The 70,947-nt window shown below is 56.2% G+C and overlaps 2 gene segments (V, D, J or C); both read left to right on the top strand.

Annotated features, from left to right (window-relative positions):
• Positions 1 to 41,958: 41,958 nt before the first annotated feature.
• LOC118889956 lies at positions 41,959 to 59,102 on the top strand. The segment is given in 11 exon segments: positions 41,959 to 42,065; positions 45,134 to 45,201; positions 47,560 to 47,637; positions 48,921 to 49,220; positions 49,347 to 49,670; positions 49,760 to 50,083; positions 50,156 to 50,488; positions 52,767 to 52,900; positions 52,995 to 53,270; positions 57,465 to 57,721; positions 58,925 to 59,102. Coding segments are annotated over 11 exon segments (2,379 nt in total).
• Positions 59,103 to 61,815: 2,713 nt separating this feature from the next.
• Positions 61,816 to 63,767, top strand: LOC118890717. The segment is given in 4 exon segments: positions 61,816 to 62,150; positions 62,314 to 62,612; positions 62,807 to 63,149; positions 63,317 to 63,767. Coding segments are annotated over 4 exon segments (1,209 nt in total).
• Positions 63,768 to 70,947: the final 7,180 nt, after the last annotated feature.

Raw genomic sequence — 70,947 nt, 5'->3', positions numbered from 1 at the left:
TGCAGAATGAGGCTGCAGAGCAGGCCTTCTGGGGAGGGGCCAGGGCAGTTTTCAGGGCTGCGGGCAGGGCCCTAGGCTGCGAGGCAGGGTCCCACAGCAAAAGGCGCTTCCCAAGGGGTCCGCAGTGTGGCCAAATCAGCCCTGCAGCACCCACCCCCGTCCCCCATGCCCTCGTCCCGACGTAGGAGATAGATGGGCTCCAGGCTGAGCAGCTGCAATCACTCTCCTGCTGACACTTCAAGATGATTGGCCAGAGACCACCTGGAAAACCGTCCCCATGTAAGCAACCTAAGCCACCCCTACGGCACATGACTTGCTCCAAGTTTCCCATGTGCTCTTCCACTCTTACCTTCCTTCTAGTAAACACTGTCTCTATTTCACAATCTTGGTCTCTTTCCTAAATTCTTTCTTCAAAGAAACAAGACAGAATCCATCTTCCAGCTGACCCACTGCCAGAATCAGGTCGACCTCTCTCTCTTTACTTTTCTTTTCCTTGTAAGTTCCTTTAAGTAAAGAACCCCATGCCACCTGAGCGTACCTTGGGGGAGGTGCCTGTGGTCCCTTGGGAGCAGGAGGTGCGCCCCCCCCCGAAGACGTGGACAAGGGGCCAGAGGGAAGGGGGCAGAGGGCAGCTCTGGGCCCCGAAGACCCAAGTGTCCAGCCAGGCTCCACCTCAAGAGTCCTTCAATACCCACAGAGACCCCGGTTCAGGCTCCACCACGCCTGCGCCACTGGCCTCCAGCCCAGACTCACCGCCCCTCCCCCCCACAAAGGTAAAAGCAACAATCCCCATCCCTGTGGGCAAACCCTGAGGGGCTCATTCAGTGGTCAGTGCAGGAGGCCGCAGGAACACAGCTGCACAAGCACCAGGATGGAGGCCGGCATCAGCCTCCTGGGGCCCCAGTCACCACCCAGCCGTCCACCCACTGAGCTCACGCAGACAGGCCAGTCCTCAGGCCCCATCCCGCCAGCCAGCCCGGACGTCCCGATGAACAAGCGAGAGCTGTCTGGGGCTGGCCGCCACCGTCCTCGAGAAGAAAGCTGGGAGCCGCGAAGGCAGGAGCCACAGGCACCAGGGAGAGGGCCAGCTGGCCAAGCACAGTGGTGGGCCCGGGCTGAGCCTCCTCCTGAGGGTAAAGAGCTGGAGAAGCCCCACCCACAAGGAGCTCTGAAGTCCCATGGAAACGGGGCAGAGCGCATGAGCACACGTGACACAGGGCAGGACTCCTTCATATACAAAGAGCACTCAGCAACCAATGAAAAGAAAGAAATGTGAGCAGTGGGTCCTGCACCATAAGGAAAAACCAGGTGGCTTATTGGGTGGCCAATAACAGGAAGAAAATGTTTCAATAATTGGAAAAGGTACAATAGGAGGAAACTAGGGGCGGTGAGTGACCTTCTTGGCCTCTTTGAGGACCTGTGAGCAGCTAAGACCATTCTTCAGGGCCCGGTGGCCTCCTTCCCAGCATACGAGTGCCCAGACTGTGTTGACAGGAGAGTCCACTTGTGGCGAAGGCCCTTCTGAGAGCCGCCATCTGCGCTGGGAGACCAGGCATCCCACAGACTCCGACACCGACCGTGCAGCCTGCTGGGGTCGGGCACAGAAAACCCAGCACTGGGCAACTCTGAGGCATGTCCAGAGAGCCCGAGTGTTTGGTTCAAATAGAACATGAGAAGGGCAGTAGAGCACTTCACACAAGGTCAAGGGCGCAGCCCTGCTCTGCTCTGCCCCCTCACACCGACACTCCCTGGGGATCTGTGCTGGGAGGGTGGGGAGATGCATTGTGATGTAAGCTGGATGCGGAGAGGTGCACTGGGGACCTGTGCTGGGGCGGGGGAGGGGAGATGCACGGGATAAATCCCAAGGGGGCCTCATGAACATTCTCATTCACAAGACACTAGGCCAGGGCTGTGGTGGGATACTCAGTTTACACCTGTACCTGGCCAACCGTATATAAAGATGGAACTCTGACCCAAGAATGCAGCCAACAGCCCAGGACACCCAGGCACCATCACAGGATCCAGCCCAGGAAGCAGCCTTCTCCCTCCATGCTAACCTAAACCTAACCCTCTGTGCTAGACCTGCAGGAAGTCAGACCTGTATCTCGAGTGACAGCCCAGGAAGCCCTACCACTGCCCTGTGACATCCTTCCCACGGGCGGGGCTTGATCAATAACCCACGGCTTCCATGGTCTCTGTCCTCGCTTCCGACTGAGGACCAGTCGGAGGAAACCGGGTGTGCCCCAGCCGTCACAGGGGCGCCTGCGTCTTGTCGGCCGTCCAGCTTCCCCAGCCCCGCAGCCCCCAGCAGGACGCCGGAGGCACTCTTTTTCCTATAAAGAAGCTTTCTATACACAGAAAATATTTCAACATGCTAACACACACATGATATAATAAGTATGTTATAGGCCCTTACATGGGCATAGTGTTATATGTATACAGTAACAATTAAGCCACATACGCATAATAAAGCCTCAAAGCCACCCACTCTCCTGCTGCCCGAGTCCCTGCCCAGCCAGCTGGGCACGGCTCCCTGGCTGCAGCAGCTCAGAATAAACAGCCTCTGCTTTTCCCGTTAAAACATTTCCAGTGTTTTAGGAGACATAAGGCCTCGTGACAATAACTCAGGGTCACAGTGACAAACAGCCCCAAATGCATCCCAAGACCTGGACACAACAGGGACAAAGGTGAAGCTGGCATTCGGGTCTGGGCAGGGAGGTGATCGCCCATGGAAATGAGCAGAGAAGGGGTTGGCAGGACGGCCACGGGGCCAGAGCAGCACCATGGCAGGGAGCGCCGTGCTTGACCGCCGTGCTAGACCACAGTGCTCTACCGCGCAGAGACGGATGCTGACAGAGGGCCCCGCCCTCCTCTTCCTCACAGGACTGGTCACACAGCCGGGCCTGCAGGCACCCTGAAGGGCACCCAAGCCACACCACGAGGAGTGTTGGGGCATTTCTTTTTTTTTTTTATTGAAATATAGTTGATTTACAATGCTGTGTTAGTTTCAGTTGTACAGCAAAGTGATTCCGTTATACATATACATGTATCTATTCCAGATTCTTTTCCCTTATAGGTTATTATCTATTCTATATAGAGTAGTGTATATGTTAATCCCAAACTCCTAATTTATCCCTCCCCTCCCCTCTCCCCTTTGGTATCCATAAGTTTGTTTTCTATGTCTGTGAAGTCTATTACTGTTTTGTATGTAAGTTCATTTGTCTCATTTTTTTTAGATTCTGCATATGAGTGATATCATATGGTATTTGTCTTTCTCTGTCTGACTAACTTCACTTAGTAATGTAATCTGTAGGTCCATCCACGCTGCTGCAAATGGCATTCTTTCATTCCTTATAATGGCTGAGTAATATTCCATTGTATATACGTACCACATCTTCTTTATCCATTCGTCTGTCGATGGGCATTTAGGTTGCTTCCATGTCCTGGCTATTGTAAACAGTGTTGCAATGAACACTGCGGTGCATGCATCTTTTGTGAATTATGGTTTTCCTGGATATATCTCCAGGAGTGGGATTGCTGGATCATATGGTAGCTCTAGTTTAGGTTTTTGAGGACCTCCATACTGTTTTCCATAGTGGCTGTATCAATTTTCATTCCCACCAACAGTGTAGGAGGGTTCCCTTTTCTCCACACCGCCCTCTTTTCCAGCATTATTGCTTGTATAGTTTTGATGACGTCTGTTTCTAACCAGTGAGAGGTGGTACTTCATTGTGCTTTGATTTGTATTTTTCTAATATTAGGCAATGTTGAACATCTCTTCATGTGCCTTTTGGCATCTGTATGTCTTCTTTGGAGAAATGTCTACTTAGATACTCTGCCCATTTTCTATTGGGTTGTTTGTTTGTTCTTTAGATTGAGCCATATGAGCTGTATATGCATTTTGGAGATTATTTCTTATTGGTTGCATGGTTTGCAAATATTTGCTCCCAATCTGTAGTTGTCTTTTTGTTTTGTGTATGGTTTTCCATTGCTGTGCAAAAGCTTTTCAGTTTAATTATGTCCCCATTTGTTTATTTTTGTTTTTATTTCCATTACTCTAGGAGTGGGTCAAAAAATCTTGCCGTGATTTATGTCAAAGAGTGTTCTGCCTATGTTGTCCCCTAGGAGTTTTCTAGTACCCCCCAGTTTCACATTTCGGTCTTTAATCCATTTGAGTTTATTTTTGTCCATGGTGTTAGAGAATTTTCTAATTCATTTTTTACATGTAGCTGTCCAGTTTTCCCAGCACCACTTATTGAAGAGACTGTCTTTTCTCCATTGTATATTCTTGCCTCCTTTGTCATAGATTAATTGACCATAGGTGTGTGGGTTTATTTCTGGGCTGTCTCTCCTGTTCCATTGACCTATATTTCTGGTTTTGTGCCACTACCACACTGTTTTGATGACTGTGGCTTTGTAGTATAGTCTGAAGTCAGGGACCCCAATTGCTCCAGCTCCATTTTTCTTTCTTAAGATTGCTTTGGGTATTCAGGGTCTTTTCTGTCTCCATACAGTTTTTAAATTTTTTGTTCTAGTTCTGTGAAAGATGCCTTTGGTAATTTGATAGGGTTTGCATTGAATCTGTAGGTTACCTTGGGTAGAACAGTCATTTTCACAATGTTGATTCTTCCAATCCAAGAACATGGTATATCTCTCCATCTGTTTGTGTCATCTTTGATTTCTTTCATCAGTGTCTTAGAGTTTTCTGAGTACAGGTCTTTTGTCTCCTTAGGTAGGTTTGTTCCTAGGTATTTTATTCTTTTTTGATGCGATAGTAAATGGGAGTGTTTCTTTAATTTCTCTTTCTGATCTTTCATTGTTAGTGTATAGAAATGCAACAGATTTCTGTGTATTAATTTTTTATCCATCAACATTACTGAATTCATTGATGAGCTCTAGTAGCTTTCTGGTACTGTCTTGAGGATTTTCTATGCATAGTATCATGTCATCTGCAAATAGTGACAGTTTTACTTCTTCTTTTCCAATTTGGATTCCTTTTATTTCTTCTTCTTCTCTGATTGCTGTGGCTGTGACTTCCAAAACTATGTTGAATAAAAGTGGTGAGAGTGGACTTCCATGTCTTCTTCCTGATCTTAGAGGAAATGCTTTCAGCTTTTCACCACTGAGAATGATGTTAGCTGTGGGTTTGTCATATGTGGCCTTTATCATGTTGAGGGGCATTTCTTTGAAACTCTGAGTGAGCGTTCCCGTCCCAGGTCTGAGCAACCTCTTGGGGCAGAAGATCATGAGCTTCCCTGGGCCCCCTGAGCCTCAGCGACCATCTCACCTGATAGCACTTCGCCTGCTCTTGTTACAATTTTATACACGTTTGGTTTCCTGGGTGACATCAATTCCCCCTTAAAGGCCTCCAGGGGCTTATGTTTTTCTGGATTCAACCTGGACTTGCAACAGCAATAAGCCAAAAACTCCTTCCAGAAAGCAGAGGAACTTCAACGGTGGTCGGGCACCGTGTCTCTGCCCTGCAAGCAGCAACCATCACGATCCCGGGACAGTGGGCATGAGACCCAGGCACATGGAGTTCACTACCAGCACCCAGGTGTCCTCCGCAACGACAGAAGGAAGTGCCAATAAAGAGGTGAGCAGGGGTGGACCCAGGAGACACAGTTGCAAACCGATCGGGTCAAGTCAGGATTCAGCCAGGTCATGGGCAGGTTTTTTTCCAGACTCTTCATTAAAGCTGAGTTAAGCAGAGCTTACATAGATCCATGTGCTTTGTGGGCAACACCAGGGAGTTGTGAGTGCAGCTTGCAGAGCCAGTGACTGACTGTCCAGATGGTGACACTGATCCTGTTCCACATCTAACGGCTTCTCCTACAACGTTCACTCCCTCTGGTGTTGTCAGACTTCCTGTTTTAGCCTTTGGGCTGAAATCCATCTTGGCAAAAAGGTGCACATGCTTATCGGAGAGGGTCCAAGGACTGGTCAGATGTGGGAAAATGAGATAATTGGCCAGAGGAGAACAAAGACCTGGAAGGACTGTCCTATATAAGTGATTTAAATCACTTTTTACAGCTCTCCTCCTCATTAAGGAAGACGCCCACACCCTTTCTCTCCAGGTGTGTATTTCTGCCTTGCTTCTGTCTTAAATAAATAAACTACTTCTCTATGAGCTCTCCCTCATGTTGTGTTGTGTCTCTGATAATAAACTTTGTACCTCTTTCATAGTTTTCCTCCTTGAAACACTCTTGCTTTCAGAGGGTGCAAGAACCAGGGCAACTTTGTTTCTAGCCTCTAGCCCTGGTGGTCTAGCAGCTAGGATTCCTGGTTTTCATCCAGGATACCCAGGTTCAATTCCTGGGCAGGGAACTAAGATCCTGCCTCAGGACTGCTCACTGCTGTCTCTCCGAGATCATTTGGTGCCGAAACCCGGAAGTTCAAGGTAAACTGCAGGTCTCGTCCAAACTGCTGGCTGGAGACTCCTGACTTCCACTGTCTCTCCCACGCTTCTCTGATTTTCTTTCCCACCTTACTTGCACAGCAAGGTTTCTTTTTTACCTAATACTTAACACCCTCTTCAGGAAGGACTAACTGCACCCTCGCCATAGGCAAGCTCACTGTTGTCAGTGTCAGATAAAATCCTCAAGTCCCGACCCCCGTGGCACTTTCCAGAGTGGCCAACTGCAGTTCCTCCAGGAGTTCCCCCTTCACTCCAGGCCTTGGAAGCCCATATATAGCGAAGCACAGCCTATTAGGCTGGCCACGTTCAAGCAGGCCGCAGCACTCAGTCTCAAGGATAGACAACAGATCCCCACCCACACCACCAGAAACATCACGGCAACCACTCTGCACTGGTCCAAATGTCCTCTCCAGGTAATAAAGGAGGACACCTTGTGAAAGGTACCAAGGATGACCAGAGACATCTTGTTAGAAATCAGTGGGGGGAGGGAGCGCAGTCAAGATGGCAGGGGGAAGACCGCAGCGTTAGCGTCTCCCCCACAACAAGGGCGCCTGCCGGCAGCTGTGGGGCACTCTGACCCCCAAGGATACGGGAGGAACCCCAGAGTGAACCTGTAGAACGTAGGGGGCCGAGGGGGGGGAGGAGAAGTGGAGTCCAGAACAGGATTGCACCCCTGAGGCGGGGGAGATCAGGAGAGGTAGGCGGGATGGGCTCTCCAGGAGGAGCAAAGAGAGGCGAGGAGGACGATCGCCTGGCCCACTCGGCTGGGGAGGCTGCTGAGCTCCCAAGCTGCTTCTCCCTCTCCAAAGCCCCATCCAGGCCGCCTGGGTCCTGGGGGCGTAGGAGGGAGGCCAGGGGATCAGGAGAGGCAGGCGGGAGGGGCCATCCAGGAGGAGCGGGAGAGGAGAGGAGGGTGATTGCCCTGCCCATTCGAGCCCAGGAAGCCTGTTGGGCTCCCAGGTGAAGTCCCTGCCCTCTGAGACCAGGAGTGGGGGGCACACCTGGGCCCCTTCTGTTCCTTAAGCCTAAGCCTCACCTCCCACAGCCCCCAGGGCCTTTCCCAACCCTGTGGGTCCTGAGCATTGGCCCCACCCACCGCCCAAACATCACCCTTGCCTTAGGCCCCGCCCTCCACAGCCAAGGTCTTCCCCCTGCCTCTTTTTTTCCCCTCTTCCTCTTTTTACTATTGTGGTACTGTTGTACCTTCAGTTGCTGATTCATCTATATTTTTACTTTTATATTTTTCCCAATATATCTGTTAGTTTCCTAGCCTAATTTTATTTTTTACTTTGTTATTGTTTTTTGTTGTTTTTGTTTTATTTTTGCTGCCCCCAGGTGGCTTGCAGGATCTTGGTACACAAGCCTGGGGTCAGACCAAAGCTCCTGCAGTGGGAGCCCCATGTCAGAACCACTGGACTAACAGAGAACCTCAAACCCCAGGAAATATTCATCGGAGTGAGGTCGCACAGAGTTCCTCATCTCAGCACCAAGACCCAGCTCTACCCAATAGCCTACAAACTCCAGGGGTTGGAAGCCTCAGGCAAAACACCAGTAAGAGAGGAACACAATTCCACTCATTAAAAAAAAAATAAGACGGCTAAAGGGTATGTCACAGGTGAAGGAGCAAGGTAAAAACCTACAAGACCAAAATAAATAAAGAGGAAATAGGCAATCTACCTAAAAGAATTCAGAGTAATGCTAGTAAAGATGATCCAGAATCTCACAAATAGAATTGAGGCACGGATTGAGAAAATACAAGAAATGTTTAAACAAAGATCCAGAGGAACTGAAGAACAACAAACAGATGTGAACAACACAATAACTGAAATGAAAAATATCTAGAAGAAATCAATAACAGAAATACTGAGGCAGAAGAACGAATAAGTGAACTGGAAGACAAATGGTGGAAATAACTGGTGAGGAGCAGAATAAAGAAAAAGAATGAAAGAATTGAGGACAGTCTCGGAGACCTCTGGGAACAACATTAACCATACCAACATTTGAATCATAGGGGTCCCAGAAGAAGAAGAGAAAAAGAAAGGGTCTGAGAAAATATTTGAAGAGATTATAGTTGAAAACTTCCCTAACTTGGGAAAGGAAATAGTCACCCAAGTCCAGGAAGCACAGAGAGTCCCATACAGGATAAACCCTAGGAAAAACACAACAAGACACATATTAAGCAAACTAACAAAAATTAAATTGAAGGAAAAAATATTAAAAGCAACAAAGGAAAAACAAAAAATAACATACAAAGGAATCCCCATAAGGTTATCAGCTGATTTTTTCAGTGGAAACTCTGCAGGCCAGAAAGGAGTAGCAGGATATACTTAAAGTGATGAAAGAGGAAAACCTACAACCAAGATTACTCTACCCAGCAAGGATCTCATTCAGATTCAATGCAGAAGTCAACAGCTTTTCAGACAAGCAAAAGCTAAGAGAATTCAGCACCACCAACCAGCTTTACAACAAATGCTAAAGAAACTTCTCTAAGCGGGAAACACAAGAGAAGAAAAAGACGCACCAAAAACAAACCCAAAACAATTAAGAAAATGGTAATAGGAACATACATATCGATAATAACCTTGAATGTAAATGGATTAAATGCCCCAACCAAAAGACACAGACTGGCTGAATGGATACAAAAACAAGACCCTCATATATGCTGTCTACAAGAGACCCACTTCAGACCTAGGGACACACACAGACTGAAAGTGAAGGGGTGGAAAAAAAGTCCATGCAAATGCAAATCAAAAGAAAGCTGGAGTAGCATACTCATATCAGATAAAATAGACTTTAAAATAAAGACTGTTACAAGAGATAAGGAGGGACACTACATAATGATCAAAGGATCAATCCAAGAGGAAGATATAACAATTATAAGTGTTTATGCACCCAACATAGGAGCACCTCAATACATAAAGCAAATACTAACAACCATGAAAGGAGAAATCGACAGTAACACAATAATAGTAGGGAACTTTAACACCTCACTTACACCAACGGACAGATTATCCAAACAGAAAATAAATAAGGAAACACAAGCTTCAACTGACACAACAGACCAAATCGATCTGATTCATATTTATAGAACATTCCACCAAAAGTGGCAGAATACACTTTCTTCTCAAGTGCACATGGAACATTCTCCAGGATAGATCACATCTTGGGTCACAAATCAAGACTCAGAAAATTTAAGAAAATTGAAATCGTATCAAGCATCTTTTCTGACCACAACACTATGAGATGGGAAATCAAGTACAGGAAAAAAAAACTGTAAAAAAAACACAAATACATGGAAGCTAAACAGTGCACTACTAAATAACCAAGAGATCGCTGAAGAAATCAAAGAAGAAATTTTTAAAATACATAGAAACAAATGACAATGAAAAGAAGACGACCCAAAACCCATGGGACGCAGCAAAAGCAGTTCTAAGAGGGAAGTTTATAGCAATACAATCTCACCTCAAGAAACAGAAAAATCTCAAACAATCTAACTTACACCTAAAACAACTAGAGAAAGAAGAACAAAGAAAACCCAAAGTCAGTAGAAGGAAAGAAACCATAAAGATCAGAGAAGAAATGAATGAAATAGAAATGAAGAAAACAATAGCAAAGATCATAAAACTAAAAGCTGGGTTCTTGAGAAGATAAACAAAATTGATAAACCCTTAGCCAGACTCATCAAGAAAAAAAGGGGGCTTCCCTGGTGGCGCAGTGGTTGAGAATCTGCCTGCCAATGCAGGGGACACGGGTTCGAGCCCTGGTCTGGGAAGATCCCACATGCCACGGAGCAACTGGGCCCGTGAGCCACAACGACTGAGCCTGCGCATCTGGAGCCTGTGCTCCGCAACGGGAGAGGCCGCGATGGTGAGAGGCCCGCGCACCGCGATGAAGAGTGGTCCCCACTTGCCACAATTAGAGAAAGCCCTCTCAGAGAAACGAAGACCCAACACAGTCATAAATCAATAAATAAATAAATAAAAGAACGTGAATTTCTTTAAAAAAAATATAATAATAATAAAAAAAAAAAAAAAAAAAAAAAAAGAAAAAAAGGGAGAGGACGCAAATCAATAAAATTAGAAATGAAAAAGGAGAAATCACAACTGACACTGCAGAAATACAAAGGATTATAAGAGACTACTACAAACAACTATATGCCAATAAAATGAACAACCTCGAAGAAATGGACAAATTCTTGGAAAGGTACAATTTTCCAAGACTGAACCAGGAAGAATTAGAAATATAAACAGACCTATCACAAGTAATGAAATTGAAACTGTAATTTAAAATCTTCCAACAAACAAAAGTCCAGGACCAGATGGCTTCACCGGCAAATTCTTTCAAACATTTAGAGAAGCGCTAACAGCCATCCTTCTCAAACTCTTCCAAAAAATTGGAGAGGGAGAAACACTCCCAAATTCATTCTACGAAGCCACCATCACCCTGATACTAAAACCAGAAAAAGATATCACAAAAAAATGAAAATTATAGACCAATATCACTGATGAACATAGATGCAAAAATCCTCAACAAATACTAGCAATCAGAATCCGATAGCACATTAAAAGGATCATACACCATGATCAAGTGGGATTTATCCCAGGGATGCAAGGATTCTTCAATATATGCAAATCAATCAATGTGATACACCATATTAAAAAATTAAGGAATAAAAACCATATGATCATCTCAATAGATGCAAAAAGAGCTTTTGACAAAATTCAACACCCACTTATGATAAAGACTCTCAAGAAAATGGGCATAGAGGGAACCTACCTCAACATAATAAAGGCCATATATGACAAACCCACAGCAAACATCAATCTCAATGGTGAAAAACTGAAAGCATTTCCTCTAAGATCAGGAACAAGACAAGGATGTCCACTCTCGCCACTCTTATCCAACATAGTTTTGGAAGTCCTAGACACAGCGATCAGAGAAGAAAAAGAAATAAAAGGAATACAAATTGGAAAAAAAGTATAAAACTGTCACTATTTGCAGATGACATGATACTATACATACAAAATCCTAAAGATGCCACCAGAAAACTACCAGAACTAATCAATGAATTTGGTAAGGTTGCAGGATACAAAATTAATGCACAGAAATCTCTGGCGTTCCTATACACCAACAATGAAAAGTCAAAAAGAGAAATTAAGGAAACACTCCTATTTACCATTGCAACAAAAAGAATAAAATACCTAGGAATTAGCCTGCCTAAGAAGGCGAAAGACTTGTACTTAGAAAACTATAAAACACTGATGAAAGAAATCAAAGATGACATAAACAGATGGAGAAATATACCACGTTCTTGGATTGGAACAATCAACATTGTGAAAATGACTCTACTACCCAAAGCAATCTACAGATCCAATGCAATCCCTATCAAACTACCAATGGCATTCTTCACAGAATTAGAACAAAAAATTTTACAGTTTGTATGGAGACACAAAAGACCCCGAATAGCCAAAGCAATCTTGAGAAGGAAAACTGGAGTTGGAGGAATCAGGCTCCCCGACTTCAAACTATACCACAAAGCTACAGTAATCAAGACAAGTATGGTACTGACACAAAAACAGAAAAATAGATCAATGGCACAGGACAGAATGCCCAGAGATAAACCCACACACATATGGGCACCTAATTTACGACAAAGGAGGCAAGAATATACAGTGGAGAAAAGACAACCTCTTCAATAAGTGGTGCTGGGAAAACTGGACAGTTACATGTAAAAAAAATGAAATTAGAACACTCCCTGGGCTTCCCTGGTGGTGCAGTGGTGAAGAATCCGCCTGCCAATGCAGGGGACACGGGTTCAAGCCCTGGTCCGGGAAGATCCCACATGCTGCAGAGCAACTAAGCTTGTGCACCACAACTACTGAGCCTGTGCTCTAGAGCCCGCGAGCCACAACTACTGAGCCTGCGTGCCACAACTACTGAAGCCCGCGCGCCTAGAGCCTGTGCTCCGCAACAAGAGAAGCCACCGCAATGAGAAGCCCGCGCACCACAATGAAGAGTAGCCCCCGCTTGCCGCAACTAGAGAAAGCCCATGCGCAGCAATGAAGACCCAACACAGCCAAAAATAAATAAATAAAAATAAATAAATCTATTTAAAAAAAAAAAAAAAGAACACTCCCTAACACCGTACACAAAAATAAACTCAAAATGGATTAAAGACCTAAATGTAAGACCGGACACTATAAAACTCTTAGAGGAAAACATAGGAAAAACACTCTGACATAAATCACAGCAAGATCTTTTTTGACCCACCTCCTAGAGTAATGGAAATAAAAACAAAAATAAACACATGGGACCTAATGAAGCTTAAAGCTTTTGCACAGTAAAGGAAACCATAAACAAAACAAAAAGACCAGCACTCAGAATGGGAAAAAATATTTGCAAATGAAACAACAAAAGGATTATCTCCAAAATATACAAACAGCTCATGGAGCTCAATATCAAAAAACAAACAATCCAGTTAAAAAATGGGGCAGAAGACCTAAATAGACATTTCACCAAGGAAGACATACAGATGGCCAAGAGGCACATGAAAAGATGCTCAACATCACTAATTATTCGAGAAATGCAAATCAAAAGTACAATGAGGTGTCACCTGATGCCGATCAGAATGGCCATTATCAAAAAAATCTAGAAACAATAAATGCTGGAAAGGGTGTGGTGAAAAGGGAACCCTCCTGCACTGTTGGTGGGAATGTAAATTGATACCACCACTATGGAAAACAGTATGGAGGTTCCTTAAAAAACTAAAAATAGAACTACCATATGACCCAGCAATCCCACTACTGGGCATATACCCTGAGAAAACCATAATTCAAAAAGAGTCATGCACCACAATGTTCATTGCAGCACTATTTACAATAGCCAGGACACAGAACCAACCTAAATGTCCATCGATAGCTGAATGGATAAAGAAGATGTGGCAGATATATACAATGGAATATTACTCAGCCATAAAAGGAAATGAAATTGAGTTATTTGTAGTGAGGTGGATGGACCTAGAGTCTGTCATACAGAGGGAAGTAAGTCAGAAAGAGAAAAGCAAATACCATATGCTAACACATATATAGAGAATCTTAAAAAAAAAATGGTACTGATGGACATAGTTTCAGGGCAGGAATAAAGAGGTAGACGTAGAGAATGGACTTGAAGACATGGGGTGGGAGGGGGAAGCTGGGGCGAAGTGAGAGTAGCATCGACATATATACACTACCGAATGTAAAATAGTTGGCTGGTGGGAAGCAGCAGTGTAGCACAGGGAGATCGGCTCGGTGCTTTGTGATGACCTAGAGGGGTGGGATAGGGAGGATGGGAGGGAGGCTCAAGAGGGAGGGGATATGGGGATATATGTATATGTATAGCTGATTCACTTTGTTGTGCAACAGAAACTAACACAGTATTGTGAAGTAATTATACTCCAGTAAAGATCTATTTAAAAAAAAGAAAAGAAAGAAAAGAAATCAGCGGGGGGAGTAGAGGACACTCCAAATCCCATTAGCACTGAGATCAAAGGAAATTCAGACACTCTGGGTCTCCTTCAGGTGCCTCCTACTAATGTTTCCCGGATGCTGGACTTCACTTCTAGGAGCAACTGTTCTCGGTTGCAGGTTTATCAACATGGGAGGATCCCCTTTCTAAGCCAGATGGGCCGAGAAAGGGGAAGCTTAGGCTTTGCTGTAACACTGCCTGGCCTTTATATAAGTTGGGGTTGGGAAAATGGCCTAAATGTGTCTCTTACAGTTGATCTTTTTGCCACAGGATGGCAAAATGTACTGAGGTCCCTGTGCTCCAGGCTTTTATGGGCCGTTTATCATAACCCTGCTCTATGTGGCTCCTATAATCAAAAGCGTGAGGAATCAAAAAAAAAAAAAAAAAAACTCTCCTGACCATTCTAAACGAGTCCCCTTTTAACCAACACCACCCTGCACCCAGCTCTCCGGGGGAAACCAAGCTTCTCCCACTCATGCAAATTCCCTCAGATTCTTCTGGTCAAACTAAGACCCCCACATCCCAGAGGGACAACCCCTGATGGGACAGTGTATCAGCCAGGCTGCCCTGTTATTAGGGCCAATTTGAGCACTATTTGGTCTATATTTTAGCTATGAAACTATGACTACAGAAAAAGAAAGATGATTTTTTTTGACACTGGATGGCCACAATATTCTTTAGACTCCAGAGAAAGTTGGTTAAGGTAAAACTCTTTTGAAATTACAAAACTGGTTCTTTTTGCATGTACAGTTAGAGAAAGCTAGCTTGTTAAAACACTCTTTTTCAGAATTCTGACCCTGAGAGAACAAAAATATGCCTAGGGGAAAACTGAAATTAACTCTTATGCTGTCCTTGAAATACAGACATAGCCACTTTGCCTGAGACTTCGGCCTTGGATTAATTAGTAGAACTTCAAGCCAAGAAAAAAAAAGAGAGAGAGAGAGAGACAAAGAGGCATTTAAACCTCAAGTGGAAACTATGAGATATCTGTCTGGATATATTTATGCTTCAGTATGTGTCTTTGTCTTTGGATAGTATTGCTGAGGTTAATTTGTAAATGAGCTCGATTTACTTGGCTTTTTAAAAGTAAGCACTTACAAATCAAGCAATTCTAATAGAAGAGATACTAAGCTAAATAAATTTCAGGTTCACATGATCTGGGAAATATTCAGTGTTGAATCTCTTACAATGTTTGTACACTTTGGAAATAATTATGTTTTAGTTCTTCCAGATTTTTGGTAACTTGAAACTTTAGAGCTTTGCTAAATCAGGTCAAATGAGAAGAACTCATTAAAGATCTAAATCATTTTTAAGATAAAATACTGGAATACTGATTGCTGAACAAATCTAAATTTACCTTTTGTCTTCTTACAAGAGGGAAACTAAAGATGTTTGACTTATTAGACACATGCCTTGTACCACACTGAGAAAAGAAATTGTGCTTTGTGAAAGTGCATGTTTTTAGAGGTTATGGAATATGTCCTTAAGGTTGCTAATCAGAAAATGCCAACATGACAAACAGTTCACAATTGCTTTCTTCTTGGTTTCACTGGAGATTAAGGTTTTTAAGGGCTAAAATTATAATACATCATTAAAGCTACTAAAAGGATAAGGGAGGGGACTTCCCTGGCGGCATGGTGGATGAGACTCCGCGCTCCCATGCAGGGGGCCTGGGTTCGATCCCTGGTCAGGGAACTAGATCCCACATGCATGTCACAACTAAGAGTTCAAATGCCACAACTAAGGAGCCTGCCTGCTGCAACTAAGACCCCACACAACCAAACAAATAAATAGATAAATATTCAAAAAAAAAAAGGATAAGGGAAACATTTCGGTGTGTGAAGCAAGTAGAATATATGTTGTCAGTGATAGAAGATATGAAGACTGGAATTTGGTTTTCTCTCTCTGTTAAGAGAACAAAGTTTCCTTGGAAAGCTGCCTTTGGTAACAGATTGTATGAATTTATTTGCCTTTAAGTGATTTATATTTGCTTTTAAAATCTTCTGTCACTTTGGTTGAGTAAATAAGTATTATTTCACATTGACCTATGATTCTATTTGACTAAGTGTTTTAAAACTTTTTGATATTTTTAACAAACTTCCCAAGAGTCAAATTCTAATTAAAGTTCTTCTGACCTCCAGCTAACTTTGAAGTGCTTCAGAAGACCCCTGGAGCATCTCAAAAAATATATATTAAACTAACTGGGATTATTTGACAGATTAAATTACAGGAGAAACATTGTCAAATAAAAGGTAACAACAACAGAATCTGTAAAGATTATGGCACGTGCAGATAAAGTTCATTCCACTTCTACAAAAAGATTAAGCCCTCATTGTCAGACTTCTGCCATCCTGATGTCCTTGCAGCATGGCAGTGGTCTACTCCAAAATCAGAGAAATTGAAATGGGTCAACAATAACTAAATTAAACAGTCAGGGCTATGGGAAATCCAAGACGGCTGCTTGGCTTTTCCCGGCTCCCTGGCAAGCCTCATTTTTTATTTGATGGGTTAAAGCCTTCCCTGGCTGCAAGGCTGATGCCCTCACAATGAAAAAGGAAATGGTTAGAAAATGTGTTTTCCACTGGGGGTACACTTTCTATAATCTCCAGTGATCAAGGCACCCACTTCACTGGACAAATCATACAAGCCTTAACCAAAAACCTTACAAACTTCTTAAAATTATCACCATCACTATCACCCTCAACCATCAGGCAAGGTCAATAAAACTAATGGAAAAACTAGACTCAAACAAAACCAAAACTAATTACGTGGGATCCAACGAACTGCTAAATATGATTATAATTTTTATGACTTTTGTCTGACATATTACTGGCTTCTAATCTTTGTTTTTCAGATACAGAGAAGCCCTTCTCTTCAAGCTACTTATGGTTTACAACAATTAGGTGATTTACCTGTGGGTAAAATTAAAACGTTTTTCTTTTCTCTCTGCCTTGTCCCTCCAGACACTGGAGACACTTGGTTATGAGCAGCCTTATCAGGTAAATAAAAAAGACTGTCTCCTGACATGTACAGGAATCTCCAAATATCTGGGGGACCTCTAGAAGAGAGAAATCCACCAGGCAAAATGTGATGGCAGGACTTTGGCATGGCTTTCTTGGCCTTGAGAGGCCTTTTGTGAATTTAGCCTGAGACTCCTTCTGAGGAATTACACCAGAGTCAGTAGGGAGGAGCCTATGTGGTCAATGGGCCAGACTTATTTTAAAAACAAATTAGTCTGGATTTGGCTGTGTTTAATGGAGATTAGGGGACTTTAGACGGGAAAAAAAAAAGGAGGATTATGTTTCACTAAATATTAAATTCTAGATTTGTTAACTAAGGTGTTTACTGAAACCCACTTCCCAGATGGTCCCTTGCTCTTATGTTATATTGCTACAAGATTTAATTAAATTATTAAAAGGACACTCTAAGTTTGTTTTTGAAGCTTAACTTGGTAATCAGTCTTTGGATAAAGATCTCCACTATCTACAAACAGGAGATTAACACCAGGCTATGGTCATTTAAGTTTAAAGGAACCAGCCTAGTAATACTAGAAAAACAGACTAAGTCAGACAACCTGGGGATATACTGGGCTGCACCTAATGAAAGTTCTTGACTTACATTCTTACTTATGACCTTACTAATACTGCTAGCTATTTTATTTTTTATTGCTTGTTTTACAAAATCATTCTTTCTTACGTTACCAAATGTGTGACTGAGCCTCTGATAAAATGATAATATATAGTCCCATATGAGATCAATGATTGTAATAGTGTAACTCTAGGTATGGGAAGAAACAACAAGAGGGAAGAGTTTCCTGGACCATAAGAGACTAGTAAGACAGGTGGTCCAGAGACTTTTGGCTACTGCTAATAAGACCTACTCCAGTAACAGCACATTGAGTGGTCTGTCAAAGAAATCTTTGCCAGAACTGGGAATGAGCATTCCTAGCACTGTGGGACAAAATGGTCATGAAATGCCCCCCAAACCTTGGTCAAGTTCATGACCATAAAGGGACCCGGCCAACTGGAAACTGGCACTTGCTGCCTACCTCTACCAGGATTAAATCATGAGCCACTACGGCTGCTAACCTTCAACATACCCTGAACGGAGTTCAAGGTGGAGCTCAGGAAAGAGGCACTCTGTGCTCTGGGGAAAACTGACAGAACAGGCCTTCAGATAGATATTCTCAGATAAGGATTTTTAAGAGCCAAAATTCTTGCATCTTCTCATACTAGAAAAACACTAAAATCATTAATGGTGACAACTGTTTGGGCTATTAAGGAAAAAACTACAATTAAAAGTCAAGATGGAAGAACTGTGGTTCAGACATCCGAGGTGATACTAGGTCACACTGTGGGTGTGATTTCAGACAGTCCTTGCATTGCTGAGAACTTAAGTTTATGAGCTGTGTCAGATTTGAGACCCTCAGCTATTCTCAAGACAACACCAGCTGGCAGCTAGTAACTGCAGCTGCTGTTTGCAAGGCCTCCTCTTGTACCCATTACCTTTTAGACAATGAAATTGCTTTAGATCAGATGCTAACAAGATGAAAAAACATGTATGATGACAAACGGCGCCTGTCATTTGTGTGTTAATACCACATTAAGTGTTAAAACCTGCTTAGATAAAACCAGATAAGTGGCCACCTGGCTACAAGGCTCTTCGAAATGCCAGGTCCAGACTGGTTTTCAGACTTATTCTCCTGAAAAGAAATGAGATCGATTTTGTCTATTAACATTCAGGTTGTCCAGCTACTTGTAACTGGGTCTGTTACACCTACATCAATCACAGTGGGCTAATAAAAAAGACGTCGCGGCCAAAAAACCAAAACATAAAACAGAAGCAATATTGTAAGAAATTCAATACAGACTTTAAAAATAGTCCACATCAAAAAAAAAAAAAAAACTTTTAAAAAAATGTATATAACCATGCCAAATGCTCCATTCCTTTGGACAGGGTAACCCAAGCGCTGACACTACCTGGACCACCATCAAAAAATGTTATGAAACATAACCTGGTTCTTACTCTTACTTGGGCTCCTGGTTACAATAATTCTTTTACTGATCTTTGACTCCTGCCTTCTTTTAATCAACTTGTTTAGTTTGTTCTCTCTAGAACACAGCAGTCTTCTAGACACGATGACAATAATGCAAAGATTCCAGCCACTCCTCAGAACAGATCCTGCCAAAAAAACAACAGAAGTCACCCTGGGGCCCCTTAATAAACCAGGGCAAGAGCTCCATGATCCCCAGACAGGTAGGATCTGCGAGCCCCATGCCAGCCTGAAGAAGCTGCAGAAGACAGACTTTCACCCTTCATCTTCCCAATAAAATATCACGGGGTTCACGTCTCTCAGGGGAGATTTGAGGTAAGAAATAGATGGGCCCCTGGGCTGAGAGGCTGGAGCTTGCCAAGCAGAGTAACCTGGAGCTCTGCTTTCCCTGACACTCCAAGGACAAAGTTAGTGGCAGGAGCTGAGCCCTGCTGGAGTAAAGAGATAAGACGACCATGTCTATCGCTCCTGAGGTCAGGGCAAGCTCCCCGCCTGCACATGTGCAGGAAGCCTCCTCGGGGGTCAAAAAGGGAGGGGATGCCACCCATAATGTGTTGTCAAACTTCCCGTTAGCCTTTGCGTTGGAATCTTTCTTGTCAAGAAGATACGCACTTGTCGGGAGGGCCCTAGGACAGGTCAGATGCGGGAGAAGAGGCGAGGTAATGGGCCAGAGGAAGACAAAGATCCGGGAGGACTGCCCTGTACAAACCATCTGGCCCCCGCTTTGCTGCGCCTCATCAGGGAGGACGCCCACACCCTCTCTCTCCAGGTGAGTATTTCTGCCTTGCTCCTGTCTTAAATAAACTACTTCTCTGCGTGCTCCCCCACATGTTGTGCTCTGTCTCTAACAACAAACTTCGTACCTCTTTTTACACTTTTTCCTCCTTGAAACACTCTCGCTTTCAAACGGGGCAAGAGCCAGGGCAACTTTACTTCTAGCCTCCGGCCCCTGGTGGTCTAGCAGCTAGGATTCCTGGTTTTCATCCAGGATACCTGGGTTCAATTCCTGGGCAAGGAACTAAGATCCCACTTCAGGGCCATTCACTGCTGTCTCTCCGAGAACAAGGCCTCCACCCATGGCACTTCTGGGTTGGGGGCTCCAGTGTCTCTCGGGATGCCCAATCCCAGACCTAATGCTGAAGGTACAGGACGGCCCAGGGGGTGCACACAGGGTGTAGGGTGCGCTGCAGCACTCAAACGAGAAACTGAGGGTCAGTGTCCCCCAAAGATGGGACGACCAGTCCCGGCCCACACACAGCAGTGGACAGGCCACACGCTCTCTCTCACCTAGAGGGCCATTTTCCGGCCCCAGTGACCATCATGAACTCTGTCCCCCGGGGGACAGCTGTGGCCGGGATAACAACTGCCCTCTGACCGTGCACGTTACACTGGCCTTTGGTCAGATATCGGGGCCACGGATGGAGCCAGGGAGAGGAGGAGGGAAGAGGCGGGAGACAGAGGTCTGGAGGGGAGGCCACCCCGGCAGGTAGGCAGGACGAGGCAGGGGCTGGGCTGCAGGCTGAGCCCAACCACACACTCTCCAGGGTCAGGAGAGGTGCCCACCAGGGCTGGGACACCCAGAGGGCTCAGGCGAGGGGCCCGGTACCCGGGCTGCGGTGGGCAAACCAGGCATAATCCCTGCAGAAGGTGGAAAGCCGTGACAGCCGGGGTTCTCACTCTGTCCCCTGGGTCCAAGGGCACCGCTCACCACACCCCACACACCCACAAGAGACACCCCGGCTGCATCTGGACTCCCCCAGGCCCTCTGAGACAGAAAACACCCAGAAGAAAAGGGAATTTCAGGAAGCAATTTGAGCCACCCGGTTTCAGTCCTGTTCTTAGTGTCTGATGGTCTGGGGGAAGGGAGTTCACACCTCCGGGGGCTGGGTACCAAGTCCTATAGGAAGCGGGGCTGCAGTCACAGAGCACAGCCCTGAGGAGCCACATGTGCCTGGGGCCGGAGCAGGGAGGGGGCGCGGAGCCCTGGGCTGCAGGGGAGCGAGTCCAGGACCTCCACCCCCCTTGGTGAGTCTGGTCTGCGAGGATGGGGCAGAGATAGGGAGTGGGTGCCATGAAGAGGAGACTGGCCTCGGGGACCCCACAGAGCGGCTGGAGCAGCCACGCGGGCACGGGGAAGGCGGGCTGCCCAGGGGTCACAGTGCTGGCCCAGGGCAGGGACTAGGGAGCCCGGGCAGGGGCGTGTCCACACCAACAGGGCTGGAAACCCAGGGGCGGCAGAGCTCGGCGGGGCTGCTGGGCCTTCGAGGAACACGATGGGCTGGGGGACGGGAGCCTGAGGGCTTCGCTTGGCCGGATGTGCTGCAGGCACAGGGCTGGGCTGGGGCTGAGGACGAGGCCAGGATGGGCAGGTGGGTCTGAGCAAGGACGGAGGGAGGACGCTGGCTCGGCACAGGGGAAGGAAAGGCCCCCCCGGTGGCGGGGGGGTGGGGGGAGGCTGAGGGTCCTGTCCAGGACAGTGGAGCCGGCTTGAGCCCCAGGGCAGTGGCAGGCGGGCTGGCGGTGGGCTCTGGGCTGGGGCCGGGGCCCAGGGCAGCTGGAGCGCCGGGGGCACAGCAGGCAGGGCTGGCCGCACAGGGGCTGAGCCCGCAGCTCCACAAGCTACACGAGGGGCGAGCAGAGCCAGGGCCGGAGGGCCGGGAGCGGGAGCTGGGGGCCGGGAGCGGGCAGGCAGAGGGCAGGTGACCCGGCAACTGGAGGGAGAAGCGACCAGAGGAGGATCCCGGGGGTGGTGGGAGAGAGAAGAGGGTGAAGCTCGGCAGGCCAGGAGCTCCTCTGGGAGGGGCCCACGGTGGGACAGGGGCTCTGCCAGGGGAGAGGGGCCCGGAGACAGGGTGGACACCTAGCGACTCCAGGGAACAGAGCTCAGCCCCGGGAAAGAAAGGAGTCAGGAGTGGAGCTGCACTAGGGTGAGGGCTCGGGGGTGGGCCAGAGGGGCGCGGGTGCTGAGGGCCAGAGCTCCAGGGACAAGTGGCAGGGAGGCAGGAGGTGAGCAGGGGGCTGGGAGGGCAGGGGGTCAGGGGCTGCCTCAGGGGCTCTGGGGAGCAGGTAGAGCTAGTGTAGGTGAGCCTGGGACTGGGAGGGCAGGGGGCTTCCCTGGAGCTTTGGGGGAGCAGGTAGAGCTAGTGTAGGTGAGCCTGGGACTGGGAAGGCAGGGGGCTTCCCGGGAGCTTTGGGGGAGCAGGTAGAGCTAGTGTAGGTGAGCCTGGGACTGGGAGGGCAGGGGGCTTCCCTGGAGCTTTGGGGGAGCAGGTAGAGCTAGTGTAGGTGAGCCTGGGACTGGGAGGGCAGGGGGCTTCCCTGGAGCTTTGGGGGAGCAGGTAGAGCTAGTGTAGGTCAGCCTGGGACTGGGAAGGCAGGGGGCTTCCCGGGAGCTTTGGGGGAGCAGGTACAGCTAGTGTAGGTGAGCCCGGGGCTGGGAGGGCAGGGGGCTTCCCTGGAGCTTGGAGGAGCAGGTAGAGCTAGTGTAGGTGAGCCTGGGACTGGGAGGGCAGGGGGCTTCCCTGGAGCTTTGGGGGAGCAGGTAGAGCTAGTGTAGGTGAGCCTGGGACTGGGAAGGCAGGGGGCTTCCCGGGAGCTTTGGGGGAGCAGGTAGAGCTAGTGTAGGTGAGCCCGGGGCTGGGAGGGCAGGGGGCGGCCCTGGAGCTTTGGGGGAGCAGGTAGAGCTAGTGTAGGTGAGCCTGGGACTGGGAGGGCAGGGGGCTTCCCGGGAGCTTTGGGGGAGCAGGTAGAGCTAGTGTAGGTGAGCCCGGGGCTGGGAGGGCAGGGGGCTGCCCTGGAGCTTTGGGGGAGCAGGTAGAGCTAGTGTAGGTGAGCCTGGGACTGGGAGGGCAGGGGGCTTCCCTGGAGCTTTGGAGGAGCAGGTAGAGCTAGTGTAGGTGAGCCCGGGACTGGGAGGGCAGGGGGCTTCCCTGGAGCTTTGGGGGAGCAGGTAGAGCTAGTGTAGGTGAGCCTGGGACTGGGAGGGCAGGGGGCTTCCCTGGAGCTTTGGGGGAGCAGGTAGAGCTAGTGTAGGTGAGCCTGGGACTGGGAAGGCAGGGGGCTTCCCGGGAGCTTTGGGGGAGCAGGTAGAGCTAGTGTAGGTGAGCCCGGGGCTGGGAGGGCAGGGGGCTGCCCTGGAGCTTTGGGGGAGCAGGTAGAGCTAGTGTAGGTGAGCCCGGGACTGGGAGGGCAGGGGGCTTCCCTGGAGCTTTGGGGGAGCAGGTAGAGCTAGTGTAGGTGAGCCTGGGACTGGGAGGGCAGGGGGCTTCCCGGGAGCTTTGGGGGAGCAGGTACAGCTAGTGTAGGTGAGCCTGGGACTGGGAAGGCAGGGGGCTTCCCGGGAGCTTTGGGGGAGCAGGTAGAGCTAGTGTAGGTGAGCCTGGGACTGGGAAGGCAGGGGGCTTCCCGGGAGCTTTGGGGGAGCAGGTAGAGCTAGTGTAGGTGAGCCCGGGGCTGGGAGGGCAGGGGGCTTCCCTGGAGCTTTGGGGGAGCAGGTAGACCTTGTGCAGGTGAGCCGGGGGCTGGGAGGACAGGGGACTGCCCGGGAGCTTTGGGGGAGCAGGTAGACCTTGTGCAGGTGAGCCCGGGGCTGGGAGGGCAGGGGGCTGCCCGGGAGCCTTGGGGGAGCAGGTAGACCTTGTGCTGGTGAGCCCGGGGCTGGGAGGGCAGGGGGCTGCCTGGGAGTTTTGGGGGAGCAGGTAGAGCTTGTGCCAGTGACCACGGGGCTGAGGGCAGGACGCAGGGCAGCTGGCAGTGGGGGCAGAGCAGGCAGTCATACAGGATACCGGGGTGGGGGTACCCCTTGGGTGTGCTGAGGGCCCTGGGCCAGGGAGAAGGGGCACAAGGGCAGAGAGGACTCAGGCCTGAGATGGTGAACCGGAGCTCAGATGGGCAGAGTCTAGACCCTCGATGGACCGGAAGCCCGGGCTCAGCTGAGAGGCCAGGACGAGGGGCTGGAGGCAGGTGAGGGAGCATCTGGGGGAGGGGAACCTGAGTGCACAGAGAAAGGAGAGCAGCCTTCCCGCTGGAGCTCAGGGGGCTGGTAAGGCCGGGCGCAGGAGGCTACCCCAAGAACTCAGGGGAGCAGGCGGGGTTGTGCAGGGGAGCAGGGGGCTGGGAAGGCAGGAGCTGCCCACGAGCCCCGGGGTCAGGGGATGAGGGGCTGAGCTAAAGGAACTTTGGTCTGGTGGGAGGGGCCAGGTGGACGGCAAGGCCAGGTGGAGAGAGGACCATGGGAGGGAAGGTCTCTGAGGCTGAAGGTGCAGGGGCATCCCTGAGGGGACCTGATGGGCTGCAATTCATGGGCCCAGTGTCCCCAGTTTTCCAGGCGCCTGTCAGGGCTTGGGACAGGAGGTTATGACATGCCAAAGTGAGCTGGGGTTGACAGGACAGTGGACCTGGCTGAGGGGATAGGAGGGGCCCTTTCAGGCCTCCGAAGGGGCTGCAGGTCTGAGCTGATCAGACCAGGTTCAGAGGGGACAGGTCCAGCCGGGGAATGGGGCTTGGGGTGCTGGCACCCTGCAGGAAGAGAAGGCCAGGGGCAGTGCAAGGCTCCCAGGGATGCCAATGGGCAGAGCTGATCCAGAACACACGGGCCCTGGGTGGCAAAGAGCAGGCCAGGACAAGGGGACAGGAGCAGAGCAGGGCAGTGGGCTCAGGGAGCAATAGCCACTGGTCAGGGCTCAGACCGAGGGCCTGATCAGGCCAGACACCCACAGGAGGACTGGGGCCCCGGGGGGATCTAATCCAGGTGGTCACCCAGCACTGGCCCCCAGCGGTGTCTGGAGCCCACAGCTGCAGACGCAGAGACCTGGGGTGGGAGACAGCCATGCCGGGCCGCTGGTCTTCAGACACGCTGGAAGCACATGGTCGCTGGGCTCAACGGTGCCCCAGGCCTGCACACCTGATGCCCTGCCCGGACCCTCGCAGGGGTGAGGCCCTGCCAGTCACACGGCCTCCTCTCTCACAGCCTCCCCCACGGCCCCAGCAGTCTACCCTCTGCCTCCCAGCTGTGGGAACACACCTAGTTCCACAGTGGTCGTGGGCTGCCTGGTCTCGAGCTACTTCCCTGAGCCAGTGACTGTGACCTGGAACTCCGGCACCCTATCCAGTGGTGTGCACACCTTCCCATCCGTCCTCGGGTCCTCGAAGCTGTACTCACTCAGCAGCACTGTGACCGTGCCTGCCAGCACCTCGTCCGGCAAGACCTTCACCTGCAACGTAGCCCACCCGGCCAGCAGCACCAAGGTGGACAAGCGCATCGGTGAGGGGACGGGCCGCAGGGAGGGTGTCCACTACGAGACAGGCCTGGGGTCAGCCCTCCCACCTGAACGCACCGCACACCAGGGATGGGGAATCCCGCCCAGGGTGTCACGGGAGGCCTGTCTCTCTCCCTCACCTGAAGTCCTCCCAGGCTCGGGGAGGGGGTCCTCTGGGCGTTTCCACCAGGTCCAGTGTGGGCACAGGCTGGACGCCTCCCCCAGCCCCTGGGCCCACAGAGGTGGGCACAGGTCTCACCTGCCGAAACCTGGCCCTGCCCTAAGGCCAACCCCGGGCCGTCCCCAACCCCGGTAACCTCCTGTCTGTTCTCTCTGCAGAGATCAACGGCCCAAACCCCTGTTCCAGGTGTCCCAAATGCCCAGGTAAGTCACCCGGCCTCACCCTCCGCCCCTCGGGGGTGGACCTTGCCCAGGCGCGGCACTCGGGGGTGGGAGGGGGATGAATGGGTGCCCAAGGGGATGTCCACCCAGGGGCTGACCCCCTACCGTGTCTCCCCGACCAGTCCATGAGCTCCCAGGAGGACCGTCCGTCTTCATCTTCCCCCCGACACCCAGGGACACCCTCACAATAACCCGAACACCGGAAGTCTCCTGCGTTGTGGTGGACGTGAGCAAGGAGAACCCCGATGTCCAGTTCTCCTGGTACGTGAACGACATAGAGGTCAAGACGGCCAAGACGAAGTCAAGGGAGGAGCAGTTCAACAGCACCTACCGTGTGGTCAGCGCCCTGCCCATCCAGCACCAGGACTGGCTGAAGGGAAAGGAGTTCAAGTGCAAGGTCAACAACAAAGGTCTCCCAGCCCCCATCGTGAGGACCATCTCCAAGGCCAAAGGTGGGTCAGGTGGACGGGCGCAGGAGGGTCCCTGGGGGCCAATAGCAGTGACCATCGTGCTAACAGCCATGCCTCTCCCCACAGGGCAGCCCCGGGAGCCGCAGGTGTACGTACTGGCCCCACCGCGGGAAGAGCTGGCCAAGAGCTCGGTCAGCTTAACCTGCATGGTCACCGGCTTCTACCCGGGCGACATCGACGTGGAGTGGCAGAGAAAGGGGCAGCCGGAGTCAGAGGACAAGTACGGCACGACCCCACCCCAGCTGGACGCCGACGGGTCCTTCTTCCTGTACAGCAAGCTCAGGGTAGACAAGAGGAGCTGGCAGCAGGGAGACACCTACACGTGTGTAGTTTTGCACGAGGCTCTGCACAATCACAACACGCAGAAGTCCATCTCCCAGTCTCCGGGTAAATGAGCCCCACGGCATTGTCGCCCCAGCCAGCCCTCCCTCCCCTTGGGCTCTCAGGGTCCAGCGAGGACGCCTGAGCCCCAGCCCTGTGTACATTCCTCCCGGGCGCCATGAAATAAAGCACCCAGCGCCACCCTGGGACCCCGCAATGCTGTCATGGTTCTTTCCGAGCAGAGCCCCGGGGCACGCCGGGCCTGCGTTGGGGCGGGGGGGACCCGGCTCTGGGTCACGGTTGTCACCACCAGTGCACGAGGGCTCATCCCACTCAGGGCCAGACCCAGAGTGTGCGGGTCTGCGCAGGCCGCTTGGGGGCTGCCCGAGGCCGGGGAGGGCCCCTCCCGGAGGCGACAGCTGCTCCAGCCGCCCTCCGCCCAGCAGCTGCTGGGGCTGGAGTGTGTGCCCGGAACGGGAGAAGCCCACCAGAGACCCTCAGGAGAATGAGTGCCCACTTCTTCCCGCCCCTGTTCCAGCCCAAGCTGTGGGACACTGGCCGTCCTCGTCCCCACGTTCCTGTCCCTGGCTCCAGGGTCCGCGTGCCAGCTCTGTGCCCTCACGGGGGCCACACGCGGCCCGGGGTGGGTGGACGGCCCTGCTGCACCGTCGGGCACGGGAGATCAGGCCCCCCTCCACTCAGGCCAGGTGGCTCTGCCCTGCTTGTCCCTGCCAGGGGCCAGGCCTGTGCACTCGTGGGGACACTCATCCCTGTGCCCATAAGGGGCAGAGGCAAGCAGCCCTGAGTGCCCGGGGAGGGACCGTCCAGACGCACCCGTGGACACTGAGCCCAGAGCCATTGGAAACAAGCCCCCCACTGAGCCACACCAGCCCACACACCACCATCTTCATCCACATGCACTCACCTGCCCGCGTACACGCGTGTGCAGGGCACCCACCACACACACCCACGTGCGTGCACACACACGGGCCTTGCACACGGGCCTTCCCACAGGGCAGCCGCACAGACCCACACCCAACCACAGAGCTGGGTCTCATGAGTCCTCGCCGTAGACCCCAGCCTGGTCCCCACCCTCCAACGCCCATGGGCTGCTCAGCGGCCCTTCCCCACACTGACTGCACTGACCACCTCCGTCACCCATCCCTCCTCTTCCCTGGGGCACTGACGCCGCCTGCCAAACAGGCCAAAATCCTCCCACAGCCCCCTCGTCCTGGCACTCCCAGCCCCGCGGACACAGGGACAGAGCCCAACACTGTCCTGCCCCTTCCCTGGGGCAGGGCCCACGGCCCACATGCTCTGCTGACCCTCCCGCCCTCCGGGTCTGACCCCAGGGGGAGAGGAGGCCGGGGCCTGAGCCACTGTCCTGTGGGGGGTCCGGGCACCCTCCCCCCCAAGGGCCCCAGCTCAGCGCACAGCACAGGAGAGGGAGCAGGACCCACTGGCCAGGCCGAGACTGGGGCCCAGGCTGGAGGAATGGGGGGCTGGGGCTCATGCCCAGCGACTGTCCTCAGGTGCCTCTGGCCCGGCCCACCTGGGGCATCCCGCCACCACCCCGCCACAATGGGAGCCGCGCTGCGAGGCCCCGATGACCCCACCCCTGCCCCCCGGGGGCAGGCACAGCACTGACCCCCCCCTCCCTGTGCAGAACTGCTCCTAGAGGAGGAGACCTGTGCTGATGCCCAGGACGGGGAGCTGGACGGGCTGTGGACGACCATCTCCATCTTCATCACCCTCTTCCTGCTCAGCGTGTGCTACAGCGCCACCGTGACCCTCTTCAAGGTGGGCAGGCCGGCCCTGCTGTGCCCTCGCTGTCACCACTGTGTCTCCAACTGTCCCCTGTCCCCTTACTGTCCCCCACTGTCCCCTCACTGTCCCTCACGGTCCCTCACTGTCCCTCACGGTCCCTCACTGTCCCCCACTGTCCTCCACTGTCCCTCATGGTGCCCCACTGCCCCCACTGTCCCCTCACTGTCCCTCACGGTCCCTCACTGTCCCCCACTGTCCCTCACTGTCCCTCACTGTCCCTCACCTTCCCTCACTGTCCTTCACAGTCCCTCACGCTCCCCCACTGTCTCCTCACTGTCTCCTCACTGTCCCTCACTGTTCCTCACTGTCCCTCACTGTCCCGCACTGTCCCTCACTGTCTCCTCACTGTCCCTCACTGTTCCTCACTGTTCCTCACTGTTTCCTCATTGTCCCTCATTGTCCCTCACTATCTCCTCACTGTCCCTCACTGTCCCCCACTGTCCCCGCACTGTCCCTCACCTTCCCTCACTGTCCCTCACGGTCCCTCACAGTCCCCAACTGTCTCCTCACTGTCCCCCACTGTCGCCTCACTGCCTCCTCACTGTCCCTCACTGTCTCCTCACTGTCCCTCACTGACCCTCACTGTTCCTCACTGTCCGTCACTGTCCCACACTGTCCCTAACTGTCCCTCATGGTCCCTCACTGTCCCCCACTGTCCCTCACTGTCACCTCACTGTCTCCTCAGTGTCCCTCACTTTCCCTCACTGTTGCCTCACTGTCCCTCACTGTCCCTCACTGTCGCCTCACTGTCCCTCACTGTCCCTCACTGTCCCTCACGGTCCCTCACGGTCCTTCACTGTCTCCTAACTTTCCCTCACTGTCCCTCACTGTCCTTCACTGTCTTCTCACTGTCCCTCACTGTCCCTCACTGTCTCCTCACTGTCCCTCACTGTCACTCACTGTCCCTCACTGTTCCTCACTGTCCCTCACTGTCTCCTCACTGTTCCTCACTGTCCTTCACTGTCCCTCACTGTCCCTCACTGTCGCCTCACTGTCCCTCACTGTCCCTCACTGTCCCTCACTGTCGCCTCACTGTCCCTCACTGTCCCTCACTGTCTCCTCACTGTCCCTCACTGTCACTCACTGTCCCTCACTGTTCCTCACTGTCCCTCACTGTCTCCTCACTGTCCCTCACTGTCACTCACTGTCCCTCACTGTTCCTCACTGTCCTTCACTGTCCCTCACTGTCCCTCACTGTCGCCTCACTGTCCCTCACTGTCCCTCACTGTCCCTCACTGTCTTCTCACTGTCCCTCACTGTCCCTCACTGTCTCCTCACTGTCCCTCACTGTCCCTCACTGTCCCTCACTGTTCCTCACTGTCCTTCACTGTCCCTCACTGTCTCCTCACAGTCCCTCACTGTCCCTCACCGTCTCCTCACTGTCCCTCACTGTCTCTCACTGTTCCTCACTGTCGCCTCAGTGTCCCTCACTGTCACCTCACTGTCTCCTCACTGTCCCTAACTTTCCCTCACTGTCGCCTCACTGTCCCTCACTGTCTCCTCACTGTCCCTCACTGTCGCCTCACTGTCCCTCACTGTCCCTCACTGTTGCCTCACTGTCCCTCACTGTCGCCTCACTGTCCCTCACTGTCTCCTCACTGTCCCTCACTGTCCCTCACTGTCTCCTCACTGTCCCTCACTGTCACCTCACTGTCCCTCACTGTCCCTCACTGTCCCTCACTGTCACCTCACTGTCCCTCACTGTCCCTCACTGTTGCCTCACTGTCCCTCACTGTCGCCTCACTGTCCCTCACTGTCTCCTCACTGTCCCTCACTGTCCCTCACTGTCTCCTCACTGTCCCTCACTGTCACCTCACTGTCCCTCACTGTCCCTCACTGTCTCCTCACTGTCCCTCAGTGTCCCTCACTGTCTCCTCACTGTCCCTCACTGTCCCTCACTGTCTCCTCACTGTCCCTCACTGTCCCTCACTGTCCCTCATGGTCCCTCACGGTCCCTCACTGTCTCCTCACTTTCCCTCACTGTCCCTCACTGTCCCTCACTGTCTTCTCACTGTCCCTCACTGTCCCTCACTGTCTCCTCACTGTCCCTCACTGTCCCTCACTGTCTCCTCACTGTCCCTCACTGTCGCCTCACTGTCCCTCACTGTCCCTCACTGTCGCCTCACTGCCCCTCACTGTCGCCTCACTGTCCCTCAGTGTCTCCTCACTGTCCCTCACTGTCCCTCACTGTCTTCTCACTGTACCTCACTGTCCCTCACTGTCTCCTCACTGCCCCTCACTGTCGCCTCACTGTCCCTCACTGTCTCCTCACTGTCCCTCAGTGTCCCTCACTGTCTCCTCACTGTCCCTCACTGTCCCTCACTGTCTCCTCACTGTCCCTCACTGTCCCTCACTGTCTCCTAACTGTCCCTCACTGTCCCTCACTGTCCCTCGCAGTTCCTCACTCTTCCTCACTGTCTCTTAATTTCCCCTCACTCTCCCTCACCATCGCCTCACTCTCCCCTCACCTTCCCTCACTGCCCCTCACCCTCCCCTCACAGTCCCCCACTGTCCCACACTCTCCCTCACTGTCCCCATCATGTCCTCATGTCCACCCTGGAAACCCTCGCTGTCCGTCGGACCGGGGATGGGGGGCAGGCCCTGGGTGGCGGCCCGGGTGGGGTTCAGCCTGCACTCACCCCTGCCGTCGCTCAGGTGAAGTGGATCTTCTCGTCGGTGGTGGAGCTGAAGCAGACGATCGTCCCCGACTACAGAAACATGATCGTGCAGGGCGCCTAGCGCTCACTACGTGCTGCGTCCAGGGCCACCCCGGACCGGCAGGACCACGTCCATCGCCTTGTGCTGCTCTGCCTGCGCCAGGCCTGCCCCTCCGCCTGCTGACCTCGCCAGCCTCTGAGCTCACGAGTACCCTCGCCTGCACCCCCGGCCTCTGGCCTCGTGGCCACCACGACCTGCCCCCCACCCCACTCACAGACCCGAGTGGACAGCAGGTGATGCCCAACCTGAGCTGATGTCCCCGCAGGACACATCCGGGGCCCCAGGGACCACCGGGAATGCCCAGGTCGGCGTGGGGGTCCCCCTGGAAGAGGAGGAGGCCGGCCTCCCAGGCTTCTGCACAGGGCCTGCCCCCTGCATCTTGTCCCGGCTGGGCTCCAGACGCAGGGTCCCGGGAGGACGGCCTGTGTCAGAAGCTGGAGGGGAACCGCCCCCCTCAGCGCCCGCCTCTCCCAGCAGGAGAGCTTCTGCTGGTGCCGCTAGTGGTCCCTCCGGTCACCTCCACCGAGGACGCTGCTCAGAGCAGGGCCTGGGCCCGAGGCCGCTGCAGGAGCCCCAGCGCGGGAGGCGGTGAGGTCCAGCCAGACCGGCCTCCCGGAGAGGGCCCTGCTGACCTGGTGCCCCGCGGGCTGAGCTGGAGGGGCTCCCGGAGAAGAGGGCAGAAGGCACGGCCAGCGCATCCTGCAACCAAAGGCCTGAGTCACGTACAGCAGGAGCTCCGCCTGCACCGGGGTGGGGGTGAGAGGCGCGACCCCCGTAGGGCCAGCCTCCGGGCCCGGTACCAACTCTCCGCCTCTGGGGAAACACGCGCTCATCATCCGCGTCGGAGAGGCCGCCCCCCGGGTGGGAAGAAAGGTCCATGTCATCGCAGCGTGGGGGGCTGGTCTCCGTTTTAAGTGCTGGAGCCCACAGATGCTCTTTGCCGTCTCTTCATTTTCTTAATGACAATAAAGCGTTCTTTACAGTCGCCTAGCTCGCTGAGAAGTCTCCCTAGGTTAACACGCCTCCTACCCTCGAGAAGTCCACAGCCTGCCTCCCCCACACCACCGCCCAAGCCTGGGCGTCCCGCCTGGCCTGTGGGCGCAGGGGCGAGCCAGGGTCCTGGGGGAGCCACAGGGAAGTCGCACGCGTTGTGTGTGTCCGCACAGGAGGCTGTAACAGACACCACAGGGGCCTTTGACAACAGACATCACTGTCTGACACCCTGGAGGCTGGAATCCCAGATCCGGGAGGTGCAGGGCTGGCTTCTCCTGAGGCCTGTCTCCGTGCCATGTACACGCCGTCTTCTCCCGTGTCCTCACGTGGTCATCCCTCTGTACGTGTCTCTGTCCTAATGTCCTCTTCTTATAAGGACGCCAGTCAGACTGGATTAGGGCCCACCCTAGAGACCCCAGTTTACATCATCACCTCTTTACAGACCCCATCTCCAAATACAGTTACATTCTGAGGTCCTGGGGTCCGGGCTTCAAGATTGGAATTTGGGGACACAATTCAGCCCAAAACAGCCGAGCTGGGTGCCAGAAAGGAGAACCAGGAGGGAACGCCAGGAAGCCAGGCCAGGAGGGGCAGCGGTGGGGAGGGGCTGTCAAAGGGGAGCAGAGCCAGACCAGGCTCACCGCTCAGGACAGACTGGGCAGTGAGAAGGACCGCAGGAGGCGAGGGGGTCCGGGTGGCACTGAACTCAGCTGGCTGCACAGAGGTGACCAGTGTGTCACAGGAGGCGCAGGAGTGGGGCTCCAGGGGCTCCGGTGAGGGACCAGGAAGGGTGGCCGTGCAGATGCAGTGAGGCTGCTGTGTCCGCCAGCCGGCAAGGATGCAGGGACGGGTCAGGACTCCGCCGTCACAGAGACCAGGGATCAAAGTCCCATCCCTCCTGGTGATGCCACCTCAGAGGAGGCACAGCCCTCCCCAGAGGGCAGAGTCAGGATCCACAGCTGTCGGCCCTTCTCAGTAAAAGCTCCACGAAAGGGGGCCGGGGCCTGGGTCGGGGGCTAGCCGTGCTGGGCTCCCTCAGCCCAGCGGTTCAGGGGGGCTGGCTCATCCCGGGGACGCGGCCTTTCGCTGCGGGAAGCCACGCGTGTGTTTGTTGCAGCCTAGCAGGGCGAGGGGAGGAGGCCGCCCCTCGACAGCCCCAGGCCGAGGCCCAGCAGGACAGCGGCCCAGACCGGGAGCCGGAGTCTGGTCAGCATGGACGCTGCGGCCCAAGGCCGTCCGATGTGCCGCTCCAGCTTCCTGTGGGGGAGAGAGAGACAGACAGAGGCAGAGACAGAGAGACTGGTCTGCAGGGAAGGGGCTGCATCGCTCAGGGGGCCCTGCACCAAACGGGGAGGCCGGGAGGGGCGGCAAACAGGACGGCCGAGGGTGGACAGCCGTGTCCAGGAGAACATCTGGCCCTCGGGGACCCTGCCAGGCATGCTGGGCACGCTGGGCACGCTGGCACAGGGCCCCCTCTGCCTGCTGGGCTCCACGGGGGCTCCAGGTGACGGGCCTGGGGGTCACCCCACACCCTGCCTTTCCCTCCCCCAAACATGTAACCAAGAGGCTGAACTTGCCTGAGGACAGCACAGCCTGCCCAGCCCTGGGCCCTGCCCCTCACTTCTATCCCCCAGACCAACGATCAGCCGCTAGCCGGCCCGCCCCGCCCCGCAGGAACGCCAGGGTGGTCACACGAGGGCCGGTCCCATGGCCTCCTAGCTGAACACCGTCCCTGGCACGGCTGCCTCTGGGCCCCTCGAGAGCTGCCCCACACTGGGCCCCAGGGCTCCCACCCTCGCCCCCCAGCAGTGCCGCACCACACGGCATCCCTCACCTCTCCATGCCCCCCAAGCACCCCAAAGCCCAGTGGCCGACGCCTGCCCTTGAGCCCCTCGGGCTGCACCTGTGTGAGCCTGAGGTCAGCCTCCCGCTGCGTCCTGACCCCTAGAGCCCCCCCAGACCATGAGCTCCACACGCACCTGTCAGTGCCTCACCTCGCCACCACACACCTCCATCTGTGTCTTACACACACACACACACACGCCTGCACCCCTGGGCCACCACCCGGTCCCAGCCTCCTCCCTCACCAAGGGAGACATTGTCAGTCTGAACTCTGCATCCCGTTGTGACATCTGTGCTGTGATGTCCACGGTGTGGTGTCTGTGGGGTCCAAGACATGGAATGGTCGGTATGAGTGGAGAAGGGGAAGAGAAGGCGATGCAATGGACTGAATATTTCCTCCAAAATTCATACATTGAAGCCCTAAGCCTCTAATATGATGCCATTAGGAGGTGGGCTTTGGGGAGTTGATGAGGTCATGAGGGTGGTCCCTTGTGAGTGGGATTAGTGTCCCTGTAGGGACCCTATAGAGCTTGCAGTCCTTCTCTACATTAGGACACAGCAGGGAGACGCCATCTGTGAACCAGGAAGTGGCCCTCACCAGACACCGAATCTGCCAGCTCCATGACCGTAGACTTCAAGCCCCCAGAACAGTGAGGGCAAGTGTCTGCCGTCCATATGTGTGTGGTGCCTTGTTGGAGCAGCCGGACGAACTGAGACAGGAAACCCCTGGCCCAGTGCCCCCCACCCCCAGGACCCAGGTGGGCTGGCAGAGCAGTGGCAGGGCTGGTGAGATGCGGGAAGGACCCGCCAGCACGGGGTGCAGGCACGCGAGACCCCTGGCACGCGAGCTGCTGAAGCCCCACGTGTGCTCAGCTTGCATGGGGCGGGCCTGGGGGCGGGCCAGGCCGGGATGGGGTCCATCCCGGTCCACGGGCTCCTGGCACTGCTGCTGCCACGTCCCCAGGCCCGGCCAAAGTCACAGGGACGGTCGGCCTGCGGGGGAGGGAGCAGGGAGAGCAGCCTGGCCTCCCCCAGAGGCTCTTACGGGCACCCCAGACGTGGCTGAGCTGCCGCACAAGGCGGGGACCAGGCTGGGCACCCGTCTCCCCGTCATCCCTGTGGACTCGTCAGACTGCTCTCCAGGCTGGGATCACCATTGCAAAGTCACAGCCAGGGCCTGCCCGGACCCAGCCATGACCGGCACAGATGTGGGCAGGGGCTGGGGCTGGGGCAGGGGCTGGGGCTGGGGCTGGGGCTGGGGCTGGGGCTGGGGCTGGGGCAGGGGCTGGGGCTGGGGCTGGGGCTGGGCCTGGGGCTGGGGCAGGGGCTGGGGCAGGGGCTGGGGCAGGGGCTGGGGCTGGGGCTGGGGCAGGGGCTGGGGCTGGGGCTGGGGCTGGGGCTGGGGCAGGGGCTGGGGCTGGGGCTGGGGCAGGGGCTGGGGCTGGGGCAGGGGCAGGGGCTGGGGCTGGGGCTGGGGCTGGGGCAGGGGCTGGGGCTGGGCCTGGGGCTGGGGCAGGGGCTGGGGCTGGGGCAGGGGCTGGGGCTGGGGCTGGGGCAGGGGCTGGGGCTGGGGCAGGGGCTGGGGCTGGGGCTGGGGCTGGGGCTGGGGCAGGGGCTGGGGCTGGGGCTGGGGCTGGGGCTGGGGCAGGGGCTGGGGCTGGGGCTGGGGGCTGGGGCTGGGGGCCGGTAGGTGGAGGAGTTGGTCACAGCATCAGCATGACTTGGGGTTGGGTGACAACCCCCCCACTGCCACCCCTGGGCTCTTTTCAAATGCAGGCTGCAGAGGGCCAGGCCGGCGGAGAGGCCAGTGGGGGCTGTAGAGCTTGCCCTCCGCCAGGTGTGGGGAGAACGAGACCAGGCAAGGGGCCAGCAGCGTCAGTGACACAGACAGACCCCGGAGGGCACAGTGCGCAGGACGAGGTGGCACACCAGCTGTCAGGCAGCTGGCTCTGGGCTCCTCAAGTGTGTCTTCACCCTGGGGGTACGTCGATGATGGTCCCCACCACTCACGGCCCACCCTCTGTGGTTCTGTCCTGGGGGACAAGGACACTCACCACACACTGGCCCTGCCTCAGCGGAGGAGCATGCACTGGAGTGTCCACTGTGCAGACCACCACTGCTCCGTCCCTCCGCCCTGGCATTGGCAAGTTCCAGAAAGCGCCTGCTCCTTTGTCCTGGCTCCCAGAACAGAGGAGCCCAGACAAACTGCAGCAAACGCAGCAGCGAGAGAGAGATAGACCCTGACATCGTAGCCTGTTCACCTGGGGTCTGTGATCTCAGCGCATCCTAGTGAAAGCTGGCTGATACCGCCACCCTCAAACGCCACTGAGTGAACTCGACAACAAGCCCGAATGTAATAACCGCATCTGATGCGCACACAGTGTCCTGACTTCTACAGGGTTTTCAGAGACTATTAGTCAGGGGTCTCAAGAGAAACAGAACCAACAGAACATAGATGACAGACAGATATAGATGATAGATAGACGATTGAAAGATAGATAGATAGATAATAGATACATACATACATACGTACATATGATATAGCTATATATGTATATATGTACATCTATAGATAGAGCTAGAATACAGCTAAAGATAGACATAGATATAGATGACATACATATGGAGACAACAAGATTTCTTCCAAGGAACTGGCTCTCACGTTTGTGCGGGGTTGCCTGGCAGTTCTGAGATCTGTGGGGCAGGCCAGCAGGCTGGAAGCTCAGGCGGGAGTAGGTGCTGCTGTCTTGAGGCAGAATTCCTTCCTCTCCGGGAAGTCTCAATTCTGTTAAGTCCTTCCCTGGTTGGATGAGGCCCGCCCACATCATGCAGGGTCATCTCACTTACTTGGAGCCCACTGACTGCAGATGTTAACCACATCTACAAACTACCTTCACAGCAGCACCCGGACTCATGTCGGAACACACGGCCCCGCTGAGTGGGACTGTGGCCCTGACCTCACGGGGACCTCCTCTCCTTTCGTACTCACAACGCCCCAAGAGGCGGCGGTCACTGTCACAATCTTACCATTGAAGCCCCTGTCCGAGGGGACGCCCCGCCTCTGGGGAGGACGCCAGGGCTTCATCTATGTCTTCTGAGCCAAAGCTCATGTTCTTTCCACTGCCCACACTGCCTTTTAGAGAGACCCGACAGCACCCTCCTCCTCCGATTCCTGCCCTCGGGGACAGGCTGCCTGAGGACATCCCTCCAGCCTGGAGATGTTTGGAGAGACAGAAGCCCTGGAAGTCCTGTGAAGGTGCATCCATTTATCTACCGGACAACTGCTCACCAGATGGCAACTCTGCCATCATCGCTGGACACTGAGTACCCCGTGATGAATACCACAGATGTGGCCTCTGACCTCAAGGACATTAGGGAGCAGGGCAAAGGCAGGCATCAAGTAAATCATTCCACAGACAATGATGTAAGGACCATCATGATAAGTGCTATGAATGGAAAGCTGGAGCGTGAGGCCCTACAACAGAAGAAACAGCCCAGTCTCGGGGCCAGGGCGAACTCCCCGGGGGGAGCACCCTGAAGCAGAGCCCTGGAGGAATGGTGTGGCTGCCTTGTCAACACCTGGTCTCCTGCCCTCCTGGCCACGGAACTTCTGGACCCAGGATACGTGGGGCCAAGCGGGAGCAGATGTCAGTGACATGATAGGTTTCAAAACATGGTCTGATGATGACTCTCACACAGATACATAAAGAAAACATCTCACAATTTTATTTAACTCAATTAATTGTTTACACCCACTTCAAAGTAGAATTCAAAGTACTACATGTATAGAGTTGAATCAAGGATGCTGAAATGAGTTTATACATGGGAGGCGGAGAAGAATCAATCGTCCTTCCAAAAAAGAGAATTTGCATTGCCATCAATTATCCATGGCTTACAGAGTTGTGAAGTAGCTCAAAGATAATGAAAATCATAGAGCCCGTAGAATCAGATAACCTTGAAGCGTGTGCAAGACAATGCCTTGCTTTCCACCGAAGACACGAGAAGTAACCCTTCGGTCCGTTTCCAAGTCTTTCACAATTTCTCCTATTAACAAATACAACTCACAGAAACAGATCCAGAATATATAGCGAACTCCTGCAAATCAATCAGAAAAATCAAACAATTCGGTAGAGAAGTGGTAAAGAGAATTAAACAGATGTTTCACAAAAGATGTCCAAACAGCCCTCAAACATTTGAAAGGAACCAGACTGGTTACGAGGGAAATGAAAATGAAAAACCACATCAGAGAAAGTAGTTCTGACTCCACCGCAGGTGAGGCAGCTTGGGCCAGACTAATCCCTTGCAAATAGCAATTATAAGCCCTGGCAGGGGGGGCGCTGTTTTAAAAGAGGAGTTGAAGGCACTGGGGAATGACTGAAAGCAAGCAGACACTGGAGAAAATGATCCCCTTGAAAGATTTCTCTGAGGATGTACCCCGACCAGGCACCAGGTGCAACTAGATCATGAACAGGAACTGCAGTCACACTGGCTCGAGGGGTCAGATCATGGGATGCAGGGCTGCATTGCAAGGGCAGCTGGAAATTAAGGGGAGATGTCCATAAAAGGAGGGAGCCACAGAAGGGGAACCCCCAAATTCTGTATGTACACTCTGCTCAAATCCTTGACTGTCCCCTTACCTGTGCATGTGTAGGGGAAACTCCAAAGGGCCTGGGAAAAACCACAAGCAGGAGGTTGAAAGAACTGAGGAGATGTTAGCTACTGCCAACCACAGAAATAGTACCATGGCAGGCAGATTTTGGAATCCAGTCAAGCTAACTGCCTCCCGACAAAAAAATCAATACTTCTCTGAGGAAGAGTACAAAATCCATAGTCTGGACTATACTTCATCCACCACACCCAGCACGCATTCAAAACTTACTAAGTGTGCAAAGAAATAAGAAAATGTGACCCAGGGGCTTCCCTGGCGGCGCAGTGGTTGAGAGTCTGCCTGCCAATGCAGGGGACGCGGGTTCGAGCCCTGGTCTGGGAGGATCCCACATGCCGCGGAGCGGCTACGCCCGTGAGCCACAATTGCTGAGCCTGCGCGTCTGGAGCCTGTGCTCCTCAGCAAGAGAGGCCGCGATAGTGAGAGGCCGGCGCACTGCGATGAAGAGTGGTCCCCACTTGCCATAACTAGAGAAAGCCCTCACACAGAAACGAAGACCCAACACAGCCATAAATAAATAAATAAATAAATAAATGGATTATCACGTTTTAAAAAAAAAAAAAAGAAAGAAAATGTGACCCATAGTCAAAATACAAAATAGTCAATGGAGAATGATCCAAAGATGACCCAGACACAGACCCAATTATGACAAAGACATTAAAGCAGCTATTATAAATATGTTCAGAGATCTTAAAGGAAAATATGCTCATAATGAGTGACTAGATAACCTCTACAGAAAACTTTAAACTATCTATAAGAACCAAATAAAAATTCTAGAACTAGAAAGTACAATTCTCAATTTTTTAAGCCACTTGATGAGCTTAACAGCAGATTGGAGAAGGCATAAGAAAGGTCAGAAAACTACATTTCAATATAGAGACATTCTATATTTATTATAGATATTCTAATTTATTATGTATGTAAAATATATCTATATATACTATATAGATTATATATAATATCTATATATTTTATATATCAATAAAATGTTCTTTTAATCAAATCCAAAGAACAGAAAGAAAAATATTGGAAAGAAAGAAAAGAAGAGACTCAATGGCCTATGAGACACTATGAAACATTTGAAAATACGTAAAATTTTGGAGTCCCAGAAAGGGACAAGAGATAGAAGGGGGGCAGAAAATGTCTTTGAAGAGATAAAAAGCAAAATTTCCCAATGTGATGAAAATATCAATTTACAGATTTAAGAAGCTCAGCCAGTTCCTAACCATAAATACGACATGATGTGTCATGCTGAGACACATTGCGCAAACTGATGAAAACCAAAGGTAAAGAAGATGTCTTGATAGCAGCCAGAGAAAGAACACAGACATACAAGGAACAAACTACAGCTGGCTTCTCATCGGAAAAAATGGTGACCAGGAAACAATACAAGGGGGGAGTTTCAACCCAGAATTCTATATCCAGAGAAAATATCGTTCCAAAATGAATATGTAATAAACATTTTTAGATACACAAAAACCGAGGGAGTGCATTTCCAAGAGACCTGCAGTAAAGGAAAGGCTAACAGAGAATCTTTGTGCTGAAAGGAAATGACACCAAATGGAAACTCTGATCTACAGGCTGGAAAGGCGAGCATCAGAGATGGCAAACATGCAAGTGCAAAAACTAATCTTTTTTCTCTTAGTTTCTTAAAAAGATAATCGATTGTTTAAAGTAAAAATTATTAACAGTATGTTGTGGGGTTCATAATACGTACAGATGCAAAATATATGACAGTAGCACAAAAGATGAGTTCATAAATGAAACTATACTTTTTCAAGGCTCTAATGACTTATGTGAGGTAGTCAATTATTCAATCTAAGTTCATTGTGATGACTTCAGGATGCACATTATATTCACTGAAACCATATGCAAAGAGGCTTATCTAAAAAGTTGACAGAGAAATTTTTTTTAAAAAAAGGAAATCCTAGATCACACATTGTTTCAGTTGTCATGCCTCTTTCGTTTCCTTTATTTTTTTAATACATTTATTTATTTACTGATTTTTGGCTGCGTTGGATCTTCGTTGCTACGCGTGGGCTTTCTCTAGTTGCAGCGAGCAGGGGCTACTCTTCATTGTGGTGCACGGGTGTCTCGTTGCGGTGGCTTCTCTTGTTGCGGAGCACAGGCTCTAGGTGAGCAGACTTCAGTAGCTATGGTGCGTGGACCCTAGAGTGCAGTCTCAGTAGCTGTGGCACACGGGCTTAGTTGCTCTGCGGCATGTGGGATCGCCCCAGTCCAGGGATTGAACCCATGTTCCCTGCATTGGCAGGCCGATTCTTAACCACTGAGCCACCAGGGAAGTCCCCAGAGAAATTAGAATGGAATAAGTACTTAAAGTACTTACTAAGTACTAAGTATTAACTAATAAGTACTAAGAAGTACTTATTAACCCAAAAGAATGTAGGAAAGAAGGAATAAAGCTACAGTGAACACACTTGATAGACAAACTTTAAGAGGTGTTCCCATAAGATTAGGGACACAGCAAGGACGCCTGTCACTCCTGTCATACTATTTTGCAGTGCTTTTCAGATATGTGCTTAAATATTTGTGGATTGTGAAATCAAATCAGACAGTTACAGCCAGCTCTTTCTAATAAATAAAGAAAAAAAGTCTATGCATTCTACATAACAAGGGTAAATATTTTCATGAAAATTTTGTTTCATTTGCATAAATAAATATACATAATATATGTTACATACAAATAATGTGTGTATGTGAATTAGATTATAATATAAGACACTTTTTTTACAAGGATTGTGGTCGAAACAGTTTGGAAAATGTTTATTTAATAGATTATTGGAGGTCCTGGCCAATGCTACGTGAAAAGAAAAAGAAACAGGGCTGTTAAGATTGAAAGGAAAGATGTGAAGGAGGTATTATTTGTGGATGATGTGATCATTGCCAAGGAAAAGCCAACACAATCAGCAGACAAACTGTTAGAACTAACAAGAAAATCGGGACAATTTCCATGCAAGACCAACTTACCAAAAGCAGCTCTGTTCCTCTATGTCAGCAAAAACCTACTAGAAAATGTAACAGAAAGCCGGGCACAAGTCACAGCAATGGGAGGAATAACCTGGGAAAGAGTGCCCAAGACCTCTGAGAAAAAAACTGAACTCTATCCAAGGACATAAAAGAAATCTGAATGGCTGGGGAGACACACTGGTCAAGGAGGGAATGACGTGCTAGATTAAAGTGTCATCTATCTCCCAGACTAAGAAATAGAGTGTACTCCCAACCAAAATTCCAGCTGGGTTGGTTTTGTTTGTTTCTTTGCTTGTTTGTGAGATCCATTTACAGCTTAGACCATTTTGAAAAACAAAAGCACAGGATGAGGGGTTTCAGGGGGACTGTCCCCCTGAATGTTAACACATACACAAAACCATCACTGAAAAGGATGGTATTCATGCACAGACTACCAGACCCAAGGAATAGGAGAGCACTCAGAAACAGCCTGGTCGTTCCTAGGAACTTGGACTACAATGAGTGTGGTGCCTTCAGGCAGCGGGAAAGCTTCTGAGGTGGGTGGGAAACTGGCTTCTTCTGTGGAGAACGTCACCCTGGGTTTCTACTCCACACCATATGCACGGTGAGTGGTGGTGGAGCCTGTTGGGATCAAACACTTACATCTGAAAGGCTAACTTTAAATATAGCTGAAAGGAAATGGACCAGCAAGGCTGGCGGAGCACAGTAATAGCAACAGCCTGGTGGGATGTATGTCCACCCAGAACTTCAGAATGTGACCTTGTCTGGATATAGGGTCTCTGCAAATGTAATTAGGTTAAGGACCTTGGGATTAGATCACACTAGATTTCCGAAGCATTGTAAGTCCAGTGACTTATAACAGGAGAAGATGACACGCGGGGCAGATGGCCATGTGAAGATGGAGGAAAGATTGGAGTGATGTCAATAGCCAGCAGGGGCTGGAAGAGGCAGGAAGGACCCTGCCCTGGAGCTTTCAGGGCAGCTTGGCACTGCCAACACCTTGTTTTTGGATTTCTTGCCTTCCAGAATGTGAGAGTCCATTTCTGTGGTTTTAAGCCACCAAGTTTGTGGGCCTTTGTTACTGCAGCCACAGGAAGCTCACACGGTAGCCTCCAAACGTGCAAGCTGTAGGGTAAATAGCTGATGAATCTGCCACATGGAAATCAAGAACTTCTGTTAAAGGAGGACTCAATAAGCAGCATTAACAACCAGGGGATTGACCAGGAGAAGTTTATCCCAAGGTTAAAACTAGCAAGGGGCAGGCACCTAGAGATGACTGCCTTGCAAATTCCCAGGAAATCGCCAAGAAATCTTCAGAAAGCAGGATGAGATCAGAGACAGACGTCCAAATGTCTCCCAAGTCTCTGAAGAGATACTCCAGCTCATTAGTAATGGGAGCATTTAAATTAGAAGAGAGACAACGCACTGCACACTTCAGAGATCGTAACGACAGCATCCTTGCTGGGGAGGCAGGCACGGAGCTGGAGAAGCGGGGCCTCCCTGGGGTGGAGGACGTCTGGAGGCCTGGGTGGTGGTGGGCCAGCCCCAAGAGGGAGTGGGCAGCAGTGGAGCCAGGCCTGCCCTGGGGGAAGGAAGCCGGGGAGGGGGGATTGAAGCATCTTTGGGCCCATGTTCGGGGCCACAACCAAGGACAACAAGGGGCTCAGCTGGTCTCGCTGTCCAGGAGAACTCTGGGACCTAGCCCCCACCGTGCGTACCGAGGGCAGTGAGCCCCTGGCTGAGTCTGAGGGGTCTGGAGGCTAGTGCTGCCGCCCGGTTAGTGTCCTGGTCAGGAAAGGTTGAAGAAACATCTGCAGCTTGGCCTTCCCTCCAAGCAACCCACTGGCTGGAGCCAGCATTGGCCCCTGGCTACCCCACAGGCCCTTACACGGAGGCCCAGCCTCAGAGGGACCTCACACTGCCTTGGCTGAAGGTCCACCCATCCCAGGCTGTCTGGCCAGGTCCCATCTAACTTCCTGCAGTCCCCAAACCCCCCAGCTCCTTGAGAACTTCCTGACCACACAGGATCCTGCTCCGGGCCCACCTGAGCTGGGTCATTAGAGAGCGGCCTGAGGGAGACTGCGCTCGCCCTGTCCAGGCTCCCAGCTCCAGGCTTCGCCACGTCCTCCAGTGCCACAGGGCCACGCTGAGGGCTCCCCGGGCTGCCGGGCAAAGCCGCCCTGCCCGACCAACCACCTGCACAAGCGGCAGCAGCTCTGTTCTTGCACACGCAGCCCCGGCCCTCCTCGGTCGGCAGGGCCTTTTGAGGGCTGGGGTAGGAAGGCACAACCTCTCCCCGCTCCTCAAACACACAGGTGTGCACACACACAGACACACGCATGGACGCACACACACGCACCCAGCTGTGGCGCCGCACGTTTAGGTGCAGAACGTGTCCGAAGTCACTGAAGTAAAGCAGCAGCACCTTGGGGTCACAGGAGGGGCAGCTGGACCCTGTGCTGGGCAGGACAGGTGAGACGGCCTGAGCAGGGTGGCCGGGAGGGCTAGCGCCCTACGCCTGCTGGGTGGAGGGGGCGCCAGCGGGCAGGAGGGGGACAGCCAGGCCCAGCCCTGGGCAGGAAGAGGGTGGGGGAAGGACGATTCCTGGAGGCCAGGGCGGGGCCGCAGCCCCAGAGAGGCAGGGAGCACGAGTGCCCAGAGCTCAGCCGGCGCAGGAGCCAGTCTCCTCCAGCACCAAGGGACGCTTCCCCCCACCCTCCCTGCCCCTGCGCCCGGCAGCCCAGTGGCTCCTGGGGTGCGGGGTGGAGCTGGGGGAGGGGCCGGCTGGGCACGAGGCCTCAGCCTTGAACGCCCACAGCTGGGCAGGAAGCGCAGGGGGTGCCGGGCCAGGCCCCCAGCCCCACACACTCACAGCGTGCGGGCCGCAGGGCCGGGCACCACATGGCAGAAGGCTGCCCGGCGGGGCTCTGCCTGCCCTGTGGTTTCTCTCAGAACCTTGAGTCCTTCCAGGGAACTCGGCTTTCCCCTTGCACCTGCCAGGCGGCATCTGTGCCTGGTGCCGAGGGTGGGGCGGGACAGACCAGGACAATCTGTCCTGGGGGCCTCGGGGCCCTGGCTCTGCACACGGGGCCCCCCCCAGCCATCCAGCAGCCCCTCTGGGGTCTTCCAAGAGGCCCGGACACTCCTCTGAGCGTGCAGGCCCGACAGCCCATCCCGGCACAGCCTCCCTGCATGCAGACCAGCGGCCCTGGGTGTCCTGGGCCCAGGGGATGTGGTCCTGCTGTGTCCCTCTCCAAAGACTGCATGTCGCCTCCCAGGAGCCCATGCTGATGAGCTAGCTTGCAAGTTCTCGTGGCCTCCCCTGTGTGTGGGCCTTTGGGGGGCTTTGGGGGGCTCCAGGGACACACCGGCCTGCAGGACACGTCCACAGCATGGAGGCAAGGCCGAGACTCAGCACGCCATCTGGCTCAGCACGTGCCAGTGGGGCGTCGATGGTAGACTGGCTGTCCCGACAGACCAGAGTCGAATGCTGTGGGCACCTCTACGAAGGCCACTCTGTGGTCCCCACACCTTGACGGACAGCACCAGCACAGGGCTGCGTGGCACACCCCAGGGTCCGGTGGCTACAGAGGTCTTGCCGAGCCACTGGCCAAGCTCACAGCCACGTCCCGCCGCCCCACAGGCCCTTGCCAGCCCTTGCCGGCCACGCAGCCCAGCTGCAGCCCCGATGGGAGCCCAGCTGCAGGACGGCGATCGGGAAGCCGGCTCGCAGACAGCGGGTGAGACTGCCGGCCGGCAGGGTGCCCAGGAAGCCACCAGAGGACCAGCACCTGCCTACACGCAGCTGGACCCACAGCCTCTCACACTCGCACCCAGGGCCGCCCACCGGGCCAGCCCCCAGACCACTGCTCAGAAAGCCCCACGCTCCACCACAGGCACCTAGGCCACGCGGGCCTCAACTTCTCAGGCACAAAAAGGCCAGGACCGTCCCTCACGGGGCTGCCTCGGGGGCAGCGGTGGCGGTGCCTGGTGCCCTCTCCCTTCCCGGGCCGTCGTGGTGACCACAGTGTGTGCCGGCCGCTCACCAAGTCAGCCCGTGGCATCAAGGGAAAGAGGTCGCGAGCCGGGTGGCAGAGGCCGGGGAAGAGGCCACAGAGAGGAGCCTCACCTGAGACCGGCCGTCACTGGGTCGACTTCCCGAGAACAGAGAGAGAGAAGGGAACTTCCAGGGCTGCCGAGGCCCCTGCGGCTTCCCACTCCATTTTTAGCTGAGAGCACTGAGGCAGAGCTCGCCCCCCTGCCCCGCCCCGCCCCAGGCCCTATCGTCTGGACATAAAAATAACAGCAATGGTTCCTAACGATTCACTTATCTGGGAGGCTGCCAGATGGGCCACACCAGCCATGGGCACCCGACAGAGGACCCCAGTCCCTCAGGCACCCAGCCACTGGAGCTGCCCAGACCACTGCTGGGAGAAGACACCTGGACCGCCCGCCCAGTGGGGACCCAGCTTCTGGGCCACTGCTTGCCTTGCAGCTGTCCCTTCCCTGCATGGGCACACAGGGAAGTAAGAGAACGCTCGAAGCCGACCTGGAGAAGACCAAGGGGCCGAGAATCTCAGACAGGTCAGGGCCAGGGCAAGAATCACACACAGGGCATGGACCTTGGGCTGAGCGTGGATCTGCCTACAACCAGTAAAAACGGTGACGGCCAGCCCAGGGTCAGGGGGAAGCAGCGGGGCTCAGTCCCTAGGCCGGCCAACATGGCAGGCAGGCCTGGGCCCACATCGTCTGGCCTGAGCTGGGCTGGCCTGAGCCAGCCTGACTAGGGTAGGCCAGGCAGGGCTGGGCTGGGCCAAGTTTGGCTTCAGTGGATGGAGTTATGTGGAGGGAGATGAACTATCCCAGCCTCAGCTGGGCCACACTGGCCAGAAGGGCTGTCCTCAGCCATGCGGGACCGTGCGCTGAGCTAAAGTGAGCTGGGCTGCCCTGAGCCAAGGGGATTCTGGGCCAAGCTGGGTGGACTGAGCCAGGTGAAGTGGGCTTAGAGAGAGGCTGTCCTCAGCGGGGCCAGTGGGGCTGAGCTGGGCTCTCCTGGACCCGGCTGCTTTGGATAGACAGGGAGGCAGCAGGCTGGTCCAGCTGAGCAGAGCTCAGGACTCCGCCATCCTAGGTTGGCTCGGCTGGGCTGTGCTCAGATGAACTAGGCGGCCGCAGACTCTGCTGGGCTGAGCTGGGCTGAGCTGGGCTCTCAGAAGAAACTGGGCTCGGCTGAGTGGGGCCCAACGAGCATAGTCAGGTGGGATAAAGTGGGCAATCTGGGCTCACCTGGGCTGAATGCTCTGGGCTGGGCTCTTCTCTGCTGAGCTTGCCTACCCCGGAGGGCTGGGGCTGAGCTGGGCTGAACTCAGCTGGGCTGAACTGGGCTGAACTGGGCTGAGCTGGTCTGAACTGAGCTGAACTGGGATGAGCAGGGATGAACAGGGTTGAACTGGGCTTGGTTGAGCTGAGCTGAACTGGGCTGAACTGGGCTAGGCTGAGCTGAGTGAGGCTGAACTGGGCTAAGGTGGGCTGAGCTGGGCTGAACTGGGCTGAGTTGGGCTGAACTGGGCTAAACTGGGCTGAGCTGAACTATGCTGAGCTGGGCTGGGCTGAGCTGAACTAGGTTGAACTGGGCTGAACTAGGCTGAACTGGGCTGAACTGGGCTGAGTTGGGCTGAACTGGGCTAAACTGGGCTGAGCTGAACTATGCTGAGCTGGGCTGGGCTGAGCTGAACTAGGTTGAACTGGGCTGAGCTGGGGTGAACTGGGCAGAGCTGAACTGGGTTGAACTGGGCTGAGCTGAACTGGGTTGAACTGGGCTGAGCTGAAGTGGGTTGAAATGAGCTGAACTGGGGTGAACTGGATTGAGCTGGGCTGAACTGGACTGAGCTGGGCTGGGCTGAGCTGAACTGGGTTGAACTGGACTGAGCTGAACTGGGCTGAGCTGAGCTGAACTGGGTTGAACTGGGCTGAACTGGGTTGAACGGGGCTGAGCTGGGCTGAACTGGGTTAGGCTGGGCTGGGCTGAGCTGAGTAGGGCTACACTGGGTTGAGCTGGGCAGGACTGGCCTGGGCTGAGCTGGATTAACTGGGTGGAGTGGGCTGTGGGGTCATCCTGGCCAACTTTGCTCAGTCAGCTAAACTGAACTACAATGAACCATGTGGACGCAGCTCAGATGAGTTGTTTTGCTTGCGATGGGATGTCAGGGGCTGAAGCGGGCCAGGCTGGATCAAGGCAGGCTGTTCTGGGCTGAGCTGACTTGAAACGAGCCGGACTCGTTAGGGGGTGCTGGGCTGTACTTGCGAGCTTGTTTGCTTTGTCTCAGCTGTCCTGACACAAGGTCATCTGGGCTGTGCTCAGCTGGGCTAGCCGGCAGAATAGAATAAGGTGGAAGAGCTGAGCTGGGATGCAGAGCTGGGATGGGCTGGGGTCTGGAGCTCCAAGGCCAGGGGATGTGCAGACAGGCGTGGGAACCAGAGGAGCCTGAGGAGGGCTCTGAGGGGGACTGACGAGGGCTCTGAGGGGTCTTTGTCCTCTCTCCATGGGGCCTGTAATCGGGCTCCCCTTGGGGGGTCAGCAGGGCAGGTAGAGCACCAGGGGGCCTGGGCTGGTCAGCCGAAGGATGGGGTGAAAGGGCAGCCATGGCAAAGCAGCTCAGGGACCTGAAGGCTGACCCACGGCTGCAGGTAGCAGGGGCCCAGTGGGTGGCAGGTGGATCCGCCCACAGCAAGCCCACAGGGACTTTGGAGTGGGGCGGGGACACAAGGTGATTCCTGGGAAGTGGGGTCCTGTGGATCGCCAGGCCCTTATGAGGTCTTTGGTTGGGAGCAGAAGGGCCAGCTTGGTGGTTCCTGGGGGTCTCCCTGATCCCCGATGGGGGTCTGAGTTAGGGTTAGGAGTGGGAAAGCAGCTTGGTGATCCTGGGGGTCTCTGTGTCCCAGGCCTGTGTTCCCAGGGCTATGGGTGGGGCAGAGGGGACAGACTGGTGGCTACTGGGGTTCTCAGGTTCCCTGATCTCCAATGGGGGTCTATGAGTGGGGGCAGAAGAGTAGCCTGGTAACTCCTGGGGTGGGGGGGGTCTCTCTGGGTCCCCGGGTGCCGACAGGGGGCTATGGGCTCTGAGCCTCCACCTCAGGGAGTGGGTTAGCGCCTCCACTCAAGAGCCCCGTGTCCACCCACTTGGGGCTGAGGGCAGGAGTCCTGGCCAAGGGCAGTGACAGCCACTGCTTCTGCAGGGGCACAAGGATTCACTGGAGGGCGTCCCTAGTGGAATCAGGAGATGAGGAAAGGACCCAGGAGGAGCCATCTGTCCCCCAAAGCTGGAGCAGAGTCCCGGTGTTCCCTGCACGGGACCACCCCCCCTCGACCCCACAGCCCACCCCCCAAAGCCAGCAGTTAGTCTGGCACATACGGGTGACAGTCCTGAGGCCAGCGTTGACCCCTGTCTTGTCCCCACAGCCTCCATCCACGGCCCATCCGTCTACCCCTTGGGCTCCTGTTGCACAAGTGCTACCAATGCCACTTCTGTGACGCTGGGCTGCCTGGTCACGGGCTACTTCCCGGGGCCAGTGACCATGACCTGGGACACAGCGTCCCTGAACAGGAGCACCCTGACCTTCCCTGCCGTCCAAAACTTGAACTCCAGCCTCTACACCACCAGCAGCCAGGTGACAGTCTCGGGCGAGTGGTCCAAGCAGAAGTTCACCTGCAGTGTGGCTCACGCTGCGTCCAACACCACCACCACCAAGGCCGTCACTGGTGAGCCAGGTCTGGGCCAGCCCGCGAGACAGCCGGAGGGGGAGGGGGAGGCCAGGCAGGAGGCACAGGGAGGAGGGGCTGGGGGCTCAGAGAGGCCAACCCCACTCCTGCTGCCTCTGCCACCAGGGTGCACCAAGAGCTTCCCCGACCCCTCTGTGAAGCTCTTTTACTCCTCGTGCGACCCCCGTGGTGACACCCATACCACCATCCAGCTCCTGTGCCTCATCTCCGGCTATACCCCAGGCAAAATCAAGGTCACCTGGCTGGTGGACGGGCGTGAGGCCACAGACGTGTTCCCACACACCGGCCCCGAAAGGGTGGAGGGCAAACTGGCCTCCACTTACAGCGAGCTCAACATCACGCAGGGCCAGTGGGTGTCCCAAATCACCTACACCTGCCGGGTCACCTATTATGGCTTCACCTACGACAACCACGCCCGCAGGTGCACAGGTACGGTGCTCGCCCACGCCAACACCCAGCCGCTCGGGATTCAGAGAGGAGGGCAGACTCAGCCTCACTCAGTCCCCTCTCCCACACAGCCGAGTCTGAGCCCCGTGGCGTGAGCGCCTACCTGAGCCCACCCACACCCCTCGACCTGTACGTCAACAAGTCACCCAAGATCACCTGCCTGGTGGTGGACCTGGCCAGCGACAAGGACATGACACTGACCTGGTCCACGGAGAACAAGGATCTAGTCTATCCAGACCCACCCATCGCCAAGACTCAGTTCAACGGGACGGTCACCGTCACGTCCACCCTGCCGGTGGACGTCAGTGACTGGATTGAGGGCGAGACCTACTACTGCAAAGTGGCCCACCCACACCTGCCCAAGGAGATCCTGCGCTCCATCTCCAAGGGCCCTGGTGAGCTGCAGGCTGAGGGGAGGTGGGCGGGTCTCCCAGGTGGAGCCTGGCCGACCACACACCTGCCTGCAGGCAAGCGCATGATTCCCGAGGTCTACGTGTTCCCGCCACCCAAGGAGGAGCTCAAGACCAAGGGCGAGGTCACCCTCACCTGCCTGATCCAGAACTTCTTCCCCGCGGATATCTCCGTGCGGTGGCTGCGGAACGGCGCCCCGATGCAGGCGGACCAGCACACCAGCACGGGGCCCCACAGGGTCCGCGGCTCCAGCCCCGCCTTCTTCGTCTACAGCCACCTGGCGGTCAAGCAGGCCGACTGGCAGCAGAGGAGCATGTTCACCTGCCAGGTGGTCCACGAGGCCCTGTCCGGCTCAAGGACCCTCGAGAGATCGATGTCCATCGACCTTGGTAAATGACGGCTGACCCCCTCCCCCCCCGTCCCAGGGCTCCATCCTGCTGGGGCGGGGGAGGGGCCGGCCAGACCTTCCGTCCATCGTCAATAAACACTCCAGTGCCTGCTCAGAGCCCTGGGCGTGCCCGTTCTTGGGGAGCTGTGGGGCAGGGAGCAGTGTCTTGGCACACGGAAAGGAAGGCACGGGGCGGGGGCCGGGGCTGAGGCGCGGCTCCATCCAGCATTGCCGTCTGTGTCAGAGGCCCTCCCCGCCACCCCACTATGCACTCTATCCACTCAAAGGAGTTCTAAGAGCCAGAGAGTGGTCCTAGGGGAGGGACCACAGAGACCCCAGCCTCTCCCGGAGGTCCCGGAGGCCTCAGCCTCCACCCCTAGCCTCCTGCCAGCCCCTCTGGACACAGACAAGCCCCCAAGCTCCCAAGTCCAGCTGCACACACAGGCCCTCCAGGTAGAGAAATGGGCCAAGTCAGTCCCCCGCACCGGCACCAACACGCAGGTCCCTCCACCGTCACCTCCTGGGCACAAACGGGCCAACCCTGCACAGGGGCCAGTGCGGAGCCCACTCCTCTGACCCCGGCCTTCTGACCCCCCATCCCACCTGCGTGGTCACACCAGGCCGGGGTCGGCGCCCTGTGTCCCCCATCTTGCTGCTCAGCCTCACTCCACCCTGAATCGATCCAGGGAAACGCCCAGCCCTCGCACGCACCCTCACACTGTCATGCCCGCTGGTGCCAAGGCTCCGCACCCACCCAAGTCACACGGCACTGCCAACCGCTGGTAGCGTCTCACACACACTCACAGGTGGCCTCCCAAGGCCCGCCCTCGCTCCCAGGCCACTCCCACACCCTTCCCCGTCATACCTGGGCCCCTGGACCCACCCGTCGCCCCACGTGGCTTCCTCCTGCAGCCAGCCCCTCCCTGTCAGCTGCACCCCACAGATGGACAGTTGGACACACAGACACACACTGACGCACATGGACACAGACACACACACGGACACAGACACATGGGGACACAGACATGAACACATACAAATGAACACACACAGATACACATACTGATACACATGAACAGACACACATGGACAGACACACTGACACACATGGACACAGATATACATGGAGGCATATGGACACAGACACTGATACACATGGACACAGACACAACAGGCACACAGACACATGGAGACACACACATGAACACATACACAGACACACACAGACACATGGACACACACATGGATACACACAGACATGGACACAGGCGCACAGAGACACATGCGTGTGGACACACACGGACACACACATGGGCACATACTGATACACATGGATGGACACTCTGACACACACGGACATGGATATACACAGACACATATGGACACAGACACACGGGGACACAGCCATGAACACACACACATGAATACACACAGACACACGTGGACACACACAGATACATACTGACACACACGGACAGACACACACATGGACAGCACGCAGGCACCCACCACAGCCACACAGAAAGCAGCACATGCACAGCCCACACCCTGAACACGAGCCCAGAGCAGAGGCCGTGCTGGGGAAGGAAGGGGCCCAGCCCCAGGACAGGAGGAGCCGGAGGCCAGGGGCAGCTCTGGGCTCCCGCAGACTGGGCAAGGTCCGTGCGGCCGGACCGAGCCCTCGGGGCACCCACTGCGATGATCCAATGAGCCTAGGGGCCCTCCCGGGTCCAGAGCCCCTCCTGAGGGCTCCAGGCAGGGATGCCAGCCTGGGCTCTTCAAGGGGCCCCCAGGCTGGCGAGAACGGAGCCGAGCAGGAACGGGGCCCAGGGGGCCGGACTGGGCGGCCACAGGCCATGAAGTGGGTGGATGTGGGTGCTCCCCAGGCCGGGGGACCCCGCCTGCCATGGGGCAGGGAGCGGGGTGGGGCAGAGCTGGAGCTGAGGTGAGGGGCCCGCGGGGCTGAGAGGGGCGACCGGCAGTCAGGAGAAAAGCCGGAGAAACCGGGGGAGAGAAAACGCCAGCCGCCTGAGAGCGGAGGCACAGCAGAGGGCAGGGGAACGGTGCCGCCCCACACGGCCACCGGCCGGCTCGGGGGCTTCCAACCCCCCACCCTGCAGGTCCGGCTGGTGGCTCTGGGCAGTCGCAGAGGGGCCGGACGGAGGGACCGCCCAGGACCAGGGCGCCCGGCCCAGTCCCCTCTGCTCCCTAAGGGTGGCCAGGCCTGTCCTTCCCCGTCGGACCCCGAGGCCAGGGGGCTGACCGGCTGACGCCCGCAGAGCTGGCCCTGGAGGACCTGTGCGCAGAGGCGGCCGAGAGCGAGGAGCTGCAGGGCACACGGACCAGCCTCCTCACCTTCGTGGCGCTCTTCCTGCTCAGCGTGAGCTACAGCGCTACCGTCACCCTCTGCAAGGTGGGCACGGGCGCCCCATTCCAGGGCGGGGTGCCCAGAGAGAGGGAGAACCTCGGCCTGGGCACAGAGTCCCTCACGCACGCCGTCCTCCCAGGCGAAGTGGGTCCTGGCCGCCGTCCGGCAGGAGCAGCCGCGGGCTTCCCGCGACTACACAGACGTTGCACAGCCCTGCCTTTCGCCTCCTCGTGTGAGCAGCCCCGAGGCGGCCAGCTCTACCCTGGGCCGGAGGAAGGAGCAGAACAGCCCCCAAGGGGCCAGAGTCAGGGGCCCAGCGACCAGCACACGGGCGCCCAGAGGCCCCAGCTCAGCCCCAAGGGCGAAGGCGACAAGGGGGCCCACCTATCACAGCCCCACACCACCCCACTTTGGGGCAAGTCCCAGAAGAGCATCTGTTCCCTCCGCAGAGAGGCCTGGGCTGGGCGTGGCTGCTGGCCGCCCCAGGCTTCTCCCAGGCCCCTGGGCTTGGGCCCACACCGGCTCTGACTGAACAACCCCTGAGCACAGTGACGGCCTGGAGCCCATGGCCCAGCCCACGCTGGAGCCCAGAGCCAAATCTAGGACTCAGAGTCCCAACCAGCCCAATCCAGCGTCTGAGTCCAGCCCAGCCAAGCCAAGGGCTCACTCCCCAGGCTCAGCCCCGCCCTCCGTGCCCCCAGGTCCAAGGGCACTGCCCCCCATGCCCTGCTCCTGTCCCGTGCCCACCCTCCCTGCTGTCCACCCCCAGGCCCCGTTCATGCAGAATGAGGCTGCAGAGCAGGCCTTCTGGGGAGGGGCCAGGGCAGTTTTCAGGGCTGCGGGCAGGGCCCTAGGCTGTGAGGCAGGGTCCCACAGCAAAAGGCGCTTCCCAAGGGGTCCGCAGTGTGGCCAAATCAGCCCTGCAGCACCCACCCCCGTCCCCCGTGCCCTCGTCCCGACGTAGGAGATAGATGGGCTCCAGGCTGAGCAGCTGCAATCACTCTCCTGCTGACACTTCGAGATGATTGGCCAGAGACCACCTGGACAACTGTCCCCATGTAAGCAACCTAAGCCACCCCTATGGCACATGACTCGCTCCAAGTTTCCCATGTGCTCTTCCACTCGTACCTTCCTTCTAGTAAACACTGTCTCTATTTCACAATCTTGGTCTCTTTCCTAAATTCTTTCTTCAAAGAAACAAGACAGAAGTCCATCTTCCAGCTGACCCACTGCCAGAATCAGGTTGACCTCTCTCTCTTTACTTTTCCTTGTAAAGTTCCTTTAAGTAAAGAATCCCATGCCACCTGAGCGTACCTTGGGGGAGGTGCCTGTGGTCCCTTGGGAGCAGGAGGTGCGCCCCCCCCCCCGAGGACGTGGACAAGGGGCCAGAGGGAAGGGGGCAGAGGGCAGCTCTGGGCCCCGAGGACCCAAGTGTCCAGCCAGGCTCCACCTCAAGAGTCCTTCAATACCCACAGAGACCCCGGTTCAGGCTCCACCACGCCTGCGCCACTGGCCTCCAGCCCAGACTCACCGCCCCTCTCCGCACAAAGGTAAAAGCAACAATCCCCATCCCTGTGGCCAAACCCTGAGGGGCTCATTCAGTGGTCAGTGCAGGAGGCCGCAGGAACACAGCTGCACAAGCACCAGGATGGAGGCCGGCATCAGCCTCCTGGGGCCCTAGTCACCACCCACTGAGCTCACGCAGACAGGCCAGTCCTCAGGCCCCATCCCGCCAGCCAGCCCGGACGTCCCGATGAACAAGCGAGAGCTGTCTGGGGCTGGCCGCCACCGTCCTCGAGAAGAAAGCTGGGAGCCGCGAAGGCAGGAGCCACAGGCACCAGGGAGAGGGCCGGCTGGCCAAGCACAGTGGTGGGCCCGGGCTGAGCCTCCTCCTGAGGGTAAAGAGTTGGAGAAGCCCGCCCACAAGGAGCTCTGAAGTCCCATGGAAACGGGGCAGAGTGCATGAGCACATGTGACACAGGGCAGGATTCCTTCATATACAAAGAGCACTCAGCAACCAATGAAAAGAAAGAAATGTGAGCAGTGGGTCCTGCACCATAAGGAAAAACCGGGTGGCTTATTGGGTGGCCAATAACAGGAAGAAAATGTTTCAATAATTGGAAAAGGTACAATAGGAGGAAACTAGGGGCGGTGAGTGACCCTCTTGGCCTCTTTGAGGACCTGTGAGCAGCTAAGACCATTCTTCAGGGCCCGGTGTCCTCCTTCCCAGCATACGAGTGCCCAGACTGTGTTGACAGGAGAGTCCACTTGTGGCGAAGGCCCTTCTGAGAGCCGCCATCTGCGCTGGGAGACCAGGCATCCCACGGACTCCGACACGGACCGTGCAGCCTGCTGGGGTCGGGCACAGAAAACCCAGCACTGGGCAACTCTGAGGCTTGTCCAGAGAGCCCGAGTGTTTGGTTCAAATAGAACATGAGAGGGGCAGTAGAGCACTTCACACAAGGTCAAGGGCGCAGCCCTGCTCTGCTCTGCCCCCTCACACCGACACTCACACACTCACACCTGCACAGACCCGCACACAGTTTCAGGAAACTAGGCCCCAAGACCGGCCCCAACCTGCATGGCCCTCTCAAGCCGAGGTCCAGGGGCCTTCCTCCCCATCTCCTGAGCCAGGAGCCCCCGGGGGCAGAGCTGAGTGTCCCCTTTCTCTGACTTGCACCCCAGATCATGAGACCCACCATGTAATCCGGAACGAGGGCAACAAGGGCTCAGCCCACGCGGGGCCCTGTAAGCTGGGCGTCGTCACACACGGACAACGTGCATCTTCCCCAAGTCGGGAAGAAAGGTGGTGAAATAGGAGATAGATGGGCCCCTGGGCTGAGAGGCTGGAGCTTGCCAAGCAGAGTAACCTGGAGCTCTGCTTTCCCTGACACTCCAAGGACAAAGTTAGTGGCAGGAGCTGAGCCCTGCTGGAGTAAAGAGATAAGACGACCATGTCTATCGCTCCTGAGGTCAGGGCAAGCTCCCCGCCTGCACATGTGCAGGAAGCCTCCTCGGGGGTCAAAAAGGGAGGGGATGCCACCCCATAATGTGTTGTCAAACTTCCCGTTAGCCTTTGCGTTGGAATCTTTCTTGTCAAGAAGATACGCACTTGTCGGGAGGGCCCTAGGACAGGTCAGATGCGGGAGAAGAGGCGAGGTAATGGGCCAGAGGAAGACAAAGATCCGGGAGGACTGCCCTGTACAAACCATCTGGCCCCCGCTTTACTGCGCCTCATCAGGGAGGACGCCCACACCCTCTCTCTCCAGGTGAGTATTTCTGCCTTGCTCCTGTCTTAAATAAACTACTTCTCTGCGTGCTCCCCCACATGTTGTGCTCTGTCTCTAACAACAAACTTCATACCTCTTTTTACACTTTTTCCTCCTTGAAACACTCTTGCTTTCAAACGGGGCAAGAGCCAGGGCAACTTTGCTTCTAGCCTCCGGCCCCTGGTGGTCTAGCAGCTAGGATTCCTGGTTTTCATCCAGGATACGCGGATTCAATTCCTGGGCAGGGAACTAAGATCCCACTTCAAGGCCACTCACTGCTGTCTCTCCGAGAACAGTGGCAGTCACCCCACCCAGAGGGGCTGGCACAGTGGGAGCACAGCCCAAGGGCAGGCCCGCAGAGGAGAGCAGGGGGATGGATCCCACCCAGCCAGCCGGGCTCCAGACCCAGCAACCCTGCCAGACACGCCCTCCCAGCAGCAAGACCCCACCTTCTCGGGCTCCCCTCTGCTCCTCCTCCTCTTTCTTCTGCATTAACCCACCACAGTGGGCGGAATGGTGCCCCCAGGCCCAGAAGTTATGTCCACATCCTAAGCTCTGGAACCCGTGAAGGTGATCCTATTCAGACGAAGGGTCTTTGCTTATGTGATTGAAGTTAAGGATCTTAAGATGAGATTGTCCAGGTGGCCCTGAATCCAGTGAGAAGCGTCCTTACAAGGGACAGAGGAGGAGAGATCAGACTCAGGGCAGGAGGTCGTATGAGGGCAGAGGCAGAGATTGGGTGATGCCTGGGACGCCTGGGGCCACCAGAGGCTGAGGGCAGGAGGGACCCTCCCCTGGAGCTTCTGGCGGGAGCAGGGCCCTGGGACACCTGGATCTCGGGCGTCTGGCTGCAGAGTGTGAGACTGAATTTCTGTTGTTTCAAGCCCCTCAGTGTGAGGTCCTTTTTCGCGGCCCCAGGACACTCACCACCAGCCAGTAGGCCTTGGCCAAGCCGAGGCCCTTCCTCCTTCCGAAGAAGCCCAGGGAGGACTCGCCCAGTCCCGGCTCCTCCCTCCCAACTGGAGCCACGCTCGGCAAGTCCTTGACCCCCAAAGGTGCTCATTAGTCTTAACAACAGTGTCCACTCGGGCTCAGGCCCTTCCCCCAACCACTGCGACCGTCAGGTCGTGCGAGACCCCACATCCGTCCGCCTCAAGTCCAAGCTCTTCTTTCTGCCCCGCGTTCCGTGCCCGTCTGTGCCCACAGCGGGGCAGTGCTGTCTGCGTGGGGGACACCAGCCTCAGGAGAGAGCGGTCCCCCGCCCCGCACCGCCCTCCTCTGTTTCCTCCACTCGCGCCAGGCACTGCCTCAACCACTCACCCCGAGTCCCACTCCTCCAGCTCCCTCAGGGCGGCTCCAGGGGACACCGGGGCTTCAGACCCCCGGAAGGTGCAGGGCCCCAGGACCTCACGGGCCGGCAAGAGGAAGGATCCTCAGGGCCAGTCAACCACGATGCAGGCGCCTCTGGTGCTCATGAGAGCGGTGGGCGGGGGGTGGACCAGAGTCCGGCGGCCCGGGCGGAAGTGCCCCTCGTGGGCGATGCTGTGGGTGTGCCAGGGTCCGTGATAAAACGCCAGAAGTCCCTTGACCAAGCCAGGTGTGTCTGCCCACCCGGTGCCATGCCCCAGGCTCCCCTTCCTCCATCCATCTCCCCCTCCCAGCCCACCTGCCCCAACTCCCGTCCTGGGCCCACCCCTCCCCCAGGGAAACGCTGATCTCCCCCTCCACCTGCCTGCAGCTCTCCCCCCAATGGTGTCCTTCCCGGGAGGGGACCATGGGTCCCTGTGTGTAGCTCCAGAACCTTCTGGGTGTGAAGAAATGAATGAACATGCGAAAGCAGGTGCAAACCAGGCCCCACGGCCCCTCGTGTGCCCAGGCCGGGGCCGCCTCCTGAGGGGCAGCGGGGAGGGCCAAGCAGCCGGGCAGCCGGCAGGGCCCGTGGGTGGGAGAAGCCTGGGCAGGGAATTGGGTGGATGCAGGCGGGGGGAAGCCCTCAGCCACCCCGACCCACAGGACTCCAGGCTCCAGGCAGGGGGGCCCACACCCCCTGCCCAGCTTCAGTCCAGGGCCCCGCTGCTGCTGAGGCTGGCGGAGGAGGGGCAGCCCCTGGTCGTGGCCAGGAGGGAGAGGCTCCCCACCCTCACAGCTGCCCTGTGGCCTGAAGGTCTGTGGGGCCTGCTCACTGCGGTCACTCTGGTGAGGCTGTCCCTTGGGGCTCCCGCCCCTGCCGGCCTGTGCAACCTCCCCTCCGGCCCTCACTTCATCTGCACCTCTGGGACTATTTCTACCTCAGGGACCCTAAGCCCCTGACTCTGTCTACTTCGGCCTCTGCTTCTCTGCACCTCGGCCCCCAGCCCAGCCCCGTGGGCGCCCCGTGGAGACACACCCCCCACGGCACCCGCCTGCACCCACATGGCCTCAGGCCAGGGCCAGGCTCCTGGGGGTCCCACAGCCCAGGCCACACACACCTGGTCCCGCCACAGCCAGACCACAGATCAGACATGACGTGGAGGCACGCGGCCACAACTGGCGGGACAGGAAGTGGGTGAGTGACCCCCGCCTGTGGGCCAGACACCGCCATGCAGCCCCTTCCCAGCGTCAGCCTCACCTCGCAGCGCAAACGGCCCAGAGCGGGGCAGGGGTCGGCTGAGACCACACGGCCAACAGGAGGGCCTGGACGAGGCCTGGTTCTCCCTCCCCACTCCAGCGCCTCTGGGCAGGCGGGCACGGGGACCAGCAGGGCATGGCCACATGACCAAAAGGCATGGGCCTCTCCCAGCCGTGTTGGACCCTCTGGCAGCCTTGAGCAGGTGGGTCTCAGAAGCTATTCAGGCCTCATCTCCTCCACAGCCAGGCCATACTACGGCCTCCTGGGATGGGAGGATGGAGGACAGGTACCAATACAGAGACAAGAGGGAGAAAGGCAGACGGCCATTGACCCAGAAGACACAGAGCAGGATGCTGTACACATGGGCTGAGCTGGGCTGGGTAGAATGGGCTGAACTGGGCTGAGCTGCATTGAACTGGGTGGAGCTGGGGTGAACTAGGCTGAACTGGGCTGAACTGGGCTGAGCTGCATTGAACTGGGTGGAGCTGGGGTGAACTAGGCTGAACTGGGCTGAACTGGGCTGAACTGGGCTGAACTGGGCTGAGCTGAGCTGAGCTGAGCTGAACTGGGCTGAGCTGAGCTGAGCTGAGCTGAACTGGGCTGAGCTGAGCTGAGCTGAGCTGAACTGGGCTGAGCTGAGCTGAGCTGAGCTGAACTGGGCTGAGCTGAGCTGAGCTGGGCTGAACTGAGCTGAGCTGGGCTGAACTGGGCTGAACTGGGCTGAACTGGGCTGAGCTGGGCTGAACTGGGCTGAGCTGAGCTGAGCTGGGCTGAACTGGGCTGAACTGGGCTGAGCTGGGCTGAACTGGGTTGAGCTGAGCTGGGCTGGGCTGGGCTGGGCTGGGCTGAACTGGGCTGAACTGGGCTGAGCTGGGCTGAGCTGGGCTGAACTGGGCTGAACTGGTCTGGGCTGAGCTGGGCTGAGCTGGGTTGAGCTGAGCTGAGCTGGGCTGAGCTGGGCTGAACTGGGTTGAGCTGGGCTGAGCTGGGCTGAGCTGGGCTGAACTGGGCTGAGCTGGGCTGAGCTGGGCTGAACTGGGCTGAACTGGGCTGAGCTGGGCTGAACTGGGTTGAGCTGAGCTGGGCTGGGCTGGGCTGGGCTGGGCTGAACTGGGCTGAACTGGGCTGAGCTGGGCTGAGCTGGGCTGAACTGGGCTGAGCTGAGCTGAGCTGGGCTGAACTGGGCTGAACTGGGCTGAGCTGGGCTGAACTGGGTTGAGCTGGGCTGAACTGGGCTGAGCTGAGCTGGGCTGAGCTGGGCTGAACTGGGCTGAACTGGGCTGAGCTGGGCTGAACTGGGTTGAGCTGAGCTGGGCTGGGCTGGGCTGGGCTGGGCTGAACTGGGCTGAACTGGGCTGAGCTGGGCTGAGCTGGGCTGAACTGGGCTGAACTGGTCTGGGCTGAGCTGGGCTGAGCTGGGTTGAGCTGAGCTGAGCTGGGCTGAGCTGGGCTGAACTGGGCTGAGCTGGGTTGAGCTGGGCTGAACTGAGCTGAACTGGGCTGAGCTGGGCTGAGCTGGGCTGAACTGGGCTGAACTGGGCTGAACTGGGCTGAGCTGGGCTGAACTGGGCTGAGCTGGGCTGAACTGGGCTGAACTGGTCTGGGCTGAGCTGGGCTGAGCTGGGTTGAGCTGAGCTGAGCTGGGCTGAGCTGGGCTGAACTGGGCTGAGCTGGGCTGAGCTGGGCTGAGCTGGGCTGAACTGGGCTGAGCTGGGCTGAGCTGGGCTGAACTGGGCTGAGCTGGGCTGAGCTGGGCTGAACTGGGCTGAGCTGGGTTGAGCTGGGTTGAGCTGAGCTGAACTGGGCTGAGCTGGGCTGAACTGGGCTGAACTGGGCTGAGCTGGGCTGAACTGGGCTGAACTGGGCTGAACTGGGTTGAGCTGAGCTGGGCTGGGCTGGGCTGGGCTGAACTGGGCTGAACTGGGTTGAGCTGAGCTGAACTGGGCTGAACTGGGCTGAACTGGGCTGAACTGGGCTGAACTGGGTTGAGCTGAGCTGGGCTGAACTGGGTTGAGCTGAGCTGGGCTGAACTGGGCTGAACTGGGTTGAGCTGAGCTGGGCTGAACTGGGTTGAGCTGGGCTGGGCTGGGCTGGGCTGAGCTGAACTGGGCTGAACTGGGCTGAACTGAGTTGAGCTGAGCTGGGCTGGGCTGGGCTGGGCTGAGCTGAACTGGGCTGAACTGGGCTGAGCTGAGCTGAACTGGGCTGAACTGGGCTGAGCTGGGCTGAGCTGGGCTGAGCTGGGCTGAGCTGGGCTGAACTGGGTTGAGCTGCGCTGAGCTGAGCTGAACTGGGTTGAGCTGAGCTGGGCTGGGCTGGGCTGGGTTGAGCTGAGCTGGGTTGAGCTGAGCTGGGTTGAGCTGGGTTGAGCTGAGCTGGTTTGAGCTGAGCTGAGCTGAACTGGGTTGAGCTGAGCTGAGCTGAACTGGGTTGAGCTGAGCTGAGCTGAACTGGGTTGAGCTGAGCTGGGCTGGGCTGAGCTGGGTTGAGCTGAGCTGGGTTGAGCTGAGCTGAGCTGAACTGGGTTGAGCTGAGCTGAGCTGAACTGGGTTGAGCTGAGCTGAGCTGAACTGGGTTGAGCTGAGCTGAGCTGAACTGGGTTGAGCTGAGCTGAGCTGAACTGGGTTGAGCTGAGCTGAGCTGAACTGGGTTGAGCTGAGCTGGGCTGGGCTGGGCTGGGCTGGGCTGAGCTGGGCTGAGCTGGGGTGGACTGGGCTAGTGCCTGAGGTGAACAGGAGACAGTGGGTTGAGCATGGATCACACCCAGAGCCCTGGTTTCCAGCCAGACAGCCCCCCATGTTTCTTGGGGGCACACAAGGGCCGTGCAGCCTCAGGGTGCAACTGTGATGTTCCCCGCTCCCGTCACCGGTTGACCGGAAGGGAACTGTGAAAGGACCAGGGCAGACCATGCCCTCTGTAGCCCCGCTGTCCAGGGGGCAGCCCAGAAGGACTGATTTGGAACTGGGCCTCCAGCCTCAAGATACCCACAGTCCATGGGAGTCAGCTGCTAGTTTAGGAGGATGGGGGGGGCGGCTTTGTAGGGGGAGGTGGTTGGACTGGGACTTTTACCCAGGAAGTGGGAGGGGTGACATAGAAGTCTCAGGCCCCCTCTGCTCCCCAGCTTGAGCCCCAGGACAGACAAACTGGCCCCCATGCAGACTCAGCTTCAAGCCCAGGCTGCTCTGGCTTTTTTCTGCCCTCTCCCTGGGCCCATTTCTCACGATACCGCACACGCTGGGGAAGGGCATGACCACGCCCACTGCACAGAGGGCAGCTGAGGCTCCGACAGCACACGCAGACTCAGCTGGCCGGTGGGGGAGCCGCGTGCGACAGCCAGGGCCCACGTCTGAGGAGCGCGTGTGGCCCACGTGCCCAGAGCCCCAAGGAGCGCGTTCAGAAATGGCTCAGCTGGACTCAGGTGGCCGGCCCCGGGTGCACCGCGTACAAGCTGCGCGACCTTGGGGCAGTCACTAACTCTGTGTGTGTAAAGGAAAGGCGGGCGTCGTCCTGCCCTCATGGGGCTGTGTCGGGCGTCTGGTCAGCGCGAAGGCTGCCATCTCACAGCACACCTTGTGTTTCAGTGACTGAAACCAGCCCCAGACTCTTCCCACTGAGCCTCAGGAGTGCCAACTCAGACGGGCAGGTGGTCATCGCCTGCCTGGTCCAGGGCTTCCTCCCGTCAGAGCCACTGAAGGTGACCTGGAGCCAGAGCGGCAGGGGCGTGTCCATCAGGAACTTCCCCCCTGCTCAGGCCGGGGGCCTGTACACCATGAGCAGCCAGCTGACCGTGCCGGCCGACCAGTGCCCAGACAGCAAGTCTGTGAAATGCCAAGTGCAGCACCTCTCCAAACCCAGCCAGGCCGTGGACGTGCCCTGCAAAGGTCAGAGGGCGGGCTGGGGCGGGGCCCCCATGGTGCCACCCTGACCCAGCTCCCTGACTGCATCCCTGTGGGCACTCCCCTCAGACAAGAGGTGGCTGAGTGCCCGGGGGGTGGCCAAGAGGGGCCTGGGCTGGGGCTGGAGGCCAGGGAGGCGGGCGGAGGGGCTCGCTGACCTGCTCTGGCTTCCCTTTCCGTTCCAGATAAGTGTCCAGATAAGCCGTGTCCAGATGTGTGCAAGGTCAGCCTGTCCCTGCACCCACCGGCCCTTGAGGACCTGCTCCTGGGCTCCAATGCCAGCCTCACGTGTACGCTGAGTGGCCTGAGAGACCCCAAGGGCGCCACCTTCACCTGGAACCCGACAGGTGGGAAGAATGCCATCCAGGAGCAGCACAAGCCTGACCTCTGCGGCTGCTTCAGCGTGTCCAGTGTCCTGCCGCGCTGCACCGATCCCTGGAAAAGCGGACAGTCCTTCTCCTGCACTGCCACCCACCCCGAGTCCAAGAACCCGCTAACCGCCACCATCAAGAAACCCTCAGGTGGGCCCTGACCCGCGAGTGGGCGGCTGGGCACTCCACGGTGCGCGAGGTGCACTCCTGAGCCCACCCCGCCCTCCAGCTCCCACCCACCCCCACACGGGGTGCCCAGGGGGCAGGGGGCACCTTCTTCCCTGCCCAGACCCCTGACCCTGCTCTCTGCCCTCCAGAGAACATGTTCCGGCCACAGGTCCACCTGCTGCCGCCGCCGTCGGAGGAGCTGGCCCTCAACGAGCTGGTGACACTGACGTGCCTGGTGCGAGGTTTCAACCCCAAGGATGTGCTGGTGCGGTGGCTGCAGGGGAACCAGGAGCTGCCCCGCGAGAAGTACCTGACCTGGAGCTCCCTGCCCGAGCACAGCCAGAGCGTCCCCACCTTCGCCGTGACCAGCGTGCTGCGCGTGGACGCCGAGGCCTGGAAGCAGGGGGAGTCCTTCTCCTGCATGGTGGGCCACGAGGCCCTGCCCCTGGCCTTCACCCAGAAGACCATCGACCGCCTGGCGGGTAAACCCACCCACGTGAACGTGTCCGTGGTCATGTCGGAGGTGGACGGCGTCTGCTACTGAGCCGTGCCCCCGCCCCACCCGCCCCTTGAATAAACTCCATGCTCGCCTGAAGCAGCTCTGCGCTTCCCTCCGGCTGCCTATCTGTCTGTGCTCGGGGTCTGCACACACCAGGAGGGGACAGGACCCAGGAGGAAAGAGCAGCCACTGCCCCGACTTTCTCTAGGCCTTGGTTTCCCCTCAGCCTGACACTGGACGTGCCTTCATGGCCGTGCACGAGTGTGAGCACAGGCGTGAGGGTCGAACTGGGGCTGAGATTTGCGAGGCACGCACAGCCTCATGGGTCCTGAGAATGGTGGCCCCACGAAAGTTCCCAGGGGCAGGTGACTTGGTCACTTGTATTTCAGGAAACTGCCTCTAGGGGCAGCCGGGAGGCATGAGCAAAGCAGAGGGGAGCCTGGTGGCCAGAGAAGAGGCTGGTGCCATCATGCAGAGGGGGGCTCACGGGAGGAGTGGCGAGGGAAGAGGATTGGATTCCAGGGGCCCTCTGTGGGCGCAGCACACAGAAGTGCAGGACGGCCCCACTGACCGCACGGAAAGGGGGCCACCCCGCCTGGGTACAGCCTTCCCCACCCCACATCCCACTGCTCTGCACATGTGCACAGGGGCGCATGCACACGTACTCTCATATGTGTTCATGGTCGCGTGCGCAGGCACGCGTGCGCGCGCGCACACACACACACACACACACACGTCTGAGCCCTGCAGGTGCAGGAAGTTGACAGCCCAGAACCAGCTCCAGGAAGGCAAGAGCAGTCCCCGCCCAAGCCCCCAGAGGGTTTTCCCCAGGCCCAGACCTGCTGCCCCAGGTCCCTCCAGGCCTCAGGCCTCCCTGTGTACCCAGCTGGGCATAGTTCAGGGATCGATTGGAGAGACCCCTCTCAGGCATCACCTGCTCCCCACTTGGTCCCCAAATTCAAGTCTCCCATGCATTCCTGAGCCCCAAACCATAGATGGGGTGGGGGGCAGGGGTGGTGAGGGGTCAGAAGAGACAGCTCTCACCCAGGGCCCCTAGACAGCTTCTGCTTGGAGCTCCTGGCAGGAGGGAAGGTCAGGGAGACCGAAACTAGAAGGACAGTCCCATGACCACCGTGGGACACCTGCACCAGGGCTCCCACAAGGGGGCAGCGGGGCCCCTGCTCTTGTTTAGATACCTGCTGGGCCTTCCCAGGGGACCTAGCTTTCTGGCTGCCTCTCTCTGCTTCCAGGACCAAGGGGGGGTGGGGACCCCTGCCCACCTGGGCCACTGCTCCCCTCTCAAGGGTCCAGTCACCAAAGGGCAATGGGGGGAGCAATGGATTAATTGGGGAAGTGCTGCCACAGAGAAGGTGGTTCAGCCACCAAGAGACCAGGACCTGCCCTCAGGAGGAGCTTTCTAAAGAGATGGGGAGGAGGAAGAGACAGTAGATGAGGGTGGAGCCAGCAGACGGACAGCACAGACAGGTGGATGGGTCACAGGACATATGATGGATGGAAAGATGGACAGACAGGTGGATGGATGGGTGGATGGACGGATGGATGGATGATGGATGGATGGACAAATGGACAAACAGATGGATGGATGGATGGAGGGATGGACGGATGGATGGATGGATGGATGGGTGAATGGATGGTCGAAGAGACAGATAGATGGATGAACAGATGGACAGATGGAAGGACAGAGAAGTGGATGGATGGACAGATGGACAGATGGGGGTGGATGGATGAATGAATGGATGGATGAGTGAGTGGACAGGTGGATGGATGAATGAGTAGATGGACGGATGGATAGATGGGTAGGTAATTGAATGGTTACATGGATGGATGGATGAATGGACGAATGATTGGATGTGTCAGCATATAACAAGCTGGTCCAAATCCCATTTAACATGGGAGGTCTATGCCCTGGGACCCTGGAGACAGCAAGGTTGCCTGTGCTGGTGGCTCTCACCTGGGCCTTTCTCGTGCTCCTCGTAGCTTATCAGCCACTTCCTGGGACAGCAACAGAGCCCCTTGGTCTTGTCCATCTGGCCCTTGGCACAATTAACCACAGACCCAGATCTATGTCTCGACCTGGAGCACCCTGAGGGTGGGCATGTCTGATCTTCTCTGGTCCCATCAGGGGCCCAGGCCAAGAAGGTCCAAGAGCAAGGGCTTGCTGAGGGCTTGCTGAGTTCACAAGTAGGGCTGGGATCCAGGAGGCCTTGGGCTTGAGCTCTCCTTGGCGCAGCAGAGACAGTGCCCACCCTCCTGCCCTGCCATGTCTCCCTCTCTCTGAGGTGCCCTGAGACCCCCAGAGATAGGAGTCCTGAGGGTGCCTCAAGAGCTGCAAGGTCCAGCCCCTTCCCTGGGCACCTGCTCTCTCGCCCTCCAGGAGGCAACCTCAGACCTGAGACAGGGCACCCACACTGCCAGCGTCCCCACCCTGAGAGCTCCGGGTGGGGAGGGCACTGGCTCGGCCCCCACTCACGCAGACCCGGGCCTGGCAGGCCCTCCGTGTCTTACAGATTACCAGGACCCGCTGCCCTGGCTGGTGCTGGACCTGCTGCAGGAGGGCCCCGAGGAGGACAGCCTGGAAGCCAGCCTGTGGCCCACCACCATTACCCTGCTCACCCTCTTCCTGCTGAGCCTCTTCTACAGCACGGCGCTGACCGTGACGAGCGTTCGGGGCCCGCCTGACAGCCGAGAGGGCCCCCAGTACTGAGCAGGAGCCAGCCAGGCACAGGTGGGAGGCGAGGGGGCCGAGCAGTTGGCTGAGGGGGGCAGGAGTGCCCGGCTCCAACAGAGCTCCCCTGTCCCTCCTGATGGGGGTCTGGCCTACAGAGAGGTGGTCCCCCCACAGACACTGAGGACTTGGGCAGGCCTGGGGGCAGAGCACGGATGTGCCCCAGCAGCGTCAGCGCATCAGATTCCCTGGGTGCGGCTGCCACTGGATTCCATCCAGTCTGTGGGAGCCAGGCCATGGTGGGGAAGGAGCACTGGCAAGGACCCTACCTGCCTCTGGAGTTCCCCCAGGCCCTGACACCTCTTGTGTTTGCAGGGAGGAAACTTGAGGAGCCTCCTGAGAGCCCAGCTGGACGCCAGAACTCAGCGCTGCTCAGAAGCCATGCACGCACCCACAAAGGCCTTCCTGGTGCAATAAATGATCCCAAAGGCAGAAGTTCTCAAACTCTGAATGAGGGGAAGGGGAGGAGAGGGGCAGAGGCTCTGGAGACAAGGATGCCTGCCCCATGGCCCAAGGCAGGGTCTCAGGGGTCTGGACGGGGTCCCCTTGCCTAGAAATCATCAGCTGGTCCTGTGGTCTTGCAGGCTCAAGGCAAGAGCTGGGCTTCACAAAAGAGAATACAAAGCAAGACCTCTCACAATAACTGCACCCAGATCCCTGATCCTGATCACTGGGCCCTGGTCCTGATCATTGAGGCCTGTTCCTGATCACTGATCCCTGGTCCTGATCACTGAACCCTGGTCCTGATCACTGATCCCTGGTCCTGATCACTGAGCCCTGGTCCTGAGCACTGGGCCCTGATCCTGATCACTGATCCCTGGTCCTGAGCACTGGGCCCTGATCCTAATCACTGATCCCTGATCCTGATCACTGATCCCTGGTCCTGATCACTGGGCCTTGGTCCTAAACACTGGGCCGTGATCCTGATCACTGGGCTCTGATCCTGATCACTGATCCCTGGTCCTGATCACTGGGCCCTGGTCCTGATCACTGAGCCCTGATCCTGATCACTGATCCCTGGTCCTGATCACTGATCCCTCATCCTGATCACTGGCCCTGATCCTGATCACTGAGCCCTGATCCTGATCACTGAGGCCAGGTCCTGATCACTGGGCACTGGTCCTGATCACTGATCCCTGGTCCTGATCACTGGACCCTGGTCTGATCACTGGGCCCTGGTCCTGATCACTGGGCCCTGGTCCTGATCACTGATCCCTGGTCCTGAGCACTGGGCCCTGATCCTAATCACTGATCCCTGATCCTGATCACTGATCCCTGGTCCTGATCACTGGGCCTTGGTCCTAATCACTGGGCCGTGATCCTGATCACTGGGCTCTGATCCTGATCACTGATCCCTGGTCCTGATCACTGGACCCTGGTCCTGATCACTGAGCCCTGATCCTGATCACTGATCCCTGGTCCTGATCACTGATCCCTCATCCTGATCACTGGCCCTGATCCTGATCACTGAGCCCTGATCCTGATCACTGAGGCCAGGTCCTGATCACTGGGCACTGGTCCTGATCACTGATCCCTGGTCCTGATCACTGGACCCTGGTCTGATCACTGGGCCCTGGTCCTGATCACTGGGCCCTGGTCCTGATCACTGATCCCTGGTCCCGATCACTGGGCCCTGATCCCGATCACTGATCCCTGGTCCCGATCACTGGGTCCTGGTCCCGGTCACTGATCCCTGGTCCTGATCACTGGGCCCTGGTCCCGATCACTGATCCCTGGTCCCGATCACTGGGCCCTGGTCCCGGTCACTGATCCCTGGTCCCGATCACTGGGCCCTGGTCCCGATCACTGATCCCTGGTCCCGATCACTGGGCCCTGGTCCCGATCACTGGGCCCTGATCCCGATCACTGGGCCCTGATCCCGATCACTGTGGCCTGGTCCCGATCACTGGGCCCCGGTCCTGATCACTGATCCCCCATCCTGATCACTGAGTCCTGGTCCTGATCACTGAACCCTGGTCCTGATCACTGATCCCTGGTCCTGATCACTGGGCCCTGGTCCCGAGCACAGATCCCTGGTCCCGATCACTGATCCCTGGTCCCAATCACTGATCCCTGGTCCCGATCACTGGGCCCTGGTCCCGGTCACTGATCCCTGGTCCCGATCACTGGGCCCTGGTCCCGATCACTGATCCCTGGTCCCGATCACTGATCCCTGGTCCCGATCACTGGGCCCTGATCCCGATCACTGGGCCCTGATCCCGATCACTGTGGCCTGGTCCCGATCACTGGGCCCCGGTCCTGATCACTGATCCCCCATCCTGATCACTGAGTCCTGGTCCTGATCACTGAACCCTGGTCCTGATCACTGATCCCTGGTCCTGATCACTGGGCCCTGGTCCTGAGCACTGATCCCTGGTCCCGATCACTGATCCCTGGTCCCGATCACTGATCCCTGGTCCCGATCACTGGGCCCTGGTCCCGATCACTGGGCCCTGGTCCCGATCACTGATCCCTGGTCCCGATCACTGGGCCCTGGTCCCGATCACTGGGCCCTGGTCCTGGTCACTGTGCCCTGGTCCTGATCACTGATCCCTGGTCCTGATCACTGGGCCCTGGTCCTGATCACTGATCCCTGGTCCTGATCACTGATCCCTGGTCCTGATCACTGTGCCCTGGTCCTGATCACTGATCCCTGATCCTGATCACTCGGCCCTGATCCTGATCACTGGGCCCTGATCCTGATCACTGATCCCTGGTCCTGATCACTGATCCCTGGTCCTGGTCACTGGGCCCTGGTCCTGATCACTGATCCCTGGTCCTGATCACTGGGCCCTGGTCCTGATCACTGGGCCCTGGTCCTGATCACTGAACCCTGGTCCGGATCACTGATCCTTGGTCCTGATCACTGGGCCCTGGTCCTGATCACTGATCCCTGGTCCTGATCACTGATCCCTGGTCCTGATCACTGGGCCCTGGTCCTGATCACTGGGCCCAGATCCTGATCACTGATCCCTGGTCCTGATCACTGGGCCCTGGTCCTGATCACTGAACCCTGGTCCGGATCACTGATCCCTGGTCCTGATCACTGAGCCCTGGTCCTGATCACTGAACCCTGGTCCTGATCACTGGGCCCTGATCCTGATCACTGATCCCTGGTCCTGATCACTGGGCCCTGGTCCTGATCACTGGGCCCTGATCCTGATCACTGGGCCCTGGTCCTGATCACTGATCCTTGGTCCTGATCACTGGGCCCTGGTCCTGATCACTGATCCCTGGTCCTGATCACTGATCCCTGGTCCTGATCACTGGGCCCTGGTCCTGATCACTGGGCCCTGATCCTGATCACTGGGCCAGGTCCTGATACTGGACCTGGTCTTGATCACTGAGTCCTGGTCCTGTTCACTGAGCCTGGTCCTGATCACGGGGCCCTGGTCCTAAAAACTGTGTCCTCTCCTCTCTCAGCCAGGCCCTCACATTCTGTCCATTCATCCTGGAGCCCTTGTTCTTTGGCTTCATCACTTTATCTTAGATCCTGAGTCCTGTTCCCACCCCATGGGTCCTGAGTCCTGACCCTCATAAGAAGTCACTCACACAGAGGAAGGAGAGCCTCCCAGGGGCCCCAAGACCCTCTTGGTCTGAGCACTGGATGGAGAATGAGGTGATGCCTCATCACCTGGCTTCATCCCTTCCAGTACCCATAGGTGTTTGTAGATGCCAGGCCAACTTCATGGAAAGAAAATTGGCCCCGGGCCCAGGCTGCATGAGCCAGACCCCAGTCCATGGGGGTCACCAGGCACACGGTTACCAGAAGGGGAGGGCTTGGGTGCAGGAGTGTAGGCAGGATGGGGGACGCAATGGTGTTTGTGTTCTCTTGTTTTTCTCTTTCTTCTCAAGCCTCCTGCACCTCGTCACCTGCTGAAACACCCAAAATAGCTCTATGGGGAGGCTGAGTCATTGCGAGCATAGGCTAGCCCAGGTGTCCCAGCCAGACTGCTGTTCTGAGAATCATGTCCCAAAACAGAGACCTAGCCACTTGGGCCTGGGGCCTGGCAAGTGGCCAAAGCCCAGGAGAGCCCTTTGGGGGCAGTGAGTTTCCCGAGACCTGCAGAGGGCCCTAGCCCCCACCCCGTACCAGCGCACATCAGCCTAGGGTCAGCCAGGATCTTCACAAGGTCAGCTGGGATCACCCTGAATAGCCAACGTCAGCCTAGGATCAGCCAGTGTAACTAGGGTCAGTCCAGGGTCAGCCAGGATTAGGCAAAGTTCAACCTGGCTCTGCCAGCGTGAGCAGTGTCAACAGGGTCAGCTCAGAGTCAGCCAGGGTCAGCTAGGGTCAACTCAAGGTCAATCAGGGTCAACCCACAGTCAGCCAGGGTCTGGCCAGGGTCAGCCTAGGTTCTACCAGGGTCTGCACAGGTTATTCTGGCATCCACCCAGGTTGGGCCATCGGGGCTCTTGCCAGCTACAGGACCCTTCAGGGTGTCGCTCCCATGTTGGCTGAGCCCGCGACAGAGCCAGGCCCAGGTGGGGAGCTGGCGTCGTGGGGTCCAGCCATGACTTCGCCTGGCCCCAAA

This window comes from Balaenoptera musculus, chromosome 2 (genome assembly GCF_009873245.2).
Source record: "Balaenoptera musculus isolate JJ_BM4_2016_0621 chromosome 2, mBalMus1.pri.v3, whole genome shotgun sequence".
In the NCBI taxonomy this organism is placed as follows: Eukaryota; Metazoa; Chordata; class Mammalia; order Artiodactyla; family Balaenopteridae; genus Balaenoptera; species Balaenoptera musculus.
The sequence above is the reverse complement of the archived record's forward strand: the minus strand, read 5'-3'. Positions and strand labels throughout refer to the sequence as shown.